The sequence below is a fragment of the Dermacentor andersoni genome, chromosome 9, assembly GCF_023375885.2.
Source record: "Dermacentor andersoni chromosome 9, qqDerAnde1_hic_scaffold, whole genome shotgun sequence".
In the NCBI taxonomy this organism is placed as follows: domain Eukaryota; kingdom Metazoa; phylum Arthropoda; class Arachnida; order Ixodida; family Ixodidae; genus Dermacentor; species Dermacentor andersoni.
This window is the reverse complement of record NC_092822.1, coordinates 87,032,692-87,094,528: the sequence shown is the minus strand read 5'-3', so window position 1 is coordinate 87,094,528 and position 61,837 is coordinate 87,032,692. Positions and strand designations below refer to the sequence as shown.

General features: G+C 46.5%; 1 protein-coding gene across 1 annotated transcript; it reads right to left on the bottom strand.

The window, feature by feature from the left end:
- Positions 1-8,978: 8,978 nt before the first annotated feature.
- Positions 8,979-39,524, bottom strand: LOC126528368 (uncharacterized). Its single transcript, XM_055068951.1, has 7 exons — positions 39,178-39,524; positions 37,608-37,720; positions 32,066-32,286; positions 31,270-31,723; positions 24,425-24,683; positions 18,210-18,400; positions 8,979-9,609 (listed from the first exon to the last, which is right to left on the bottom strand). Exons 1-7 carry the CDS (start codon positions 39,462-39,464, stop codon positions 9,431-9,433), a joined length of 1,704 nt encoding a protein of 567 aa, XP_054924926.1. The 5' UTR covers positions 39,465-39,524; the 3' UTR covers positions 8,979-9,430.
- Positions 39,525-61,837: the final 22,313 nt, after the last annotated feature.

Sequence of the window (61,837 nt, the reverse complement as noted above, 5' to 3'; positions counted from 1 at the left end):
CTGACACCAAGGACAACATAGGGGAAATTACTTGTTCTCAATAAATGATTTCTTTATTGAATATTGAATTTATTACCTTTGAAACAAGCATAATGCCTACCTCGCTCGATGCGGGGCACGTAAAAGTATGTCAGAGCATTATCCAAAACCCCAGACGGCGTTTCAAATGCCAAAGGTTTGGACATGCTTCACATGCATGTCGAGGCCAAACAATGTGCGCTAAATGAAGCTCCAATGATCATCAATCTGACAACCGCACTTCTTCCCCACATTTTATTACCTGCAAAGGAGACGATCCAGCTTACTCGCGGTATTGCCCTTGCTAGAAAAAGGTAAACAAAGTAATTGCACTAATTGTTAATGAAAAAATCTTGTTCTTTGTAGCCAGAAAGCGTATATTGTACCTTTCGCGAAGAAGTTATGCCGATGTGGGGCAGTGTCACAGAGGCTCAAAGCGTCCTCCGACCCCACGCACAGTGGTCCCGCAGCGATCCCTCTCGCTCTCTTGGTGGAAGCAGCCAGTGCTGCTCCATCCTCCTCGAAGGGCCTTGAGAGACCTGTTTCGCAGGGCCCTAAAATCAACGGAACCCCAAGGCCCGTGACACGCGTCTCGGCGCCCAACTCTCGGTCATCCAGTGCCTCAGAAAGAGCGATGGAGGTAGACGCAAAAACCAAGGTGTCGTCGACGCCGAAGGAAAAGCGCTCTCTCTAGTGCGGAAAGAGCGACAAAGTCCTAATAACCGCGGTAAATAAGAAATCCATATCCTAAAGGTTATTGCTCCTTTGCTATCGCCTTCTTTAAGGCCCGTTTATAGTCCGACGTTATCGGCGCGCGGGCGAGCGTCGTTCGCGGTCAGTCACACAACATCGTTTGCGCTGCGCCAGCCGAGATGCCAACCCCTCTATACTTCAACGCGCGCGCCGTAGGCTGCTATCTTCGGGGCATGCGCAGAAGGTTCGCCAAGTCGCGCGCCGTCCGCTAAAGCCGTCTGCGGAGTTGTGTTGGCGCCTTTTTCTTCGCGCGCAATGCATTGTGGTGCGAGACGCCGACTTCGACGCGCGAATGGCTCAGGAGCCATATCGGCGCCGGGCCCGTCGGGGCGCGTTGGAAGCCGCCGGTTACGTTAGCTGCGCCGGTGCGCCCGACTATAGAGGGGTCGTTTTCGCCGACGTGACGCAGCGGGCGCGCGCGCGCGCGGGCGTTACGTCGGACTATAAACGGCCCTTTAAGCCCAGACCACACGTACGCTAGCGGACGCGTTCACGCGCCCACGCTTGCGCAGACGGTGCGGCATGGCTCGTACGCGTCGAAACGCGGCGTGATCTCGGGGAACAGATCCTCTCTGTTATCGAGCGCTTCGGTTGACTCGCGTCGGCGCGCCTGGCTACGCAGCTACGGCGCGAAACGTTCAACTCTCAGTGAAGCAGATTTATATCATGCAAGAAAATGCTTCTTTCCTTCTTTGCATTGATCTAACCGCTATAAAATATTACAATTATGTTTATAGAAATTGAAGCATTTTGGGCCCACTGTTGATAACAAATTACGAAGCGGCGCCTGCCAAGGCGTTTGTGATGAGCCCAGGGAGCGCGCGCTGTCGCGCGTCTTTGTGGATGCAAACCGCCATTACTCGCGAGGCGCGGCAGGCGCTAGGCGCGCGGACGCGAGCTTGCGCGCGTCCGCAAGCGTACGTGTGGTCTCGGATTTAGATCTATGTCTCCTAGCATCTTACTTATCTCTTACTCACTCGTATTTCCAATTTTTACCTTTAATTTTTAAAATGGCTTTTATAATCCACTGGAATTGCAGAGGACTCTTATGCAACTTATGTGACATCAATTGCATGGTGAGTAACTTCTCTCCTGTGGCATTTTGCTTACGAGAAACAAACCTAGATGAAAACCGTAAAATGTTTTTGAAGGCTTTCCTGTCATACGGCGCCACTGTACTCAGGCGAACCGGCTTTAGGGTGGTGTAGCCAATGTTCTGCAGCGCGGTAGCGCAGCCAGAGAAGTTGCAATTAACAGTCACATCAAAGCCGTTGCACTTACTGTCACAAAACTATCACCATTTGTTCAATATACATTCCACCGCATTCACATTTTACTGTAAGGAATCTAGAGTTAATTTTAAACCAGCTACCTGATTCTTTTTAATAGCGGGTGAGTTTAACGCACATAACACGTTATGGGGTAGTAAAACAACCGACACCAGGGGTAAAACACTTGAAGATTTTATCCTAACAAGTGACATATGCCTTTTAAACACTGGTGCTGCAACGTATTGCTCTCCAAGCACAGGAGCTATGAGCCGTCTAGATCTGGCCCTGTGCTGTCCATATCTCTTTGGCGATTTCCAATGGAGTGTTATCGGCAATTCCTATGGTAGTGCCCATATCCCTAGTATCATTAAAACACATCTCCTTTCCCTACAATACCCTTAAAATCACCCCGTTGGAACCTCCATATAGCAGACTGGCCTCTCTTCAGCGAAAAGGCCAGTCTGGATGACATATCAGATGATCAAACGATAGACCAAATGAATGAAAAGATTACTGCCTCTACACTTGCTGCAGCAGAACAGACGGTTCCGCAATCTTCCGGCTTCTTTAGAAAAAAAATTAAAATCCTAGTGGATGAATGAATGTAAACAAAAATAAAAATGCACCAAACAAAGCGTGGGGTATCTCTCGGCGATACCCAACACAATATAACCTACTCTCTTTCAAAAAAGAAAAAGCGAAAGCCAAGTACTCATGCAGGCAAGGCGAAAGACAGTCTTGAAAAAATTATGTATCATCCATAAATAGCTCGATAACGTCTAAAAGAATGTGGGATCAGGTTCGTAAGTTTAAAGGCGACTACACTTTCCGCTACACTTTCCTTACACAATCTTCATACTCTATATCCTCCAGGTACGCAAACGAACTTAAAAGGACAAGCAGACATATTAGGACGGCATTTCAATAACATATCAAGCTCAATAAAGTATTCTGCTTTATTTCAAAAGTATAAGCTATCAGCAGAAAAACTAAAACTTCCAAAAACAGGAAGTTCAAGAAGATCCTACAATGCCCCGCAATGTTTTTTTAAAAGACATTATAAGCATGTATTTATATTTGTTCCCTTTTCATATATCTCCTCCTGTTAGACTTCATTTCATTCAGTTTCTTTTCCCCTATCTTTTCTCTTAGCCTATATCTTTCTCAATGTTGCGGACGGTTCATTTGTCCCCTGAGACGCACGACAGTTACGTTGCCTGCAGTACATTATTTCCTACCTACTTTTGTCTATATAGCGTGAACAGGCTCCAGGAGGTCGCTTCATCAATTAGTAGTAGGAGGCGGTCAGGAGAAAATATTAGGGGGAGTCAGCCACCTCGCTTATCACCCAACTTTAGAGCCATCTCTGAATATCTCTTCTGTTAGCATGAGGTCAATGAATTCCCTCAGTTATGTGACACAGGTGGTGTTATCCTGACAGCCCACGATGCGAACTGCTTCACCGGTACGTCACTTTCTGGCATACAAAATTTTATAGTTGTGCATGTGTTCGCAGTCCATCCAAGTGTTACCTTTTAAAACATAAAATAGGCTGCCCCTTGTCCATAAGTCTACATCCGCGCAATAAATGCGAGGACAAGGAGGCTCGAGCTTTTTTGGCACTGTTCGTCGTCTTCCCTGCAACACAAGTGGATGCACGCACGAATGAGTGAATCCTGCGCAATCCTTCAAATCATCCTCTTTCCCTGTTCATTGAAGCACCAGCAGAACCAGACTAGTGTTGCGTATGGCCGACCACAATGGACTCGGTGCAACGCATAGAAAGCTCTGCGCCGACTGCAGTGAAGCCACCAATACGCTTTCTTGACTTTTTAACCTGCAGTGTGACAACCTTGACCGAAATTTCTACAACAGCATGGCTTCTGTACAGGCTAGTCCTTGTGTACACAGGGCGCGGGCAGCAGTGCCCAGATGCATAGGAAGTGGAAGTAAATGGTCTTACTTGAGGCAACCATTAGCTTTTCTTAGGTAAATTGATTCTGGGGGCCCTCGGCAGCATTTGGTTTGCTAGTGTATTCGCTCTTTCCTTGCAAGAAATGTCTATGTGAGAGGGTATCCACTGAAGTAGAACATATTGTGGGGCTAGATGGTTCATGGCTTTCAAAAGATGAAGCGCGAACGGAGACAGCACACCAGTGAAGAAACAACAATGACAGGACAAGATAGGTGTGCTGTCTCAGTTGGCGCTACATTTTTTGAAAGTATCCACTGAAATCTGATGGTGCAACAACTTTCCCCGAGTTCCTTAACCAGTGCTAGTGACGGCAAACAAAACTTGTTAGAAGGCATCCTATGAGATGGCTGCTGACTGGCCGATTTAGAATCTGTGGAAAATCGCGACATCCTGAGCAGGGCACATCGTTATTGTGGAACCCTCTGGAATTATTGATGCCAAATAGTTATGACAGTAGCATGCAATACCAACGGACAAAGCCCAACACGTAGCTCCGCCTGTGCCTGCATCTACACTACATAGCCTGCATACTTGTAGATGGTCTTGGTAAATGCTTCAGCAATTATGATCTGGTGTCTGTAGATGGCTTGGGGCGCTTTAATGTGCAGTTGAGGAGCCATGATGTTGCATATGACATCAGTGAAGAATGAGGGCGGATGGATTTGCTTTCTTTTTGGGCTGTTGAGACTAGAAATGTAGCAAATTTAAGGCAGCATGGCACTAAGATTGAGGCTTGGCACGCATTCTTTGAAGATTTGTTTTTTAAGAGGCAGAATCGGTAAGACATACGAACCTAATCAGCAATGCCTGACAAAGCAGAAGTCGCAACAGGAAAGATTTAACTTAGTGTAGCACTTTCATGTTGGAAGCTGGGTGAGGGACACCCAATGACAAGCGGATATATTTTTGTGGCCCATTTTCATGGATTCATACTCGCTTACCTCTAGAGATTAGAGATGTCAGCAACACTTTTTAAAGAATTCAGCTATTCACAATTGCGGTATTACTGTAATTAGCATCCTTTTACTACTTAAGGCACTTTCAGCTTATCTTTCCATCTCGCCTATTAAACCAACCCAGTGATCCAAGTTGTTTAATAGCTTACGCCACTAGGTATTCTTTATAGTGATGCTATTATGGTTGTTCCATCGATGCCATTACGATTGTCCCGCCATCATCGTCATGATCATCCAATTATCTTTATGCTGTCGCCGTACCAGTGTCATCATTTCCGAAATGTCAACCCAGTGTCGTCACTGCAGTGTAACACCGCCTCGATCTATGAATAAACGTTATTCCTTCTTTGCCTTTCCATCACAATAGACTGTCATCATCCGATCTTGATGTTATCGTTGTTGCCATTCCATTATTGCCATACAGTTACGAATTTGCTATGCCGTCGTCGTGATGCCGTCAGGGTCGTTCGCGTTGGCATGATTCTGGCTTCGCCATCCGATTCTTTTCATATCATTGTCGTCGTAGCGTCGTCGTCATGCCAGTGTCGCCAGACACTTTTTATCCCTTTGCCCTTATGCTGTTGTCGTAATGCTGTCGTCGTTATACGATTGTTTCATTTCAGAATCTTGATCCCACTGTTCTCATGGTGTCGTCGTACCACTATCGTCGTGTCATCGACGTCATTCCTTCTTCATCACTCAATCGTCACTACTGTGTTGTCGTTATGCCGTCAGGGTCATGGTTGACCTAGGATAACAAGTGTCATATCAAAGTGGGCCGACCCCGGATAGTGTTTGTCGCATATAGCAGAGGCAATAGAAATTTCAGAATGACCACCACAGATTCTAAGCAATATACCTTAAGCGTAATGGTGGTGCACTCCAATGTTTGAACACTCATTGCTTTAACGTCGACAGTAACGGTGAGATGGGTTCTGCCAGAATTTTCTTACTTCAGCAGGAACTGAAAGTGATTATGCCAATGCAAGACTTGCTAAACACTTAAGTAGATTAAGTATTGGTAATGTTGACACTGTAGCATAGTCAACAGCTTATCACCGTTTGAGTGCGCTGACTTAAAAGCGAGCACTCTTGCACATCGAATTGGATGTCTTCCGAATTTCACCTGTAACCATGTAGCTTCCAGCTTTTGCCCCAGGGTAGAGTAGAAAACACTTTTTTTCTGCTGGAGCTAAGAGGCAGGAACTGCCCCTTTATCTATGTGTGGTAACCATCAATGCTGATACCTAGAGACAGGTAACATCAGCATAAACTAACATCCTAATCCATGTTCGGCAAAAATGCATTTGCTTTCGAAAGGGCAGTGATGAAATTCCTGCATTACAGGGACAACAGAACACTTCAATGTGGCACCCGAGAAATACGCCTCTCATACTCCGTATGACACGATCTTGAAATGTAGAAATTTAGGAAATGAAAAACCCTGAAAGAAATGAGCAGGCAGAAAGCCTATCGTGTAGCGCCCGTCTTTATGTCTCTTTCCTTCCACAGTTTTTTTTTCCTTTTCAAAATTTTCGCGCTACAAAAACATGTCAAACAGTAAACGCCGGCTCGCCCAAGAACTTATCTTGTAGTAGATACTCCGTACTTCCAAATTGAGCTCGGGTAATGCTGTGGGTAAGGAACCTGTGGACAAAAGGCAAGGCATGGCCCTTGATGTGCATTCCTCCTTTTTGACTGATGATAGCAGTCTATATCATGCAGACCTCTGATTTCAATGCTGGATAAGCACACCAGAATCACCGAAAACTGGCGCACAAATGCAACTTTTGCAGACCAAGGCCATTGGGAATGTATTGCACCTTTATAGGAGATGTGATGCTTCGTTAGTGTGTACGTATCCCGGTCTGTCATAAATATAGTCGACCGCAAGAAAGTGGTAGATGGCATGCAACCAAGCTTTTACAAGGCATAGACTGCACGTGGTGCTTGACTTTGCAAGCACCTCTTTCGGGAGCACTGGTTCAGACGCGTGATTTACCGCTGAGCAAAGGATTTCAAGTTTGGCAACGAAAACATTACTTCTACGTTATAATAGCTGGCAGCCTTCTTCAGTCGATGAGACAGTGCGTGATCATATGAAATTACCGCCCCTTGCTTTTCCTTGTCCAGGCTCTTTCATTTTCGGTACTATCCTAGGCCCCATTTGTGAACAATTTCGTTGCGACAGCACTTATATGGACAGTCCAGACACATTTCTGCCATCGTCATCGCCGTCGTATTAAAGTTCAAGGGTGACACATCGTCGCTGCGCTCCGTATGTACGAGTGAAAGCGTGTGAGGGTGAGCTTACATTGACGGCTCAACATTGGGCGCGCAAGGCCGGAAGCGCGTAGTATTCCGTCGTGCGCAAGGCACCAGGGGGAGAACAGAAAAGGGGCGTTCTGCTCTGGTGACTGCTACGTACGGGTCCTATCTGAAAGAAATCTGCGTTGGTTACAGACTCGATGAGTGCTGATAGCTTCGTGTGCGAAGTGTTTTAGCCACTTAGTGTCAGTTTGAAGCAAGAGGAAGCACGAAAGTCAGTTCGCTCGCTGATGCTGCCGCGCTTCCTCCCTCCAGCGTTTTTACAGTGAGTTTCCGAGGTCATCGAGTGACACGTGTTCGCGTTTGCTTGTGCGGTCGTTACACGTTAGTAAGCAATTGTTTACAAGTTCACGCAGCCGATAAAACTACTCTCCTTACTTGGTATAGCTGCCTACTAATTTGCTATCGCAATCGATGCTTCGCGTTTCGGGCGAGACTGCCTGTTTTTTAGAATGATCAATTTTGAATATTCTGTACCACATTCCATAATACATCCATTAGAGCCTAGAGAATTCTGCTTTACAATAGAAACTAACAATCCGTATTAAACCCATCCCTAAAACATTTTGTCTGAGTTTGGTGCCATACCTTGGAAAATACTTCTTTTTTTTTTTTCGAGCGCAGTATAACCCCCTCCTCTTCCCTGGTACACCTATGCCAATATCTACAGCTCTTCTTTGGGCGACTTTGCGTTTAGGGTGCTAGGGGGTGGCGTGTTTAGGCTCCAGCTCATTCTAGTTTATATTAATATTTGACTTAAAGTTTCTTTAAAATGTTTTCATTTCATTACAACTGCGTATATTTAACCGTAAATTTTATTGTGCTCTTAGACCTCATTGTGTGTCTTCAGTTATGTATGACATCTAATAACTCAATAAAACGTGATTCTGATTCTGACAATAGCGGGCTATCCTTCAATTTGATATTGACCTAATTAGTACGTGATGCTGAACATGGTAAATGCTACCAAATCTCTTTGAAACAAACGCTACCGTCATTGCGTTTTCCCCGTGCTGAATGCTATCGCCCTTGACGTGCCAACAGAATTGGCCCACAAGTATAATGTTCATTCGAGCCCGAATTTAGCGCCTAAGAGGCACATTCGATTTCCACTTACTGAATCGAAATGTGTGCTCTCATCTACGCAAGACTTGCATACACGTTACTCTGATCTGCCCACAGGTGAAATATGCGTACGATGTTTGCAATCTTGACCACAAATAACTGTTTGGCGTGATCTAATGCCTTCCCAACCGTGCCCTCGAGTCTTTTTGTCCACCAATCGTTCATGATGGACACGTGTGACGGCACTAGAAAGAAACACCAAGCTGGAGGATCAAGCATGCCACCGTCCAAACGCTTTCACTTTTTAAATAACTTCATAACCGCACTCAGCTTCCTGAGTAGTCCAATCAAGCCTTTTGGGTGCTTCTTCGATGACCTTATCACACCTGAAAGGTAAAACCCTTCAGGTTTCGTATAAGTCACTTTGTCCCATATTTCACACCAAGAACCATGTGTGTGCGTTAAAGCAAAGCGGAAGTTGCCCTACAAAGTAGCAACTTTGTAGGGCAACCACAAACTACAAAGAGGCCTTTTGGAATTCAGCAGGGTAGTTGCTTGGGCGAGCTCCTACAGCATATATAGTGAATATCAGAAACAGACACACACATTCGCTGCATTTCGAAGTGATTTTAATACACGTGTGCGCGACATTTATGTCAAGATGTGGGAAAAAAACCCGTAAACAAAATAACCACAAGAAAAAGTTCTCTTGCACTTAAATTTCACACGAAATCAAGTAGAATCACACGAAACAAAGGACAGCGGAAGCTAGCGGGTAACGCGAGATCGCCGAGTGCCATAACCGGAAGTGATCAGGTCGACCAAGCTACTAATAATGGTGAAAAAAAAAAAAAAGAAACACACACGCAGGCTCACGCAGTGGCCAGAGGACATCACCACCTCACTGTAGCAAGATAGGAAAGTTCCTTCTCGTATAAAGCAATCATGGTTCATGTTAAAACAGCCATCGCGTAAACGAATAGAAGGATCCATCGCACTGAAGGAGCCAGACGAAGTGTACAGAGACAATATTGCTGCTTCCTCAGCTCCTTTCTATGTAGAGTTTAATCAGAGCGGGGCAGGAAACGTATTCCTGTAGCAGCGTGCTCGTATAGCGGCTGGTACGATCCGATTTGTACGGTGGTACCTTCTTCTGGAAGGATTCTGAACTTCTGAAGCAGCATGGTCAAGTACAGGAAAACCTCAGCCGTCGCCAAGCTTTCTCCAGGGCAGATTCTCTTACCTGCAACAGATGGGGTCAATGATACTCTTATTGACTCGTACCAGAGGAGATTCTCGAACTAGCATAACCTGGTTACAGTAGCTTCGCTTGGCACCCCAATAATAGAAAAGCCCGCATTTTCTTATTTTTTTTTCTTATTTAATTTTCAGCGATCTGGCTCTTACCTTCCATGCAACATTTCTCGTGGCAGTTTTTCTCAGTGAAATGCATGCACAGAGAGAATATTACAGCGTACGATTGAGAGATTTCTAGAGTAGCTGAACTAGTGGAATATATTATCATGCGAAAACATTCAGGGCCTAAAGACAGCATGGTAATTGCAAGACCATGTCTGTGCCTCTATGTCTCAATTGCAAGTCCATGTCTGTGCCGCTAGTTTTTTTTTTATCAATTGCTTTGCGGCATGAGGCCCCATGTTGAGGAGTGCATTTTACAAATTCTTATATTTATCTAGTGCTGAAAAGATTTGCGCAAATGATAGCGAATTCTTTGAAAATGAACTAGTGACACTTGCACGAAACTTGCAACTTTTTTTGGGGGGGGGTGGGGAAGCGACTTTGCAGCCAGTATTTTCTTTTTTTTTTTTTCGCGCGAAGCTTTCAAGCTTCGGTAAAATTTTGAGCTGAGAAAATTCATGTTGTGAGCTAGAGGCTGTTGAACTGTGCTCCCGATGGTATGGAGCGTGCCGCTGGTTCTATTCTGCAGCGGCTCACGATTCCCCAGGAGGCCAGGCAGAAGACACGACGTTTGGCGTAACGAGTAACGAGAACGTTTAATTACATCGTTATGGAGCGGTCAACACTACTAGCATCGCGACGCAGAGCGACACACCTGCTCTAAGCTTGTGGTCAAGGCTGAAATCCGTTCAGTGGTGCCAACCCTCAAAGCCAGCTTCCCCCCAGCGTACATAAAAATTCCCAAGATGTCCCTAGATTTTTGCACCATGTGGTTGTCCCGTTTGTCAATATAAATTCTGTAATGAAAACGTATCGTTTGTGCAAATCGAATACACTGCACATGCTATAGTGCAAATTGAATTTAATATTTAATTCTAAATCAAAGTTAGGTTTTAAGCTCGAAGTGATGATAAAATGATTTCACAGCGCAAGTTGTTGAGCCAGAAACACAGCCTCTTGCTTGAAGGCATATTCACAGAAGACATAAGCATCTATATACTTTGTTATTGCCCAAAGTTGTTTTGCACATAGACCAAGGTGCCCAGATTACAGGGAATCTTATGTGAGTATTAAAGAAAAATGACCCCCCCCCCCCTTATAGAATGTAACAATGCCACAACAGTGCGCCACTTCACGACACAAACGTGAAAGGCGTGAATATTTTTTTGAATGGCGTGTACTGTAGTACCAGCACACGTACACGTTTATTCATCATTTATTGCGAAGCACGACGTTACGCGCCCAATTTTTATCTTTCCTCCAAAGCAAAACTTGCCGAAGCACACGACCACTGGCCAGTGGTGCAAGGTTTCTGTGCCCATCGGAAGTTAACGGTTAATTTTAGTATGCGCATGTGCAGTCTATTGTTTAGCGGCACCACCAGTGTCGTGCTCGGCGATCGGTATATCTGTTGATTGGCGCCCTGATTTGCTCTTGTTGATTTGCCCTTGTTGCTTAGTTTGGTGTCCCTGAATGCGCTTTATGGTGTGCTGTCAGCGCTTGGACGACGATGACAAAGTTGCGCCTCCGCAGTTCCGCGCACTCGAAATAGATTAAATTACAGAGTTTTACGTGCCACAACCACGATCTGATCATGAGGCACGCTGTAGTGGGGTGCGGGACTCGTAATAATGTTGAACACTTGGGGTTCTTTAACGTGCACCTAAATGTAAGTGCACGGGTGTTGTTGCATTTCGCCTCAATCAAAATCTGGCTGTCGTGTCCGGGATTTGATCCCACGACGTCGTGCTCAGCAGCGCAAAAGCTAAGCAACCATTGGGGCTCGCGCGCTTGAATCAGAGCAGGAGAGAACAACATCCGGGCAAGATCGAAGGGTCCCGTGGTTATGTGCGTTCATCATCAGCCTGCCTACGCCCACTACAGGGCAAAGGCCTCTTCCATACTTCTCCAACTACTACGGTCATGTGCTAATTGTGGCCATGTTGTTCCTGCAAACCTCGTCATCTCATCCGCCCACATAACATTCTGCCACCCCCTGCTACGATTCCCTTTTCTTGGAATCCAGTACGTAACCATTAATGACCATCGGTTATCTTTCCACCTCATTACATGTCCTGCCCATGCCTATTTCTTTTTCTTGGTTTCAACTAACATGTCATTAACTCGCGTTTGTTGCCTCACCCAATCTGCCCTTTTCTTTTCCCTTAACGTTACACCCATCATTCTTCTTTCCATAGCTCGCCGCGTCGTCCCCATTTAAGTAGAACCCTTTTTGTAAGCCTTCAGGTGTCTGCCCCGTGGGTGAGTACTGGTAAGACACAGCTGTTATACACATTTCTTTTGAGGGATAATGGCAACCTGCTCTTCATGATCTGAGAATGCCTGCCAAACGCACCCCAGCCCATTTTTATTCTTCTGATTATTTCAGTATCATGATCCGGATCCGCGGTCACTACCTGCCCTAAGTAGATGTATTACCTTACCACTTTCAGTGCCTAGCTACCTATTGTAAACTGCTGTTCTCTTCCCAGAGTGTTAAATATTGCTTTAGTTTTCTGCAGATTAATCTTTAGACCCAACCTTCTGCTTTGCCTCTTTAGGTCATTGAGGATGCATTGCAATTGGTCCCCTGAGTTACTAAGCAAAGCAACATCATTAGCGAATCGCAAGTTACTAAGGTGTTCTCCATTAATTCTTATCCCCAATTCTTCCCGATCTTGGTCTCTGAACACCTCTTGTAAACACGCTGTGAATCGCAGTGGAGAGATCGTATCTCCCTGCCTGACGCCTTTCCATATTGGGATTTTGTTGCTTTCTCTATGGAGGATTACGGTGGCTCTGGAGCCACTATAGACATCTTTCAGTATTTTTACATACGGATCGTCTACACCCTGATTCCATAATACCTGCATGACTGCTGAGCTTTCGACTGAATCAGACGCTTTCTCGTAATCAATGAAAGCTATTTATCAGGGTCCGTTATATTCCGCACATTTCTCTATCACCTGATTGATAGTGCGACTATTGACACGTGTACTTCTTTATCCTTATCGGGCGACCACGTTTAATAATTAATTGAATTATGGGGTTTTACGTGCCAAAACCACTTTCTGATTATGAGGCACGCCGTAGTGAAGGACTCCGGGAATTTTGACCACCTGGGGTTCTTTAACGTGCACCTAAATCTAAGCACACGGGTGTTTTCGCATTTCGCCCCCATCGAAATGCGGCCGCCGTGGCCGGGATTCGATCCCGCGACCTCGTGCTCAGCAGCCCAACACCATAGCCACTGAGCAACCACGGCGGGTGGCGACCACGTTTCAACGGCTAACAAATGTTATGGCACAGCGCAGGACGTGCTTGCATGTACAGGAAGTTTGTTGAATATTATCGATGGCTGCATCCACTGTCTGTGATCTAGCCTTGTGTAATCGGATTGCATGTATGCGCGACGCGAATAATGTAGAACTTTGTGGAAGACACGTGGGTCTCAGTGATTACTCTGGAACATTCCAGGACTGATGTATAAAAGCCGGCGCGCTTGACCCACCGATCAGATTTTCGACGATCGCCGAAAGTGTTTGGCGCTATCGTTGTTCTTTGAGTGTAGCCTGCTTTTGAGGGCACAAGCTCGCCCAATAAAACGGTAGTTTCGTTAATCATGGTTTTGCTCCCTTCTTCACCGTCTCTGCTACGTGACAATATGGTTTATTGTTCAGTAGCCTTTACGAAATCCTGCCTGGTCCTTTGGTTGACGGAAGTCTAAGGTGTTCCTGATTCTATTTGCGAATACCTTAGTGAATACTTTGTTGGCAACGGACAGTAAGCTGATCGGTCTATAATATTTCAAGTTTTTGGCGTCCCTTTTTATGGATTAAGATTACGTTGGCGTTATTCCAAGATTCCGCTATGCTCGAGGTCACGCGGCATTGCGTATACAGGGTGGCCAGTATTTCCTAGAACAATCTACCCACTATCGTTCAACATATCTGCTGTTACGTGATGCTGCCCAGCGGCCTTCCCCCTTTGCCTAGCTCCCAAGGCTTTCTTTACTTCCTCCGGCGTTACTTGTGAGATGTCAAATTCCTCTAGACTATTCCCTCTTCCATTATCGTCGTGGGTACCACTGGTACTGTATAAATCTCTATAGTCAGCAAGGGCCTAAACTTTCGCCCCACGAAGAACACAATAACTGAATTCGAGCTTCACAAGGACCTCTGAGAATTCTCCCGACGAATGCGTATCAGGCACTTTTTCGCAGACACACCAGACATCGGGACGACACCACTTAGAGCCCAATGCACTTGGACTCCCGAACCAACACAAGCCATAGAACTTGACATATACCTTAAAACTGTCACTAGAGAAATTATAAGCCAATCCAAGACATCTAAGTGACCTAAATACCTAACTGCGTCGGAGAGTCAGATCATTTCAAATCTTAGTGGTGGCCCTCTTAAGCTTTTTCTCGGCTGCTTGAAGTCTTTTTTCCACTACCTTCTGGGCACCATGCTCCATATTTAGCTTATTTTGGAGGTCTTCTGCAAGAGCTTTCTGCTGACTCAGGATGACGTCGACTTCTTTTGTCACAGAAGGCATCTCTTTTCGCGGACCTGTTTGAGAAGCTCATCCTGGAAAGCCTCCATTTTCTTCAGCCTAGCATCGACATCACCGTGTGTGCTGATTAACTTGACTCCCTGTCCATTCTCATCCGCTCTGTCGACAGCCTTGAGGGACCCCACGCACACTGCATGCTTTCCAAGACTTCTTGCCATGTATTGCACGGTTTTTCAAATGCAAATACTATAATGCTATAATAACCCAGAGCATGTGCCTTCTAGCAAAAACCGATACGCACAGTATTTAAATCCTTTAAATTCCGCAAAGTTATTTTCACCAATGTTTTAAAAGCAATCAATGCTGCACAGATTTAAGGTATGACACGTGTTCGCACGTGTTCCACCGCTCGGCCACGCTCTCACTTTCCTACCAAAGCAATATTCCCGATACAAAAGCACACACAGTGAAACCACTAAAAGCTTTTAGTCTATCCACTATCCACTAGTCAGCTTAAGAGGGACGTTGAGGCGTCCACTAAAGAGGTTAAGACCGATATTGACACGGAACACATGGATAGTCGCCCGGCGCATTTGTTGGAAGCAAAACAGTCGATGTTAGCGAGATGGAAGGGTCAGAGATTGAATAGAAGGCTTAGAAAGCGTCTAGCAGTGGTTAATCAGGAAATTGAAGACCATTGGCGGGTACTGTGCAAGCAGCAATGAGATGAAGTATGCAATTATATTGATGGTCGCATTAAGATGGGAGGCGCCTGGAGTTTGCTCAGACATTTACTAGATGAGACAAACACTAAATCTATTCAGAGGACTGTGATAGGTAATCAGGCATTTCCATCAGGCATGTCGGGACTCCACGGAGCAGGAGTTGCTGAAGGATTTGGCTGAGAGATACCTTCCGTTAGAGACCTGGCACGATACACCTGACGTGATTTTGGAATATAGTGGGGACGAAAATGCAGCTATGGATGAGGAATTTACTGAAAGTGATATAAGGATGGCGCTGCAGAATCTTAATGGTCGGTCGGCATCAGGGCCGGATGGCATTACGAATAAAATGTTACGGAATTTAGACTACGGGTCAATGGAGTTCCTTCCGCGGGCGATCAATTGCCGATGGAAGGAAGGCTCTTTCCCGGAAGAGTGGAAAGGTGCAACTACTGTTCTGATACCCAAACCGGGGAAGGCCATAGGGCTTGAAAATCTCAGACCCATTTCCCTGACATCGTGTTTGGGGACAGTCGCTGAGCATTTCATTTTAAATAGGCTAACGCGTTATGTTGAGGGCAATGGGGTCTTTTTGCACTCGATGATAGGATTTCGGCCGGCCCTCTCGACTCGGGATGCTATGATCAGGATTAAGCATCAGCTCCTTGACCGGCGGACAAGGGACACTAAGGCACTAATTGGACTTGATGTGGAAAAAGCTTTGGATAAAATCCGACATTCTTTCATTCTACGGGTGCTATCCGACTTGAATATGGGGCAGCGGCTTTTCCATTTTGTCAAGGCTTTCCTTATGGATAGAACGACATGTCTCAGGTTTGGGGAGATAAAGTCGGAGGTCTTCAAATTGGGCTGCTGTGGTACTCCGCAGGGATCCGTACTCTCGCCTATGTTATTCAATCTGGCGATGTCAATGTTGGCTAATACACTGGACACTGTCCAGGCTATTGACATTCTATCTACTCGGATGACATTACTATATGGAGTGTCGGTGTTAGTGATGGAGAGCTTGAGGCTAGGCTGCAGAATGTGGTAACGCTTACGGAGGAGCATCTGGGTCTCATGGGGCTCAAGTGCTCCACTAAAAAGTCGGAGTTGTTGATCTTCAAATCTAAGAAGCTAGGTCGTAGGCCGAAGGGTTAGGTACCGGTAGTTGAGCCTTGCATTAGAATTCATACTACAGAAGGGTCAGTGATACCCAAAGTTGAAGCAATCAGGGTCCTGGGTTCTGTACTTGAAGCGAACGGATCGAACATTAGAACCATTCAGCGTATTACCAAGAAGACGGAGGAGGCCATAAGACTTATAAGAAGGATCTCTAATAGGCATAGTGATCTAGGAGAAAAATGTGCGATGCGCTTAGTTCACGGATTTATTATGTGTCATTTCTCGTATGTGGCAGCTATGCTAAATTGGAATAGGGGTGCAAAAAATAAATTGGAAGCATTAATCAGAAAAGCCGTCAAGTCTGTGTTTGGTCAGTCTATGACTACGACAAACGATATCTTGTTACGACTGGGTTTGCATAATACTTTAGGTCAAATTGCCCGGGCTCAGCGTACTGCACAGAGGGAGCGGTTGCTAGGTACACCAGCGGGTAGGTATATTTTAGAGTCAATTGAAGAATCGGTGGCTGTGTCTCACGATAGGGCGCCCCTACACGAGTTCAACGTGAACCTTAGGGCAAAGATCATGGTTCGTCCGTTTCCGCGGAATGTGCACCCCGTTCACAATGTAGGGAGGCGGGTGGCGAGAGCTAGGGCTTTGTTGCGAGAGGCAAAGGATCAGGAGGAGCAGTCTGCATTTGTTGACGCCATATGGATTAATGGTAAAAATGCTTATTCGATGGTGGTGGTAGATGGCAGAGGGAGCGTTAGAAATGCTGCTTCCGTTTATACCAAAGATCCGGGGGTTGCCGAACAAGTGGCTATTGCTCTAGCACTAATTGATTCAAGAAGAGTTTTGGTGTTTAGTGACTCGCGATCTGCGATTAAAGCCTTCTCGAGAGGACTTGTTGCGAAGCCGACTAACAGACTGCTGCAGGGTAGGAATATCACTTCGCATGCAGTTACTTGGTTCCTGGCGCACATGGGGACAGTGGAGGGAGCCCCCCATAACCTCAACGAGGTGGCGCACAGGGAGGCAGGAGGATTAGTGTGCCGTGTACTCCCTGAAGGGGCTGGATCTCCCGCTCCGGAGTACAGGGACCAACTGGTAACCTACAATGAAATCACAAAGCTCTATTACTTAGGGCGCAGGGTATTCCCCCTGACACATTCTAAATTAAATAGGCCACAGGCGGTTATATTAAGGCTTCTGCAGACATGAACGTACCCCAACCCGGTCATCACGAATAAAATTAATCTGGACTGCGGGGTTTCAGTCTACTCTAGTAAGTGTGGGGGTTTGCTCGATTTAGAACACATGCTTTGGCGCTGCTTGGCGTTGGCCGGTGGTGGTTCTCGAGGTGAACAGTGGTGGCAGCGGATGCTGCACAGTGAAGTGCTGGCGGACCAACTCAGGGCTGTCCAGAGGGCCCGTGTGACGGCAGAGGGGCTCGGCCTCTCTGTACCGACGTGGGAGCGGCCAGCATCAGTCCTAGACTGATCCCTCTAGACTTTAATAAAGTTCTTCGTACCATATCCACTTCCAAGCTACCATTTAAAGCCTACAAAGACTTAACGTCCCTCCTGGTTGCACGTGTTGAAGCGCGTCGCTGTTAAGGATGCTCTGACTCTCCTGCAAAACAAAATATACACGAAACACACCCGCGTACACAAAAAAAAGAAAAAGATACTTGCAAATTTTAACTTCAAGGCTAAAAAATCAGCAAGTCAAAAACAGAAGGAAGCTCAAAGCATGCACAAAAAAATATGATTTTGTCGCCGCCACTCAGCCCTGGAAAAACACGTCCATCCGCCGCAAGATCTCCCGCTAAACCCCCTCTACTGTCGGCCGTGAGCGCAGTCTCTCTGCTACTACCCTGAACTGCGGGAACCTCCAAGTTAATGGGAAAACAAGCAATGCGGTAGGCATCTAGTAAAAGGAGACATTGGTAATACCCTCGTAACGGGGATTTCTAGAATAACGATACGAAATAAAAGCGATTTCAAACGTTCCACAAGGCAAACAAGTCCTGCGTTTACCTTCCTCCAGAACTTACCTAGCGAGAAGGTCATGATGTGTGCAGGCCTAGTGGACGGGGCGCTGCCGTCTGGTCCGATGAACCGCGACGGGTCGAACTTTTCAGGCTCCTTCCAGAGTTTGGTGCTCTGGTGGACGGCCCAAAAGTTTGGCAGCAACACGGTACCCTTGGGAACATGGTAGCCGCCAATCACTGTGTCTTCCGCTACTCTGCAGGTGCGGTGTAGACAATGGAAACACAAAGGTTGGCATACAACGCGAAAATGACAGCTGTACGCCTACGTACACCATAGCGCCGGGCTATATGTCTCGTTTCTGCTCAGTTCAGCGATCAGATCCCAAATATCAGCGATATTCCAATGCAACTGTATTGGCCTACACGCTCGGGTGACAAAGCTCCGAACCACACTAGGGACTACGATGGGAGGAAGAGGAGGAGGATATGTAAAGATTTGTTAGTTTCAACGGAACTATAGATGCAGGCCCAGTATGTTTGAGCCGCTCTAACGTAGACTCAGGCCTTCTGTACCAACACATTCTTGATGTGCGCATCAGAAGCGACCACGCATACTTTGAGTGCTCGTGTCGAAGTAGTCCACTCCTCCCACCTGTCAATGCACTCAGTGAGAGAAAAATATGTGACGGAACTGCAATATGCTGTAGTACATTTGGCCGACAATCCAAGTGGAGAGAAGAAAAATGCCAATAGAATTATTTAAACTTTACTATAAATAGAATCCAAGAATCTCGTGACATTATTTCTTGCCCATGAACATTAAATCGAAATAAGTGCTTAGGAAGCAAAATGACGCCATTAGTACATGGATAAAAGGACAAGTTCTCTGCCGAATGGTAAATGACTGAGATGTCGGTAATTACTGAAGCAGCAGCAGGTAATGTGATTCTAGCTTAAATCAGGAGAATGTTTTACTTTTACAAGGTAACCGACCGTACTGGCGATCGCTTGGCGTATCGCTTGGCGTCAAGTAGAGCAATATAGAGTTGACCACTAATTTTAACACCTAATTGGCGTGATATACAGTGAGGTGCAGCAGTCGGATAACAGCTGCAGTTTGCACGGGAGAGGGCTGAGGCAATGTCGTTGGACGTGACCTTCGTCCGGCAATAGTAGCATTGGTGCGATTTCAGTTCATTTATTTATTTGTCTATTTGGCCATACTGTGGCGCTTTTGACAGCAAGCTTCAGGGTGGGAAATACAAACTGACAAAAACACGTGACTTGCATCTAAATAATTACTCTTAAATACAAACAACTTGTTTCGCAAATACAAGATGTATTTACATCCAAAAATCAGTGAAACAACCTGTGATATTTTTTTTTCAAGAGTATGAACCGAATATGGAGTTCCAGGCACCTGTTAATTAGATTTCTTTGAATCGACAATTGTTCTTTGCCAAGAAGTTGTGTTTAGAGACATAAGCTGCGGATGAATAAGGCGTTTAAGCATAAATATTAGTTATGCGGGGTGACACTTTGCCGTGGCGTCGCAAGCACACCTTGGCATCTACATTCAGGTTTCTCGTATGTAAAAAAAATCCTTCTTCATTTTCGGCGGTGCTTTCTCTACTTCCTTTTTAAGTAAAAAGATTTTGACCCATAAATATTTTCAACACCAGCACAAAAATGTTTGCTTTTTCTTCCTGTTTGGTTGTTGCCTCGGCTCTACCCTTACTGTATCCCTTAATTTTTTAACTCCTTGCGACTTTTGTTTCCGCTCGCCAATTTTGCACGAAAAGTGGTGTGGAATTAGGGAAAAACCAGATGAGGAAATGAGTGACAGTCATATTGCTTATAGGTTTTGTGATTATTGCAGGGGTTGATGATAGACGCTCTCTCGCATTATTTTATTTTCCAGCGTATCTATCTCGTATTGCGGGTATATGATTTCAAGGATCTGCCAGCGTCAGGGCGAGCCGTCATTCGAGGAGGTAATGAAGCAAAAGGAAAATTGAAATGCAACTGGCATTGTCCCCGGCCGCAACTCTTTCCACGAGCATACGGACCAGCCGACTATGAACTGAATCCCTTTTCTGGTCATTGGATCAGTCTAAACAATGAAGGCTGAACTTACGAAGCAACAGCGATGCGCGTTACCATTGCAATAGATGGTGACAACTGAACGCATCTCGTGTTAACCGCGCGGGCACCGAATCAATGACAAAACTGGCCTTCACACCCTAGGAGATGCCGATAACTACCCCATCCACAAGGAGTGAAAAAGGCAGCAAAATGTTGAACGCCGAATAGCTGTCAAGTCTCGAGATCGATTTGGCGGCGCTTTAGGAATGTGTGTGAGGAATGTGGTGGCGTGGGTTGGTGGTGGGTGCATCCCGCTTCGTTTCTGGGGGGGGGGGATGTTGGGTACGTGCTTGAAAACAATTCCCTTTCTCACTCCGGTTGATGCCACCTATCTCCAGCCTCAGCGTAGAGGGGAGTTTGTCAGCCTGCTCGCATTATAGTGATCACGATGATTTGATGATATGCGTTCGGATCTCCTTTGAAAATGGCCGGTGACAAATAGTTGCCTAGCCACCTTGACCCAGTCAGGTATTAATGCGAAAGCATTATATGCCCCATTACTTGAAAATCCAGCGTTGTCGTTGGCGGCGTGCCCGAAAGACGGTACCAAAAATGGCCAATGGCGTGAAGAGTAAAAATTCATAAAAAATGCTCGGATTGACGTCGAATTTGTCAGGCAGGTTTCCGTAAACAGAATCAATTGACCAAATTGAAAATAAAATTTGGCACATTTCGGTACGGGTGGGAACCGAACCTGGGCCTCCGAAATTCGTGACGAGCACGCTTTCCCACCGCTATGGTGGCTACACGGTTATGGTTGACTAAAGTTGTGCCCAGTGCGTGCGTCATTGCACATGTCATTGCACGGTCTCTGTCACTGCCTCTCACGTGTCACTTGCTCTTGTGATTTTATCAGTGCTGCGGCTGCTGGAATGCACTCCGAAGCGTCTACCTCACCGCCATCTGTGAAGCGTGGTCGCCCCGGGAAGCACTCCGCAGAAGACGAAGCAAGGTAACACGAAAATGAATGTCGTGTAAGGTAACAACGTGCAGAACGACATACGGATGAATACCCAAGCGAAAACATTTCCCCAAGGCGACTACAATGCCCTCGCATACCCATACGTAAGCAGTCTGAAGTGTCCTTGCCGAACGTTTTACATAGATCCATTGCAGTCTAGCATTTTGCCTATTTTGTCTTGATCTTTGCTCTCTTCAGTAAAACTATCTCCAAATTGTACAGCTACCTACACCTGTAACGGATGCAAATCCATCAATCTCTTCCCTGCGTGTCTTTGTCCCAAAGCCTCGATTGCTTACCAGCGAATGATTCTGCCTACCCTGAACCTCAGCGTTTCTGGAAGGTGAACGTTTCCTACGGGCCTTGCTGGATAAATACATTAGTATTACATTACGATGTGTTGAGCTGTGTTCGGACTATTGCCGCAGTAGACACACGCCTCATCAAGTTGCCAATGAATTTGCTCCGGTATACTTTTGTGCTATGGGAACTAGCCAGCTCAAGCCTGAAATAGCTAGGCAATGCCCTTTCTGTCATCGTACAGATTGTCTTGAGTTCGTTATTGCAGTATTTGTAAATTTCTTTGATCTTGTCTTTTTACAACCTTTGCTCACAATTTGTCGTCTGTTTCTCGCACTTTCTTTGTGATGACTACTTCACTTATCGTGTGCTTACATGCCATCTTCGTTGACCTCTTCCTCTATTTCGTGTCCACGCTTTGAGCCACAGGTATTTGTGCGCTTTAGCTGCCATTTTTTTTTCATTCATCTCACTGAGTGGTTTTTCAAAAGCAATTGTGCTCTGCGATTCTTTTCTTTAGTTATGGGGTTTTACGTGCCGAAACCACTTTCTGATTATGAGGCACGCCGTAGTGGAGGACTCCGCAAATTTCGACCACCTGGGCTTCTTTAACGTGCACCTAAATTTAAGTACAAGGGTGTTCTTTTTTTTCTCATTTCGCCCCCATTGAAATGCGGCCGCAGGGGCCGGGATTCGATCCCGCGACCTCGTGCTCAGCAGCGCAACACTATAGCCACTGAGAAACCACGGCGGGTCTCTGCGATTATCAGGCGTTAAAAGAGACCCAACCCATGATATTGTGCGCCTAATAATTAGTTGTTTTACTGTGGGTCCCCACTGCTAATCGGCCTGCCAGTCTTTTGTTGACTGCTAACACCGACAAGATCGCTGATTTTAACCACAGAATGATATTAGCGAGCTTTGGCGTCGGCACAATTACTCTATTTCGAATTCCTCGCACCGTCTCATATGTATTGCAGTCTCATAGTGCTTGACGTTTCATTAGCACTGCATTCCGTTTGCCCGTTATACGCTGCGGTGGCCTGCTTCTCGTTGATTCCAAACGACGCTGCTGGCGTCACCGGCTGTGCTGGGAGCAGGTTGGTAAATACGCTACTCGGGGCTGAGCTCATTCATTTCAAGCGTTGCGCAGGCACAGCTGCGTCCAGCAAGGAATGCGGGGGCCACAAGATTGCATCCGTACGCTACAGCCTCGGCGGCACGAGGAGGTATAATTCATTAGGAACGTAATTTTTAACCCCATTAGTATTCCTAGCGTATTTCCTTCACTTTGCCGTGCTGCTTCTGCTTGATTTCTAGCTCCGGAGTCGTCGCTATCATTCGATATACAGAAATAGGTTTACATGTCCATCGATTTGGTTCGAACCCGGTTCCCTCAGCACATCAGCGCGATGTTCTACCCATTAGGCCATGGACACAGGCCTCGTAACTTCATGTAGCAGGCTTACCTTCTTCGATCTTGCAAGTCAGTAGTTTGAGATACCTAAGAACCTGAGTCACAGCGTGGCAACAATTTGTCGATAAAAGTGAGGGCGCTCGCTCTTCCAGATGAAGAAAAGATTTGGTTTGCTCCTGCAAAGGAAGCCTATTCAATCCCATCGCAGTTTATTCGAAGCCAGATATACTAAACTCCAATTTTGCAGTGCTAGCGGGAGGAAACTGGCTACGGTTTGGATGTCGTGCTTAGTGAAGATTTCTTAGTGGCATCCAAAGGTGCTCAAAGTCACCCAATACGGAATACAACAGCTACACGCATTGCCCTGTCCATAATATGATTAAAGGAAATACACAGAACCGCTTACAGAGTCTGCAGAGCCCTCCTTGCAGGTAGGACATGCCGCCTAAGAAGGCCTCGTCAGCTGCTGAGCTGGAATGTACGCTGATATGTTCACTCGGTAACGAACACGAAGCAATGGAAATCTCAGAATAACCACTAGAGATTGCAAACAAAGGTGTCTTCGGCAATGCGATGTGTGGGTACATTGCTTGAATGATGTCTGCATTTACGTCGAGAGTGATTATCTGCTGGAATCTTGAAGCGATGCTTTCGTAGACCCTTTCTGAAATTTGGAGGTATAATCTAACCGCTATCATTGGCGACATTGACTGCACTGATATGAAAACGGTGAGCATAGAAGTTACTGCAAAAATTTTTCGCCGAAACTCGCTGCGTGTATCATCGTAGTGTGGCGCTGTGGTGCATTCTAAAATGTCGAGCATGTCGTGTCTTGCAATTCAGCACGTTTTAACGATGAAATTACCTTGGGTTTCCTCCGCAGAGCCGGTCATGCTGTCTAAGGGACGCATTCGTCACTGAAATCTGCAGCGACGTATCTTGTCGCAATGCGTCATTTTGCCTCAGGACAGCTTCGCACACACCGATTCCTACAGTAGATGTAGATCCTTGTGATCTACTGGCACGTAACCACGCTAGGGGCTTGACCAATGATCGGGTAGCTTATAATAAAATCTATGCGGAATCTACACAGTGTTATTTTTCTACGATAGACCGACTATAATACGCTCACTTCGAGTGTCCAGCAGTACTTTTCTTTTGTTTCGTATAGAAAGTAACGACAACATTTATAAATAATGGGAGGGAACTTATGGGTATAGTTATTATTATTATTGTTGTTACTAATAATAACCTATTATGTGCAAACGGCTATATGAAACCAAAATAAATATTCGTAAAACATATACTCGCAATAGTACTGCTGGTGCTAGCAGCGGCAGCAATAGATGCCAAATTTGAGACCATAGCGTTTTTCCAACGTTGCCGGTTAATCATGTGCAATATAGTTCGATATATATTTTTGCGACATAACCAGGACAGGCGTGATCGTCATACCCGCGAGGGATGCCAAAAGGTGTGCACGCTTTCCACCGGTACATCTCCCAGATGGTGGCCATGGTGAGCGGCATGCGGACGTGGTCCGGCCACGCCGGCAGCCGCTCTCTGCCCACAACGCGGTCAATCTCCTGCCGCACCTGCTCCTGCAGAGTGTCTGGGTAGGCGGCAAAGTTGAGCACGTGGCTTTGAAGGAACAGTGCCACCACGGCTGTGGCGCCCAGCAGGTAGTCGGTCACGTTGCCCACCAGCCGGCCCTCTGCAGGCGACAAAGGAAATCATCGCTGTAGGCAATGCAGACAATCTCACGCCTCGGCGGGTCGTACCGTGAAAGCATCTAACTTCAAAACCTAGATGGAAGGTCCTAATGCAATGAAATTTCACTTGGCAAAGCTTGGCAAGAAAATTGCAGTAAATAACACTGATGGAGTAACGGGATGGTATACAGGGGACGTATTCTGAAACGTTCGCCTCCGCGAAAGTTTCGCCCTGGCCACGCCTCCGCCAACGGCGCGCGCTGATTGGAGATTTTAGCAAAACGGGAGGAAATTAAACAGCGCAATCTAGTAGTTCCGGCCTACGTCATTTTAACGTCATGGTGCCGATGGGTGCTCTCGACATGTATTGAATAAGTGAACATGTCTTTTGGCGTGTCTTGGCGTTCGGTTGGTGGTGGAGTGTAGTAGAGATAAGATAGGTGGTAGTTTATAGTAGTCTTTTTGGTGGCGTTTTACACGCGTTGTTTCGCGGCGATGTTTGTTGATTCATATAAAATAAAACATTTCACACCTCCTTATTGAATTGATTTTACTTAAAGAGGCCGTAAGCAAACGTAGTCAGTGCGCAGAATCCGTACTGCGGCCAGTACACTCGAAAACAACACACCCCAGCCGCTCTGCACTCGCCGGGCGCGATCTCTCATGCGATGTGAAGCGTTCGAGAGTGCGCGTTGGTAGTGCACGCTGACGTCACGGGTAAGCAGTCGCTTGGCTTATTGAATGTGACTTTCGCGGTGGCGAAACTTTCGCGGAAGGCTAAGATTTCAGAATACGGCCCCAGATCCAGATTTTAAGATCAGCGTACAAGCCACTACACTTTTCAGGCTTGGAGTAGTGCCTGAAACCTGCAAAACGTTTTGTCGAAAGTCAATAGGGCTGTGCTAGTTCAGGCGCAACCAAATTAGCAAGGTCTATACGGCTTCAATCAATCAATCAATCAATCAATCAATCAATCAATCAATCAATCAATCAATCAATCAATCAATCAATCAATCAATCAATCAATCAATCAATCAATTATTTGTTTATTTATTTACTGATTCAGAGAGGGGAGGCCATGGGAAGCAAAGGCTCTAGTGAGCTTGACTAGGCTTCCCAGCCTATTACAGTTTAGCAGCATGCAGTAGCGGTATACATAACCTGTGTACAAAAACACAAACATAAGACAAAACCGTACATTATGCTTGTATGTAATGATCGAGGAAAAAAGTGAAAACCGAAGAAAAACACATCGAAGACAATTTTCATATTCGGAATTCCAGATATAAGATCCACACGAAGAAAGCAGGAAGCTGAGACCTGTAACATGAGATATGAAAACCATTTCGTGTTAAAACATTGAATACGTAGGGTAGAGTTAATTTCAACATTTGGCCTCTGCAATTTAAGCGTGGTGTTCAAGTTTCAAATTTTTTCATCAGCCGTAAAGGACACACAGAACCGTATCCGGTTAACTGTCCTATTTCTTTAAGCATTGAGATATTGTTCTTTACTTCGTATTTGTATCGAAGAACTAGGCGTAGGTTACAAGTAATAAAAACCGTTGGAATTTCAGTAATATTGAAGACCTGTGCGGAAGGATGATCTCTGGTTAAGTTTTAAATGATGCGTAAAGCTTTCATTTGAAGCACATAGACATGTAAGATTCTGTGCGTGCGAGTGCCCCATACGAGTTGGCAATAATTCACTTGTGACATGACCAAAGATTTGAAAAGCAGGAATTTGGTATTAGTAGGAAGGACGTTAGTATTACGGTATAAGAGACCAATAAAACGTGAGGCATCTAAACAGACATGACTGAGATGCACATCCTACAGCAACTTTTCTGTAAACCAAACACCAAAGGCTTTTAATGCTAACACAATTGCTATGTTATTCGAGCTATAAGTAAACAATTCAGAGCATAATACACTTTTACCCTTAGGTCGAAAAATGATCGGTTTTGTTTTGGCCGCTATAATTTCTAATGTATTTATTGAGACCAACGCTCGAATATGACTAACATTTCGTTATCTTTTCTGACCGATTCGTCAGGTTCTTTACCACTGAAAAATACACTGGTGTCATCAGCGCATATAACATAAAATTAGTTAGCATAAATAAAAGAATTATGGCATTTTACGTGCCAAATCGAAGATATGATGATGAGACATGCCGTAGTGGGAGACTCCGGAAATTCGGGCCCCCTGGGGTTCTTTAAAGTGCAGCTAAATCTAAGTACAAAGGTATTTTCGCATTTGGTCCCCATCGAAATGCGGCCACCGTGGCCGGGACTCGACCCCGCGACCGTAGGTTAAATATGGACGATGTTGTTAATATATGAATTAAACAAGAAAGGTCCCAGCATACTTCCCTGCGGCACACCTGGCGTTGACGCGACAAATAAGGAGTCGCGAGTTCAAGAGCATGTCCTTGAATACCAGAGCTCCCAGGCTTAGGAAGAAGGAGAAGAAAGGGGGTTAACTGAGGGGCCCGATTTTTATTAATCCTATGACGAGAAGTTAACAAACAAAGACGACAAGGGAAACACGGGGGGAATTACTTGTACCTACTAATTGAAAAAAAAAAGAAAAGATAAATTAATGGCAATTAAAGTGAATGATAAACCAACTTGCCGCAGGGGGGGAGTGTTAACCTTGGGAGTGTTAACCAGCGCCGGCGCCAAGGTTTGTGAGTGGTGCCGCTGGCTAACACTCCGAAGCTTAGTTCTAGTAGTAACGCATAAATACCCAAGAAAGTGGATGGGGGTTTCCCCATCCACTTTCGCTAACTAACGCTCACGCCGCGGTAGCTCAATTGGTTAGAGCGTCGCATGCGTAATGCGAGGACGTGGGATCGTTCCCCACCTGCAGCAAGTTGTCTTTTTTATCCACTTTCATTGCCATTAATTTATCATTTCTGTAATTAAATTATTAGGTACAAGTAACTTCCCCTATGTTTTCCTTAGCGTCATTGTTTGTTGGCTTCTCATGATAAGCTTAGCAAAAAGTTATTTATAATTTAAAATATCGTAGACTTTCTTAAAATCAATATAGAGGGCTCATACTAGTCGTTTTTCCTAAATGTTTCTGATAATAAATTCTTTTTGGTCAAGCAGCGCCGTTTCAGTCGATCTATTTTTTGTGTGAAACCATCTTGGAATGGTGTTAAAACGCTATGTTGCTCAATAAAATGGGAGAGAGGAGTTTAAATTATTTTTTCTAGACCCTTCGAAAAACCGGAAGATATTGGCCTATAGTTAGCAACGCTATTTTTATCACACTTTTTGAAAACCGGAATGACCCTAGCGACTTTCACTTGAACAGGGAAAGTGGAGGTCGTAAGACAAAGGTTGAAAACATGGGTCAGTGAAGGTGCGATCAGCAGGATGACATGTTTAACAGGTAATATCTGTAAGTCGCCATCATCCAGCAAACTCCTACCTTTAAGGCTACGAAATGTGGTGGTAACTTCCTGGTTATCAACCGGAGAAAGAAAAAACGCTATCGCGGCTACCGATGAAAGAAATTTTAGCGCTTCTGAATTGCTCCTGAACTGGGAATGCACGAGGAAAGAGTTTTTGAAGGAATTCGCCAGTGAGGGATCACACGTCTCAGTTCCGTTCATGATCATTTTATCAAGTCTTTCACTTTTACCTGCAGGATTAAAAAGAGTGGATAGTTGCCGCCAGACAGCGTCACTGCGACCACTGCTATGCTGGCAAATGTCTGCATAATATTGAGTCTTAGCAACTCTGATGTCCTCGTTTAATTTATTTTCGATACGCCTTGTATCGCGATAGAGTTAAAAGGTCGGTAGTATGGACAAAGGTTCTGTAAAGCTGGTTTTTAACGCTTATGCCTTGAAGCAAAGAAGGGATAACCAAGGGCTTCCGAATTTTCCCCCGTTCTGATGTTTTCTTGAATGGGAAGTGCTCAGCATATAATGTTTTAAATTGTTTCATAACGTTTTCATATGCAATATCTCAGTGCTGTAACTCTACAGTATGCATCATTCCATGACGCATTTTGCATTGTAGCACGAAATGATTCTAGGGTGTAATCGGTTATGGTCTGACAGTATCGATAACACAATAATGGGCGTTTAGTCGTTTGTTTCAGCGCACACAAAAATATTCCCATGTGATGACTCAGGTAACAGCAAACAGCGCCTGATTTTTTTCAGTGACAGCTCAGCGTTAGTTACAAATGTGTCAAGAAGTGTCGCTGACTGCTGCGTAACACGAGTTGGCAAATTAATCACATCTGAACTTGCATTAGAAGACACCGTGACATCAAAGTCAAATCGCAGTGTACTATTGTCCGACATATCGATGTCAAAGTCTCCAGCACAGAAAATTGGGTCATTATTTTCAGTAGCGTACCAAAGAAGATCACCTAAACAATTTATGAACGAAGATAGAAATCCATTTGGAGCACAACAGAAAACAAAATACAGTGTGGTTGGCAAGGAGAGAGAGAGAGCACTTCGGCAGTTGTCAGACACAAAAGAGAACTCACGAATTAAGTATAATTCAAGATCATAACGAACAAACACCGAGACACCACCACTTCGACGTTCACTTGGTCAGTTAACAAAGCACGTCTGATACACTGGCAGCGCGAACGCAGTCTCGTCGGCGTACCATGTCTCAGATATCATTTTCGCGTCAAAGGAAAAGCCGAAACAATTTACCAGCACAGTAAATTCATTAAAATTGTTCCACGTTGAACAAGAACTGATACGAAAGCATCTAACGGAACAGCAAGAACAGAGAACCAATGTGCCCTTTTATCTGCTCAGGCTTCATGTAGTCACCCGACCCCTGGGCAGACATTTCTCAGCAAAAAAATGCGCAATAAACTTTGGCCAAAAGAAGCCGCTCACGTATCTGCCTGCTCAGTCTCAGGAACTGCAATGTGGTTTGATGCAATGATGCGATGTCTCATTGATGCAATGCGCAGAGCAGGTGTTGAATCCCCTCGCCGCGCAAGCAGTCGAGCCGACAACTTTTCTACAAGAAATGGCAGCACCCAGGAACCGCTTGTTTTTGCGCTAAAGTGCTCATTTAAAAACACGGGCCTTGAGGGGCCTTCGTACTGGAGAGACTGAGTCGTAATCCGAGCCTTCCTGGCTATAGCTAGTAGCTAGTAGTAGTAGCCAGCTAGTATAGTATAGTAGTATAGTACAGTATAGTATAGTATAGTATAGTATAGTATAGTATAGTATAGTATAGTATAGTATAGTAGTATAGTATAGTATAGCTAGCTAGTAGCTAGCTAGTATAACAGCGTTGCTGTTATAACTCAACTGTTATGACTGCTACCGGTCGGGAACGGCATCTAGCCGGACGGCCACGAACATAATAACGCTCACGTAAGAACGGGAACACTGCGCCCGTTTATTCAGTGACAGCCCTTTCCTCAGACGTTCCGAAGCCGCTGCGGCGCTTGTGATGACGTCAGTCTCGCGCCACGGCGAACGCGGTTTTTTAATTTTTGGTTGTAGTTTTCACTTTGCAGCACTCTTCCCTCCTTAAGGTGAGTACCGCTATACGGAATTTCTTGTACGGGTCGATCTACGAAGCACAGCTGGTTCAGCCTCTTCTGGTAGCGTCGCCACACCAGATGGTTGATCTCGCGAGTGTTGTGCCGGCACAGGACTGTATGGAGGACGGACTTGATCCACGTGACGCTGAAGCTCACCTTCTGCCATTTCAACGGTGATAATTCGGGATCCTCTTGTTTCTTTTACTATGGCTGGCAGCCACCTTCCTCCCTCTCCGAAGTTGCGAGACCAAACAAGAGTGTCCAGGTTGAGCTTGCTTTCTAGATCTGACTGTGGACAGATAGGAAAGGTTACGGGCGGTGGAAGGCACGTGTCTGACCGAGAACGAACTTGATCAGCCAAAAGACGTTGCGACGGTGATCGTCCATCATCCAGGGGCGTTCTACGGTTGCTAAAGAGCAGTTTAGCCAATCGCTCAGCTAAGTCACCTGATCGAACCTTCTTGAGACCATCTTTCAGCGTCCGCACGGCGCGTTCAGCAAGCCCTTTCGATTGGGGCTGATATGGTGCCGTACGAAAGTGCTTTATGTTTTTTCCTTTCAGAACCTTCATTAAAGTCTCTGACGTGAACTTAGTTCCGTTGTCTGTCACAATGGTTCTTGGTAGGCCCAGCCAGCTGAAGATTTCACGCAAGGATGTAACTGTTGATTGTGCTGTGGCATGACGCACTGTATTTGCTTCCATCCCTTTCGAATGTGAATCTATGGCCACTAGGATCATGATGTTATTCACTGGACCAGCATAGTCTAAATGTACACGTGACCAATTCTCGTGCGTTAGTGGCCAGCTTACTGGTATTATTGCCGGTGGCATTGCGCGTGATAGTATGCATGTAGTACGATTCCTACTGATTTGTTCGGTCAATGCCGGGCCACCACATGACCGTATGGGCCAATGCCTTAATTGCAGACATTCCCTGGTGCATCTCGTGCAGGAATTGCAGCATGTCACCACGAGCAGCCTCGGGAATCACGACTCTGTGGCCCCAGTAACTGAAAGCTTAGTAAACGGTTAGCTCACTCTTTCGTGCGAAGTATGGGTCCAACCACGGATCGGGTGCTTTGCGCTCCTTTGGCCAACCATGAAGCACGTAGGACTTGACATTTCTAAGTTGTTGATCTTTCTCGGTCAAGTGTCTCATCGCCTGCGAAGAAACTGGCGTGTCATCCGGCTGCTGCAGCGAGTGCATGTACTCGTGCAGCTCCTCTGATGTGTCGTCGGTGGTTTCTAGAGGAAGCCAACTGAGTGCGTCTGCATTCAGGTTGTCCGAACCAAGTTTGTACTCCATATTGTACTGGTATGCTCCCAGCAGCAAGGACCAAAGCTGAATTCTCCCGGCAGCCATGATGGGCGTGGGCCGATCTTCGCGAAATTGACCCACCATCGGCTTGTGTTCTGTGATCAAGGTGAATGTTCTTCCCAGTAGGTAGCCTCGGACCTTTGATACCCCGAACACTAGGGCCAACGTCTCACGCTGCAGTTGGGAATAATTCTTTTCCGCTTTGGCAAGTCTTCGAGAGCGAAAACCTATAGGCTTGTCCACATTGCCAATGTGATGGCACGGTACCGCTCCGATTCCGTTCGGTGACGCATCGCATTCCAAGCGCAGCAGCAGTGACCGGTTGAAACGAGTGAGCATTTTGGCATTGCATAAAGCATTTTTTGACTTCTGAAACGCTTCCCGTTGTTGACAGCCCCAATTCCAGCGACGTTCTTTCGTTAGCACATCGTAGAGCGGGAATAGCAGACTGGCCTTATTGCGAAGGAACTTAGTATAATACGTGAGAAGACCCAAGTAGCAACGCAGTTCACTCACGTTCTTGGGTGTTGGCGCCTTCATGAGAGTGTCCATGTTCTTCTTCAGAGGTTGCAGCCTTCCCATACTGATCTCGTGGCCAAGGTATGAAACCTCAGGCAACCTGAAGGTACACTTATCCTTCCTTAGCTTGACGCCGTACTCTCGAAAGAGCTGGAGAACTGCCTTGAGGTTCTTTCCGCCGTCATTTCCCATGTGCATGATGCATTCCCACCCCTTATCTGACACCATTATCGAGGGGTCCTTAAGCTAATAAAGCTGAAGTAAGATATGTTCTATATGACAATTATTATGAAATGCCACACATGCCAAGCGACACATACCTAGTGTCTGAAGTTGGCGTAAAAGAGGTTTATTCATGAGCGGCAAATACCCAGAGAGAGAAAAAAATGATAAATGAAAGGCAAGGAGGTTAACCACGACTGGGACCGGTTGGCTACTCAACACTGGTGGAAGGAAAAAAAGGAAGGGAAAGATTAAGAGAAGAAGATAAAGTCCGCGGTGGATATCGGCGACGTAGCAACAGTTTTATGCTCTATATCACTGATGGTCACTAAGTCCGCAACACAATCGGTCACTCAATTCGGTACCTTTGAAAAATTGCAGCAGCACTTTTGTGGCCTTTTGCCGCTGAGGTATGCGAGGGCATGGTCCCAACATCTTGTTAAAGTTCAATGGTTTTCTATCCAAATGATTTAGAGCTGTGAAGATGTCCTGCCTGTCATTTTCAAAAGATGGGCAGTAGCGCAGTAGGCGCTCTAAAGTCTTCTATCTGTCATTAGAATCACACATATATATGCACAGTTAACGCAACGCCCACGTGTAAGCGGCACTGCGTTTTTTCTTCACTTCGCGGAAGGCCAGGTAACAATGATGAGTGAATGGTGAGTGAATGCAATCCATGGTGAGTGAATTCAGGTGTGTGCCGCTTCTTCAATTCTATAGGGTGCGCTAGCTTGCTAAACGTTGGACTGCGTCAGTCCTCAACAAAGGTACAGAAAAAAGATGGTTAGTTCCTTCGTGGTTCTTCCTAGCATCTGCGCCTGTTAGGTCGTTGCCGGAAATACCGCAATGACCCGGCAGCCGCTGGATCGATGGAAACAACTTTATTTTAAATCCGACAAAGTTTAACGACGTGGGCTCAGGTCTCCCATGAGGGGACTTCGATGCCTTGCCTCGTCGCCGCCTCTCGGGCCCGGTGGACCGTCCACTCTTGCGTCGATCTTGAGGTGGGAGCCGCCCAGACGCAAGAGCCGCCGAAGCTACTGTCATTTTAGCTGATATAACAGACCACTCCCAGAACATGTGCCGCAACCGCACCGGATTGGGGAAGGTGTTTGTCTGCAGTTGTCGCCAGACGACTGCCTCGCGACATTTCAGCTTGGATGTTTCGAACCACGAGGTCTGAACTCGACGCTCTGCGCAGCGGGTCAGTTCTCGAGCAGAGCGGTGTGCTACCTCGTTCAAGTTAGGGGGCGGGCCTCGTCGGTGGGGGTGGCGGCTTGCGCTGGCAACCGCATGATCGCGGTGCTATTGAAGTGCTGTCGACCAGCTTTCCTCAGGATCTGGAGAGCTTCGGAGGAAATGCGCCCCCGCGCGAGTCACGAACTGCGGATTATGAGTCGCTAAGAACTACCTCACAGAAGGGGTCGGTAAGCGCAAGCGCAAGCGCAATCGCCGTCTGTTCCGCTGTTTCGGGGTATTCCGTGCAGACACTACACACATCATCAGCCGCTGAAACAGGACGTTCGTGTCCTTTTGCGATCACATGACGGTGCGTTTCCCGTATCTCTGACACCAGTTGTTCACACGACCCGCGACGTAGAGCCGACAAAATACATTCTAGGGCCATCTATAAGTCGCAGAAAATAGCCTACCGATTAGCCGGTTGGTTGTTAATACTGCAACTGCGCGGTTTGTGCACATCCATACTAAGCAAAGGAGAGGTGGAAAAGAACGAAGGACGAGGACTTTGCTTTTGGGAGGGTGGTCTCGCCCCATCCAGTGCGTTATCACCGAGCCTTCTAAATAAACGCCTCACGCCTTGCAACACTTGTGGTGGACGTGCTGTTTAGCCCGTGCGACCACGGAACTTTTCCTTCCAAGTCTTCGATGCTGTTGTCGTCTTGCCTGCCGTCCGCCATCGCCACTCGACATATGTCCACTGACGCCGGCACTTCCGCGTGCTCGCCTCCTGATCCTTACCAGCCGCATCGGAAGCCACGCTCCTGCGGAGGAAAAACTAGGCAAGACGTCGATGAATGGCTTACACATTACAAAAGGGTGAGGAAGACCAACAAATGTGACTCCAAGGCGCAGCTTAGAAATGTAGTGTTCTCGTTAACTGATACCGCGCTCGTCTGGTAAGAGCATCACTAGGACACCCCGACAGCCTGCAGCACTGTCGTTGAAGAAATCAAAAGGTATGCTGGTGACACCACTGCCAAAAAAGCGTTCCGAACTAACACTCGCCCAAAGGGCTCAACTTGGTGAGGCTTGCGCCGAGGAGCTCTTGACGCTTTGTAAGCAGGTTAACCCACGTATGTCAGAAGAGGACAAAGTTGGCCATCTACTCAAGGAGATTGCTGAGGACGTCTGTGATTTCCTCATCAACAAAAATAATTTGGACTCGGTTTTTGACGTCATGCGACGTTGCCGCGGCTTCGAAACCCTGACGATTCGCCGAATAGCGACAAAATTTGGTTAGTTGGCCAACGTAACGATGGCGGCAGGCATTGACATACATACATACATACATACATACATACATACATACATACATACATACATGCATGCATGCATGCATACATACATACATACACACACACACACACACACACACACACACACACACACACACACACACACACATATACATACATACATACACATCCCTCGGATAGTGCGTAAAGTATGCTAAGAATGTTAATGCATTTAAATAACAAGAAGCAAAACACAAAGGCGACACACACGAGGTTAGCGAAGCACACGTGGGCACGAGCGACGCCTACAGAATGACCATAGTGAAGGCCACATTATAGCCACGGCTGCCAGTTGTGGTAGTTGTCGAGGAAAAACAATGAATCAACAAAATTAACCAACATTACTCCGCTTCGTTATGCTGTGGTTCCTTTCTAAAAGTCGCAAGCTTTACTTGCGATAATACGTCCATTTTGCGATCAGAAGATTGGAACCTGATCCTTTATGCTTCAATTTATGACAGATTAATTAATCCTTTGCACCCTAGTTTCTTTGACGCTTGATTACCCAGAAAAGTGATACATATACAAGTGGGCCCCAAGTGGAGTTTTTGAAACTTAACTCGAGCTTTCCTTAAACTTGGGCTTTCTTTTACTGGTAGTAAAAGTTGTTTTTTCCTTAAATTTAAATTCCGATCTTGAATACGGTGATGCCAGTCGCTCAGCCCATCCTAAGGAAAATGAAGGCCCGGGAGAGTGACCACAGTGATGCGAATGGAATGTACACAGGAAAGCTCGACAAGGTCGCAGCGATCCCAACGCACGGGTATGGAGGTAGGCTTCACAGCTTCACGCAGGCGCTGCTACCTTTGAAAGAAAACATGCGCTCACAGAAAGCGTAAACGCTTCTTCAAGGTCAGACAGGATACCTAGTATGATGGCTCTTCGCAGAAGCTTGTGTTCAGAATTCCTCTATCGTCTGGCGCCTGTTGCGTGGAGCAGACTGGCAGATACCTTAACGAGCGCTGGCGTGAATACGCGTGCAATGTGCGCAACAGGAAAGAAGGTTTTTTTTCTTTTTTTTTTTGGCACAGAACATAAGCGCATGCTTGTACTGCTTGGTTCGAAAGGACCTCAACTATCAAGGCGAAATCCTTAGATGGCTCACGGGTCGACGACCATCCGGCGTTATGGCACCAAAATTTAAGCACATGCGCCTGTAAGCCATCAATCTTTATCAATAAAAGAGCTCGATTGCCTCTGCTAGCGTTAAACGGACACGCTTATAAATAATCAATCTGGTTACAAACGTGTCCCCTGAGTGACTTTTCCGGTCTTTTTCATATTTGCCGACAATGTACACGTGTCTTATGGTGTTTTGAGGAACATAAGTACGCCTGCACGAACTGGAAATAAATCTGTTGTGTTTTGCGCTTGACTATAATTTGCCTTTCCGCGTCCCTCTCATTCTGCCTGCGCTACAAGAAGGTAGAAGGCAACATATATACAAGCCCATGTAGCTATCCCATTCAATTAAAGTGTTAAACTAACAAAAATTCATTCAGTGAACATGCGTATGTGTCTCAAAGCGGCACAAGTGACGCGAGAGCGGCGCACATGCGTCAGCAAGCCATCCATTGCCCTATCCGACAAAGAGCTCCAGCTTTTAGGAAAGCGCACTTATGACAGGCGGTTGTTGTGCTGCTGTACATTTCTTTTTGCATCTCTTGTTTTTCTGGTAGCACTTGCACTGGGCTAGTTGGTGCATGTCAATCATTAATTTACCGTCATAAACACGATCGCATCCATGAAGGCAGGACGAGCGCTTTCGTCTCTTTATGCACTCGGTACGTGATCCCCTCTATGTTAGTGTGTTTTCGGCACTAAATTGATTTTTACTTTTCTTGTTTTTTATGATGGCTTCACTTTTTGCTACTTGCTAGTTTTCCTTGCTTCCGCCTTTTCCAATTCTTGTTTCTTTTTCAGATAGCTCTTTCACTTCCTTGTATAATACGGCGCATTGATAATAAGACTTGAGTTGTCTGAACGGGTTTATCATTGTCACTTGTCTCGTCCATGTTCAACCTTCGCGCAATACACTTACGATTATGCTCCTCCACCAAGCTTCTGCATAGCGTAACTGAGCCGATGATACGTGCCTCTGGAGGTACGCCCACATGGCGCCCTCTATAAGAATCTTCACGCACTTCGCATTTTCTTTCGAAGAAAATTCATCGCCTATTGTTCAACTTGCCCCATTCTCGTTGCCTGTCGCCAACTCCAACTGCCTCGCCGTTCTAATCTTTCGCACTGGCTCAGACGCATTTGTGTTCCGTGGACTTTCGTAGCCAACTGGGCTCAGTCCTGGTTAACCTCCCTGCCTTTCACTTATTGTTTTCTCTCTCTGTTGTCCTCCCGATGTCTGTAGCCATCACACTCAGTGTGATGGTTACAATCACACTCCGCGCTGACCAAGCGTTGATGCTCTCCTGGTTCGCACTGTCGTCATTCGTCAAATAATCCTCGACATCGCCGGTAAATGTGCCTTTCTTCAGGTTTTAATGGAAATATGTTTTGTGCAGTTTAAGAACCCGAGGTGTGGTTAAAATTAATCCCGAGTTGTTTATTACGATTTCCCTTATAACCCACTGTGCATTCTTAGAGAGCCTGATGGTGATGTCGTTGACTTTGCTAGCTTAGCGTTTTCGAAAATATTTCCGCTGTCACTCATAGTATCAACACCCTCGATGCTAACTGCGTCCGCCAAAGTCCTTATCGTGTGGCTAACGCAGGACGCTAGTCCTGTGTGATGATGATGAATTGATGAAAGGCACAGTGCTTGCCTGTAAAGATGTCATGTCCGCTGCCGAGTTCCTTCAGCTTTTCGTTGTAGATGTCGACGACAGCTTTGTTACGCTGGGAGACGTCCATGTGCAGCGCTCGCTGGACTTCTCTCCTGCAAGGGAGGCAAACGTGCTCTTGCTGATTATCTTAAGAATCTGGAATTTGACTTGCAAGCTTGTGCATTGCGAGCCAAGTTGTTTATATTTACGCACTTTTTCTACGCGTCGTCAAAGATGAGCGGCAGCTTATGCGAATTTGTCAGCAAGTATTTGCAGAAATGTCATAGCTACCCCGATTCTTCACAAGAAAAGAGGGAAAATACTGGCGAAAAAAGGTGTCAGTGATAAAGAAGCATTCGCTGCAACGTCTTACACTGTATACTCGCAAGCACAGTTCAACATTCTGGATTAGGAAGGATTAGGGCAGATCTTTTCAGCTAGTTGCAGTTTGTAGTTATTGAGCAATGTTGGAGATGTCGAGAGTTACTGTGTAAAGGTATACAGCCACGTTCGGGCACTCGAGCAAGAGAAGAAGGTTAGTGATTATAGTAGAGAGCCTCGTGGAACCTGTATGTATAAGCACATTCATATAGCTGCAAATATGCCAAGTAGTTACGGGGGCCCGTAACTAATTGGCCTATATACGAAATTTGCCTATATTCACCTATATACAAAGTTTAAGACATTATTGTAGCGGAACAGATTTTCGTATGTCGCGATGAGAGGCTCGCCATTCTCGCCAAAAAACGAGAATGCCATGACCTCGACAAGCTAGCGGAAGCGGCTGACCATTATTTGCAGGGGCACAGCCTGACAAACCTTGCCAGAGGTAGAGGACAGAGAGACTAGTAAACCAGTCTTGCAGAACGAGAACTGCGAAACAGAGGTCGGGAAATAAAAAGTTCAGTGCTTTCTGTGTGGGAAGCAAGGAAACCATGCTGCAGGTTTTGGGACGCGGTAAAAAAGACCGAAATACTCGTCTTGCTGAAAACGCAGGAAACATGACTACAAAGCTGACGAGTGCCCTAACGTAAAGAGCAGCAACAAGGAGGCCTCAAGTGCTATTGCTGAGTGCGACCGGATGCCTGCCGCCCGGAGTGATCTCATGCTCACGTGAAAGCTCATGCTCACTTGAAAAAGTTAGACTGCCCAGACGTTGCCGAAGAACGAAAAGCTGTCCTTGAATAACGTCCCAAAAAGTCAAATATTGTATAAATCTTCTCTTTTGTAGAAGTTGACCTAAAGAGCTAGCCTTATTCTACTAGCCTAATTTAATTAAGATAGTAGAATAAGGCTAGCTCTTTAGGTCAGTATATGAGGGGAGTTGACAGAAGTGAGATGTAAAAGTAACATGAGAGGGAACAACAGCCACTAAGTCAGCGACTCCTGCCTTCATGCCACGTTCACGTAGGTCTAGCTGCTGCACATGCATATTTGTATCATTTTTATTACAGCAAAAATCATACCGCGAGTCCTGTGCTTTTCTCAGTGGCAATCGCGCCACGCGTCCGCGGGGCTGTCACATAAATGTTCACGTTCCCCTCTCATCACTCTAGGCGTGTGCACTCACTTGGACATGGCTTCAAGTTCATTGGCCAGGTCCTCAACGGTCACGCGGGGCGAACGGGGAAACAGCCGGCGCTCAAGCCTCTTGAGCCATTGTGGGCGGAAGTCGATCGACGAGGCAGCGCTGCCTAGCAGAAATCCCTCGAGGTGCTCGTCCATGTCCCTCCGGCGCGGATCGTCGAGGTCCAGACGTCGACCCAACAGGAACGTTACCACAGTGTTGCACGCAGACCGAAAAAAGAAGTCGCGCGGCAAGATGGGGGCACCGCCGAATTTGTCAATTGTGCCCATGAGATGCTGAGCTTCGACCTGCGCCCAATCAGAGAATAAAGACGCTTTCTCAAGGAGCTTGGAAGATGACCACCAGTGACCCAAAAGCGGGGATGCCGTTTTAGTAGTAATGGCTAGGCATAGAGGCAAAAATGTGGTTTTATTTACAAAGCAATTTTAGCCGTTAAAACACTGCGATCCTTCATCCCTGGGTTCATGCACCAAACCTTGAAGGAACACCAGGAGACGAACGCTCCGGTCCCCGTGGACCTTCACCATCGAAGCTAGCGGCAGTACATAATCAACGCTGTTTTGTTTTAAATTTAACTCATGGGGTTTTACGTGTGATCACCAGGATCTTATTATGAGGCAGGCCATACTGGGGGACTCCGGAATATTTTTGACCGCCTGGGGTTCTTTGACATGCACCTAAATCCAAGTACACTGGTGTTCTTGCATTTCGCCCTCATCAAAAGGCGGCCGCTGTGGCCGCCATTTGATCCCGCGATCTCTTGCTTAGCAGCGCCACATCAAAGCCACTAAGCAACCACGGCGGGCCTCTTTCGCTTTCCCTGGTCGCCACAGCACATTCCATCCAACCAAATAGCCATACCACTGTAAATAAAATTTATTGTTCTTTAGTCAATATTTTATGCACTTTTTCTGAACTAATCTTCAGTGGATTTAAGAAAACGATTACCGTATTCTAGAGGCAACACGAGTAGCATGATATTTTTTTGTTTACTTATTTAGTTAAGGGCCTCCTGTTGAGACATTACATGAGGAAGTGGGTGGTTAAACGGCAAACAAAGATAACACAAGTTACAGTAGGATGTTCTCGATGATCTGCGTGAAGCCTTTTCAGGGCTCTTTGTCCGTGGCCCTAAGCATCTAAGGATGTCTGAATTAACTGATTTGAAATGCGAGTGGGTCGATAATATTGGCAACTTCGGTGGGCAGGTCATTCCCGTCCTGTGCTGTGCACAGAAGAAATTACTGTTAGAAAGTCACGGTACGTGCTTGTGAAGGATGTACTGTCTTAGAGTGGCTGGTGCGGGCAATGCGATGGGCTCTATTTATGTACGGGTAACCAAAAGGAAAGAATGGGAAAAATTATTAAAAAGTTATGCGTGGCTCTGCTATCACAAACACTATAGACCAGCGGAGCTGGAGGAAGGCCAGTAAAGTAGTACCAAACCGCACTCTTATTCAAACTATTGCTGGCCTTCCCGCAGCTCCACTGCTCTCGGGTGTTTGCGATAGCAGAGCAACGCATAATTCCTTTTTCCCAGGGCGAGAAAGAGGACCGCCGAAGCGAGCACGCGGGTTTTTATCGGAGAGCAATGACGTCAGAGCACATGTGTCGCCGCCACGCCGCTCCTTCTCCCCCGCAACGCTCAACCCACCTTCGCCGCTTTTATGCTGCGCGATGCAAACTTTATACTCGCTAGGCTCCACTTACCCACGCCGGGTCGCTATGCTACGCCAGCACCTGCTCTATTTTTTTCAATGCCTGCCAGAGGCTGCCGTTTCGACCGGTCAACGCCCTCTCCCATGGCCCTTTCGTACTCTTCTCCGTCGGCTTGTCGCGCCTGCTTTACGGTCGGGGGGCGAGCACCTTCTGGGTGGCGCCTCACAGCGGAAGTCGGAGGAAGGAACAACTAAAGCCCCTTAAATTTCGTAATGTAGTGCCACGTTTTGAAGAATGCCGCCTCCTCCTCGCGCGCTCTGGCCGAGGTCAACGCCGCGTCGCTATTGGCTAATAGCATCACGTGGGCCCTCGCGCCATGCGTCAGCGCGATTTTCGCTCGAGAAGCGTCCACGGAGTGGCGAGGAGCGCATGTTGGCGCCGTTGCTACGCTCGAGCAGTGTAGGCGGCACCACGGTCTAGGAGGGAGCGTGAAAGAGGAGAAACGAGGAGAAGTGAAGGCGGAGGAGGAGAGTGTCGCTATTTTACGTAGTTTAAGGGGCTTTAGTAACAACCTGACACCAGAAAGACGCAGGGACGGAGCGTTTACTACTTCTTATCGGGAACGGCAGCGGACGCCTGCGTAAGGCGAGCAGGCGTAGCTAATGGTGAATTCCAGGGAAAGAAAAGGAGCACTCAAAAGCACGCTGAAAGTGCTCTTTCCAGGTGCGGCGTCTTTCACTGGTCGAACAGGAGTGGTAGCGCCGTCATCCGGTGCTAGAACAAGACCAGATTCGCTGCGCTGAGATCAGCCGGGAGCAGTCCGCACTGTTCTCGCCTGAAAAGCGGAGTATGGGGAAAGTCACGTGATTCAAGCCGTAATATCCTCCTCATTTGTATTTATTTTGCTTTAGCCGGCAAGCGTGGCGGCATTGGCGGCAGCCAAGCGTAGTCGCTGCTTTGGCCCCAGTGACTTTGACGTCATTGATATGAACGAGCTTCGCAACGATTCAATGACAGATACTGGCATTTGTAGTCCATCTTGCTTCTCGTCGGTTGCACGGAGGACAGCGGTAGCAAAGCGTCTTGCATTGCTGAAGCGCTTGAGACGCTCGACGGTGACAGCTGCGAAATCTACTGTCACCGGATGCGTCGGATGAAGCGTCGGCGTTGAACAAATGTATGTTATACGCGGCCGCGAACCGGCGAACACCTTACGACCACAACACGATTACACGTGTTTTGCCGCTCTACCACAGAGAATGCTGGGACGTAGATTGCTTGTGTCACATGGTACATTCCTCCACACACGTCCCCCTCCTACCTGCTCTCCGGATGTACCCCGCATTCCAGTGGCGGGTCGAGCGTTAAGCAGGAGACACACGGTACGATTCCGCGTCCGATCCGACGTGCGGCGCCGCATGCTCCGGCGTGCGGCATACGACGATTCGGGGCACACGGTGCGTGCATCCGAAAGATTGAGCGGCGCGTAAGCTCCGCCCAGATCCAGCCCCCCAGCTTGACTTCATAGGCACGTCGAGAAACGCAATATAAACAACTCTGCACAGCACTGCTTCGCTTTAAGCGAACACTGTCAATAAAATTATGACCCTGCGAGTGACAAAACACTTCACGACGGCGCGTTGTCCACTGACGACTCCGCTAACAGCCAGCGATAGGGCCGGTAGGCCTAGCTAGGCCGACGCCGCGGCCGACGGCGCTTACGATCCAACCCGAGCTCGTCGAAGAGCGCTTATGTTTGCCAAAACAATTAACACAGTACACTTAGGTCGCCCGTGATTAAATACAATTGGTTTACTCGACGCAGTCGTTGCGAAGGGCAAACGTGCAAGCGAAGCGAGCAGCCTCGCTCAGACGGTCGGTGTGTGATGTCTGCCCGCGAAATGCCCTCGCGTCGCGGCTCCCGATCGCGCCAGTAGCTTATGTTGAATTCCAATGGTAGATCGCGAGCGCTCGGCCGGATCACGAACGGAGCGCGTCGCTCCGACTGAGATCGCTCTCATCTGCTCGCACCATATCTGCGAATGGAACGCGTGCGCTCCCGCGGGAGCACTTAGTACAGGAAAATCATGTGAGAGGGCGCTAGAATAGAGAGAGGAACAAGCGCTTGGAAGCGCAACCCACCACCCCATTTCACTGTGCGTGTCAGAAGAATCATCACTCGACTTGGAAATTGTACTGTGCGAGTCGGAGCTGTCTTGGAGCGCGAACAAAATCGCACGGCGCGAAGCGTCGTCCACGTTTCCAGTGTCCGCGACCGGAAACAGGCGACCGTGACAGGAAGCAGAGGCGGGTGAAGGAAATACGTCACGAGGATTTCCGGTCAAATCTGCCGATTTCGGCGGAGCAAATATTTTTGCTCCACGGAGCAATCCGGGATCAGCGGCTGGTCCCAATCTGCCATTGGAACACACAGCTCACGCTCCCATTCTGCCATTGGAACAGGATTGCTCCATACGGAGCAGAAAAACTTGATCTGGATCTGCCATTGGAATTCAACATTAGTGCTAGCGTACTAGGCGCTGCTTTGCATAACAGGCACACATTCGAGATAAGTTTATTGAATTGGTGTCTATTTCGTGTCGGAAACAAACTGCAGCAGGCAAGGAAAAAAAAAACACTGCGAGAAACCGGCCAGCCAGCGCCGCCTCCGTGCAGGGAACGTCAGAGAACGTCACATGCCAGCCGCGCTGTCATTGGCTGCGGCCAGACGACGTTGCGGCTGTCGGACGCGTCGGACGATGAAAATCTGCCCGGTTTGTCGTACGCCGGACGTTCGATCCGGCGCTTCGGCACGGCAAAACACCTCGATTCCGGCTGCCGTTCCGGCGCATCGGACGCCGGATCGGACACCGAATCGGACCGTGTGTCTCCCGCTTTACGGCTCTTACTGCGCTGCCACCCGACTCCGCACTGCGCCGCGCTCTACTCCTGTCCTCTCAATGGAATTCGCCAATAATTAGTCGTACCATTTGGGTAGCGGCCTATGGCGGCAACTCACTGAACTAAGGCGCACCAACAGCTCCCATTGGGGAGTGAGCGGTTGCACTATCATTAAAATTTGAGGAGGTGGTGGCTACGCGATGCTATTTTTATCATAGAGCTTCCTGCAATATACTAAGGGAACTCTGGCGCTGCAGTCGTTGGCCCACCATGGGAATGACGGGAAGTGCATGGATTTCTCTGATCTTCGTGCTTGTAGGTTCAGACGTTCTTGTGGCTTTGTTTATTGCGCTTTTTATGTATTCATTGCCATAAATTGCCGAAGTGCAGAAGACGCTGCGAACACGCACAATCGCTACTAATTGCAATGATTGAGGTTGTAGAGATGGCCAAATGGAAATGTGCCAAGCGTCTCAAGGCGCTGACATGTCCGCGACAAATTTATAAGGGCGTTTCACATTGCTCGTCGATAGAGGCGTCCGTGGCATAATCGCTTCAATAGTAGACCTCTGTGCTAGAGGTCGAGCTGCGTCGGACTACCGTCGGACAATTTTAATAATGTTTACGTAATTATTTCTTACGCAATACACTGTTGAAAATTATGTGTTTACAAAGGCAAAAGGCTGTTTGAAGCCAGAACGGCGATGTATAGGGAAATCCATGTAATTACCATAATTCCCATTCTGGTACAAGCTCCCATTGTAGCTCCCGTGGAAACTAGTGCCAGAGTTCCCTCTAGTAATTATTGTATGAAACTCCATGATTTTTATACTCTGCATTCATGATGTCTCAGCAATTTCTCCCCCCGCTCGGCGAAGCTGCGGACGTCAAGAGAAACACAGCGATGTTCTAACAGCTCCACTGTAAAAAATAAAGATGTGCCATTCTAGGGCGTGGGGCTAGAGCCAGTAAGCTTATTTGGGCCTTTATTGCCGAGATGAGTGAATTGTACGAATGATTAGAGAGAATAAATCATGGCGCGCGGTTCTGAACTGACTCGAGGGAGCTAATAAGGTTATTGTGGGGGGGGGGGGGGGGGGGTAAAAAATAGCATTGGTATACTTCATCTTCGCCAGCAAGAATTTTTGGAAAGCAAGTTGTTTAATAGAGGGAGGAGCGAGGGCAACGCTAGGGCGTAGATAACCTAGAGTATGATGAGCAGAATTTATTATCTAGTTAACATGACAGGTCTAAGTCACTCGAGATATACAAACCAAGATACTTGAATTAGTCAGTTATTGCAATCGGCATATTATTGATTGTGTAATTAGGCATATCGTAATTACGACGACAGCGAATGGACATTAACAAGGTTTTAGATACATTTAATGACATGAGCCAAGTGTTACACCAGTTTCCTACGTGCGACAGGTCATTATGTAACGCGAAATGGCCGGTAGGGTGAGTAATTACTCAGTAAAGCTCAGAATCATCTGCGAAGAGTCGGATATGAGAAGAAATATTACAAGGGATGTCATTATTGTATCCTAAAAAAGGAGGGGACAAAGCACAGTGCCTGGAGGTATGCCTGAAAGCATGGGCGTTAAGGATGAAGAATGTGAGTTAGAGTGCACGAACTGCTTAAGGTTAGTTAAAAACCCTCGAATCCAGCTTAGAACACACGGATGAATTTTAAGACTAGACAACTTCTATCGCACGCGAGCCACTGCGATGGAGGGGAGGGGCATTCTGCTATGACAGCGGTTGCGTGTGACGCCGCTGAGAGCGGCCGCGCGTGCCCTATCTTGAAAGCGATCTGCGACATGTAGAGAGTCTAGATTCCCCGATGGATGATAGCTTCGTGTGCACTGTGTTCTAGCCGATTAGTTCGCGTTGAAGCGAGAGACAGCACGATTATCACTTCGCTTACATTTTAACGCCCAGTGTCCGCGGTCATTGAGTTTGATGTGTTCATGTTTTCCTGTGCGCGCTTGGTAGCATGCTCGTTAATGTAGTTAGTAAGCGAATGTTTACATGTACGACCCATAATACTAATAAAGTAATAATTCGCTGTCGTAATCGACGCCTCGCCTTTCGGGTGAAAGTGCGACATTTTATTTTTACAAGACAGTTAAAGGTAAAATTTATTTTCTCGGCGCCTTCTGCACCTTCATCGTCTGCTTTCTTCATCATTATCAGCAGCAGCATTCTCGCTTCGCCCACTGCAGGGCAAAGGCCTCTCCCATACTTTTCCAACTACCCTGCTCATGTCCTAATTGTGGCCATGTTGTCCCTACAAACTTCTTCATCTCATCCGCCCACCTAAATTTCTGCCGTCCCATGCTACGCTTGCCTTCTCTTGGAATTCAGTCCGTGGCCCTAATGACCATCGGTTACCTTCCCTCCTCATTACATGCCCTGCCCATCTCCATTTTTTTTTCTTGATTTCAACTAAGATGTCATTACCTCGCGTTTGTTCCCTCACCCAATCTGCTCTTTTCTGATCCCATTAACGTTACACCCATCATTCTTCTTTCCATAGCTCGTTGCGGCGTCCTCAATTTAAGTAGAACCCTTTTTGTAATCCTCCAGGTTGCTGCCCCGTAGGAGAGTATTTGTAAGACACAGCTGTTGTACACTTTTCTCTTGAGGGATAATGGCAACCTGCTGTTCATTACCTGAGAATGTCTGCCGAACGCACCCCAGCCCATTCTTATTCTTCTGATTATTTCAGTCTCATGATCCGGTTCCGCGGTTGCTAACTGCCCTAAGTAGATGTATTCCCTTACCACTTCCAGTTTCTCGCTACCTATCGTAAACTGCTGCTCTCTTCCAAGACTGTTAAACATTACTTTAGTTTTCTGCAGATTAATTTTGAGACCCACCCTTCTGCTTTACCTCTCCAGGTCAGTGAGCATGCATTGCAATCGGTCCCCTGAGTTACTAAGCAAGGCAATATCATCAGCGAGTCGCACGTTACTAAGGTATTCTCCATTAACTCTTATCCCCAATTCTTCACAATCCAGGTCTCTGAATACCTCCCGTAAACAATAGAATATACAATAATACAATATATTTTATTAACTCTCTCAAGGTTACATCAGCAACAAAGAAGAGCTGCGTTGTTGCAGCTTGAGAGCCACCCTGCGCCCTCTGCCGGAGTGCATAGCCCAGCAGCTGATCACAACAGCAGTGGAAGAGCGCACTCACAAACACAAAATAAATACAGCCACAAATACATCTACATCCGACATTTGCGTGAAGTTACGCCTCTACTATCACTGGACTTTATTTGGCAAAAACTACTCCGCATATTCTATGCACAGGAAACTCATTTATAATGAACCGAGATACTATGCAAGTAAAATGAAGGTACACAAAGCTATATATATGTTCTAATCACGAACTATATACATTCAAACGTGCGAATAAGTTTGGCTAATTTATGCCGTGAAGTCTCTTCAAGTATGATGTTGTTCTTTTGCAGAATATTGAGATAATGTGACAAATTATATGTCAGTGACTGCTTACCGTATGTTGTGCGGCAGAAAGGTACACTTCATGACATTTTGTTCCGTGTATTGTAGGATAGAATCGAACGAGTCATGTTGAGACTTGATAAAAGGAACCCATTCTTAGTGGAAACAGCGTTTTTATTCATAGAGGTCAACTTGAATGGAAATAACTCTGATATTGTCATGATATTAAACCTTGCAAAGTAGGGACCCGTATGAGTACACCACGGTACATTAGGTATTAATCTAATTGCTCGTTTTTGAGCAATTAGAAGTTTCATTTGATTCTGCTTGGTTGTTGTCCCCCAGACCATGAGACAATAAGTTACATGTGGCAATATAAATGCATTGTAAATTATTATTTTCATTTTAGGGGGAAGTGTGTGCCTCTGGCGACATAGGATGTCATTAATGCTGTTTATTTCAGCGAAGATATTCTCAATATGTTTATACCAATTAAGAGACTCGGTCAAAGCAACACGAAGACATTTCACAACTGGCACGACCTCAATTTTCTTGTTTGCTAACCAAAGGGCGAGATTTGCACGCACCGTTCTCTTTTTAACTCGGAATAATATTGCTTTCGTGTTGGTAATGTTTACTTTCAGGAAATTCTTAAAGGACCATTGACGCAGGAATTCTAAGAACTGATTGCCGAGTGCTAGTAGGTCAGTCTCTGTATTACTTGAGGCAAGCATTGTGAGGTCGTCTGCATATGCTATTATGTGTACAGGAAGAGGAGCAGAAAATATATCATTAATGTAGATATTAAATAATAGCGGCCCCAGAATGCTGCCTTGGGGTGCACCAGAGAGGATAGGCTGTGAGTTTGATATAGCGTGATGAAGGGAGACCATTTGTTTAGGATATTTCAACTATGATTGAATTAAAGCGAAGCTCGTTCCTCTAATGCCATAGTAATTGAGTTTATGTACCAGTAAATCATGATTAAGCAGGTCAAATGCTTTTGAAAAATCAACAAGTATTCCAAATGCGAGGAGCTTTTCCTCAAACGCAGTTATTATTATCTCTTTTTGCTTAATTAGTGCCATTTCAGTGGACTTTTCTTTTCTGAAACCGACCTCACTCTCTGATAAAACTGAATGTTTAACTATAAAACTATGATTTCTCACGTAAATAATCTTTTCCAAACCTTTGGATAATATCGGAAGAATTGAAATGGGCCTGTAATTAGCCATATCCGAGGTAGCACCACCTTTGTGAATGACAGCCACTTTTGCTACCTGCATTTCGCTTGGAAAGACGCCAGGGGCTAAAGTTAGGCTATAGCTATGCATTAGCATTGGGGGCTAGTATGTCAACTACAAACTTGAAGCGTTCGACCTGAAAGCCAATTTTATCTTCAGCTCTGATATTTCTTAGATTTCGAAACACTGTCATGATTTTGTCTTCATGTGTAGGATACATGAACAGGGATTTCGGAATGCATGGCGTGTTATACGCGTAACCCATAGTTGTGTCAGAGGGACAGCATAATGCTTTGGTTACTTTAACAAAGAAATTATTAAATTCATTATACAGTTCCTCCGCACTTATTGGTATACCATCTTTCATTATTGTCGTAATAGTTGTTTTTGAGGTGCGATTTAGTAATTTGCTTAATTGGTCCCACTGGTTGTGAACATTCCTTTTGGATCCCTCGGAAAATCCATTACTAGAAGGCCTTAACTTGGCAGTTCTTAGTTCTCGATTTAGCTGGTTTCGGTATTTTTTATATTTCTCAAGCTTAGTAGGCTGGCGCGATCTTATGAATTGCGCAAACATTTTCTCTTTGGTCTGTATTTTGCGCAGCAGTTCTTGCGTAACCTACGGCTTCTTAGGATTGCGTTCGCACAGACGGACTTGCGGAAAACATTTGTGATAGACAGTCTCTATTTTGAACAAAAATGCATTATACGCCTCATTCACGTCTTTTAAAGATAGCACATCGTCCCAACTTGTTTCATATAGCATCGAACGAAAACAGTCAAGTGTGGTGATACCAATGCGTCGAAAATGTGGAGAGGGTGCTGCGGGAACTCGATAAGGGCGTTCAGCTGGGACAAAGGCAAAAACAGGGAGAGCATCACTTAAGTCGGACAGTAGAGTGCCAGCTTTCTTTGTGTCGCATTTTTCTGCGTTCGTGATTACAATATCAATGGAGGAAGATGTGGAGCACGTGATGCGTGTAGGTACTTCGAAAAGATTGAAAAAGCCATAGGCATCTAGTAAGCTTACGAATTCTCGTTGTGGTGCTGAATCACATCGCGTATCAATATTCAAATCACCCGATAAATATAATACTTGCTCGTTTGCCGTTGCATAATCTAACATGCTTTCGAGAACGACTAGGAAGCCTCTCAAATTTCCATCAGGAGGGCGGTATAGAACGGTGAAACGGTTATTTCCACCTCCTACTGCCTGTATTTCAATATCTGGGGTAGAAACTGTGAATAGTTTGTTTTCTACTGCAGCTAGTGTGTTCAATATCTGTAACGACGCTCCGCCACATCGGCGCCCTGGTCTATTAAGAACAAAACGTGTATAGTTACTTAGAACTAAATAGTTTGTGTCATCTTGATACCAGGTCTCGGTAAACATAATTACATCAAAAGAAAATTTGAAAACAGAAAAAAGGGCTTCTATTTCATCAACTTTGTTGTTTATTGAACGGCAGTTCAATAACAACTGCTGACTAGCTTGTTTAACTGTGCTGGAGGAAGCCGGGGATAGCAATTCATGATGAAGGATAACTTCTTAGATCATCTTGGCCATGTCACTGCTATTCGTGATCTTTAGCAGCGTGCTGTTTTCAGATTTCCGTGCATAGATCTGGCCTCCACGCAGCCAGACAGACTTCCAGTTTGATTCGCGCTTCTTATTGACAGCCAGCCCCAGCAAGCGCTTGCGATCTGGGCACAGGTGCTCGTTCAGATACACTGAACTCGTTTGCTCAAACCCAAGGTCTGCGGAAACGAGTTCAGTGTACGTGAACGAGCACCTGTGCCCAGCTGTGAATCACGTTGTGAATAAAACAGGCTTTGAATAGCATTGGAGAGGTCGTATCTCCCTGCCGGACGCCCTTCTTTGTTGGGATTTTGTTGCTTTTTTTATGGAGGACTACGGTGGCTGTGGAGCCGCTATCGATATTTTCAGTATTTTTACATACAGCTCGTCTACACCCTGATCCCAAAATGACTGCATTACTTCTTAGGCTCCGATTGAATTGTAGAGCCGTGGTAAACGAGACGGACACACGTCTTTTCGGTAACAAGGTCTAGTTTATTCTGTCTAAAGAGAGAATTGAGCGGGCGCGCGCAGCGCGCCGGAAGTGGCGAGGGCTTTAGAGAGAGAGAGGAGAAAAGAAGGAAAAGGAGCATAGAGAAGTGCGGTGCGCGGACCTAGTGCGAAAGGAAAGCAGTAAACAAAGTAATAAGAAAAGGGAGCTCGCGCACGACCTTCGGCACAGTGAGTCAGATCATGTGTCCTTGTGCCTGGTGTCCAACACTCGCGAAGCTCCGCTTACGGGAGGCCCGCGGGACGCCCCGCGGAGTTGTTTATGGCTGCGGGGGTGGTGCGCAGCTCCATCGCCGCGCCGCTACAGATTGCTCCCCCCTTAGAGAGGAAGCGGAAGCGACGAACGATGCTCACAATGCACAAGTGGCAGCCCAGTGCACGCGACGAAAAGGTGACGAACCGCGCACTTGCAAGGCGGAGTCCGCATGTCCCGGGAAGGCGAGATAATTAAGCGCGGGTGCCTCGCTGAATGCTGGCTTGAGTCGCTCAAGCGCGATCGTATCCCGTTTCCCATTTACGTCGACGACGAAGTTGGAAGGAAAACGTTCTAAAACGGGGAATGGCCCGAGGTAGTGGGGCTGAAGCGAGCCGCGCACGGGGCCGTAACGCACAAAAACATGTGTGGCTGTCTGCAAGTCTGAAGTGATGTACACTGCACGGGGTTTGTTAAAACGTGTAGGCTGCGGACGGAGGTTTCGGAACACATCGCGAAGCTGGTCGACGTACTCGCTTGCTGTTACAGAATCAAACGCTTTCTCGTAATCAACGAAAGCTATATATAAGGGTTCATTATATTCCGCACATTTCTATATCACCTGATAGATAGTGTGAATATGGTCTATTGTTGAGTAGCCTTTACGGAATCCTGCCTGGTCCTTTGGTTGACAGAAGTCTAAGGTGTTCCTGATTCTATTTGCGATTACCTTAGTAAATACTTTGTAGGCAACGGACAGTAAGCTGATCGGTCTATAATTTTTCAAGTCTTTGGCGTCCCCTTTCTTATGGATTAGGATAATGTTACCGTTCTGCCAAGATTCCGGTACGCTCGAGGTCATGAGGCATTGCGTATACAGGGTGGCCAGTTTTTTTTTAGAACAATCTGCCCACCATCCTTCAACAAATGGGCTGTCACCTGATACTCCCCAGCTGCCTTCCCCCTTTGAATAACACCCAAGGCCTTCTTTACTTCTTCCGGCCTTACTAGTGGGATGTCAATTTCCTCTAGCCTATTCCCTTTTCCATTATCGTAGTGGGTGCCACTCGTACTGTATAAATCTCTATAGAACCCCTCAGCCACTTGAACTATCTCATCCATATTAGTAATGATATTGCAGGCTTTGTTTCTTCACGCATACATCTGATTCTTGCCTATTCCTAGTTCCTTCTTCTCTGCTTTTAGGCTTCCTCCGTTCCTGGGAGCATGATCAATTCTATCCATATTATACTTACTTATGTGAGCTGTCTTGCGCTTGTTGATTAACTTCGAAAGTTCTGCCAGTCCTATTCTAGCTGTAGGGTTCGAGGCTTTCATACGTTCGCCTTTCTAAAACTGATTTTTTGTCTCCTGCGATAGCTTACTGGTATCCTTTCTAACGAAGTTACCACCGAATTCTATTGCGCACTCCTTAATGATGTTCATAAGATTGTCGTTCATTGCGTCAAGACTAAGGTCCTCTTCTTGAGTTAAAGCCGGATACCTGTTCTGTAGCTTGATCCGGAATTCCTCTATTTTCCCTCTTACTGCTAACTCATTGATTAGCTTCTTATGCACCAGTTTCTTCCGTTCCCTCCTCGAGTCTAGGCTAATTCGAGTTCTTACCATCCCGTGGTGACCGCGGGCGCACCTAGCCGATCACGTCCACGTTTTGTATGATGCCAGGATTAACGCAGAGTATGAAGTCTATTTCATTTCTAGTCTCGTCCTGACCCTTCCAAGTTTGCACAAGTAACGTATGAAATGCTAAAGATTTGAAAAGCCATTTTCAGCCATGTTTGCCTGCATAATAAATACTAATATCGCCGTGTGCGCTCAGCAGAAGCCACATGGTTCTGCCCATGCCGTTTTTCTGCCCATAGTTGCAAACTTGCCTGAACTCGGTCCCACATGGTTTGCTTTCCGTAGCCGAGGTCCACGAGCGCTTGCGTCACGAACCGCCTGTTCTCCCGCCATTCCCGACCGCCAAGAACAGCGAGACCTGCAGACACCAGCTGTTCCGTGACACGGTCTGAGCGTGCGCAACAATGCGTCACTCTTGAAACACTAAGTCGAACTGCAAAAGCCCAGCTAAAGGCAGACTATGCTACGCTTGCGTAAACTAAAACAGTGAAAAGAGATATCGTTAACTACAGCACGACAGAAAGGCTAATGGCAAGAAAACAATGAACGCACAGAGCGCAGTGCGTTCTTGTCGGTTGTCGTCCTGCCGCGCTGTAGGTTATAATGTGTGAACACTAATACCCATGCCACACGGGTAGTCTAACCGCAGGTAAGTTTGACGGCAGTCAAGGCTAACCGCAGTTGCACACAGTCACACGATAAACCCGACTGGTATAGTTCTTCCGTTAACCATGGTTGCCGGAAACTGCGGTGGGCCGCTCCAGTGAAAGCCGCAACTGACAAAAATGGTGGCCCCCACTTCCGACGCGTGCAGCTCGGCTCGCAGCGAAACATCCTCCCAAAAGCGTGCCTGTCGTGATGACAGAGGCCCTGATACGCATTTGGGAGGCGAACCCGACCGCTCTGCACGCGCAAACACGCGCAACTCGCATATATATACAACGGAACTCTGGCCAGCTAGAGAACTCTGGTCTGGCGGCGGGAGCAGGTCCGTATAACGACAAGCAAGTACGACAGAAGCTTGCAAATCTGAATAAAGCAATACCGGGGAGTGGTATTATTTTTTTGCTGACAACGAAACGATGAATCATGTTGGCAGTGTGTGTGACGTGTAAGCACAGCGCGCCGAAATGTTATGCCTCCACCTTCACGATCCTGGGGTGACACGTTGCAAACTACGAATGATACGCAGCGTTCCTGGGCTAGGTTTTCGCAAAAGGGCACTGTTTTTGATCTTGCGTGATCATTTTTACTAATCGCTCTATGCAGGTTCAACGCCGCTGGGCTGTTCAAAGGCTCTATCGTCGGATCATGCTAAGCTTCCTAAGGTAAAACTGCGCTCGCGACACGTCTGTAAGTATACTGTTGCCGCAGAAAGGTCGTGTGCATTTCGTGTTCGTAGATTTTCATTTACGAACTATGGCATTTTCTTCCTGCTTTAATTTACCTGAGTGCCTGACAGCTTTACCACCTCATTAATTAGGTACAGGCCCGTTCTCCCTTTCCAGCTGCGTAAAAAAATACGAAGTGGATACGGACGAGAAGGCACATAGCAGACATTCACAGATGCTGGGTTATATGCCTTTTCGTCCGTGTATGGTTTCCGCTTTCTTAAGCTTACTGATGCATTGCCAAGTGCCCAGACAGCCACCCTGATGAATTTTATTTCATGCTGTGCATTTTTATTCTATGTGCCACTCCCCTCAGTGATTGCCTGTGGGGCATCGAATATATCGAAAATAAACGAGAGCTAGATGCATTGTAGATACCTAATGTGTTAAAAAGTTCATTTCGAATGTGCTGTTCCTGTACCGCTGCGCTATTGTCTTCATTTTGCGAATTTACTGTCTCTGGCCTGAGGGGCAGGTTGGCGCTTCACCACTCCTTTCAAGTGCAGCTCGTACCCTGTTTGTTTTTCATGTTTTTACCTTTGATAATTTTCCAGATACGTACATTTATATGGTACAGAACTTCATGCTTTAAAGAAACCTTTCTTTTCAGAAAGCTGCGAAGTTGCGGCAGAACAGCAGGTGCGAAGAAAATTGAATGGCCATTTTATTGGCCGCTTAATTCTTTTCTTGGATCTCTCCAAATCAATGACCGCGACCCTGTTGAGGAAAGTTTGGAGGTAATCAGCTATTTTCACCGTTACACTAAAACTGCTAATGACTTATTACCATAAGCCGGCTTTTTGTATATTATAAGCATGGAAGCTTTGCAGTGTGATATGTCAGATCAGTTGTGATGTTGCTACAGTACTACATTGAAAATTGATGAAGCTGTGTGGTGCCTGTAAACACGACATCCTTTTCTTGCGATTTGTTGTGTGTAACCTATCACAGCCTGCGATATAGCAATACAGGCTAAAGTTGGTTATATTGAAGGTAATGCTTAAGCATGGGGGGGGGGGGGGCACCCTCCATTTCCTTTAATATAAATCATATATTGTACTAGGTGCTGTAAGAGATGAATGTGCTATCAAAGATGCTTCTTGCTAGCCAGCTGTCATGTGACGCCCGCTTATTTGAGGTGTTTTTTGTTTGTTCGACATGCACAGTGCCAGTGGTTGCTATCCCGGTTTCAAAGCTGTTAAGCTGCTAACCGATGCACTAACAGGTGCACTTTCCTGCCATGCCCAAGTGGCAGTATACCACGCACCAGACGACGGTGAGGTTGTGGCCACATACGACATGGAGCTAAGTGGCAATGTACACACGGAGGACACTGCATCCAGTGTGGATTAAAACTTTGCAGTGGAAAGTCAGTCTCCAGAACCTCGAAGTGGAAGCAGCCGCCCAAGTACAATGAATAAAAGGAACCTCAAGAAGCGTCCTGCAAGCTTTGTGCGGCACTGCATCACATAGGAAAAGAGCGTGGGGCCTAGGCTGCCTGTGAGAGCCTGCAGCGGAAACAAGAGCTTGTTGCTTTACAAAAGGATCCAGCAATATGCAGGAAAGTGTACTACAGATAATGCACGCTTACAATGCCTCAAAGTAAAACGGCAAATACATTTTCTGTCATTGCTATTGTCTGCTAAATCAAAGCATATAACATAGAGCACTCAAGAGAGCAATTTCAGAACCTATTCGTATTTCCTGATGAATAGTACGTATGCACGCTGCATAGTGTCTTCCCCCGCCCCGGCCTAGCCGAATTGCAAGTTACGGAATGATCAATTGCAAATTACGGCACACAATATCTCGAAATCCCGTCCTTCCTGCTTTCTCCGAAATCGCACAAAAATGCAACATCTTGCTAATGCATTGAGGTGTAAGGCAACTCCTCTCTTTGGAACCTCCATTAACAGCCACTTGGCAAGCTGTATTAACGATGCGTAGGCAACTTTGACTAGCCTCAGTACTTCCTACACCCTGCAGTGTCTACCATCGCTTCTTGTCATTCAATGCAAAGTAAATGCTAGAGCTCAAATGGGCACGTTTGCATCTTAATACCACGAGAAAATATACATAAATCTCGCCCTCCCATAAGGCGCACAAACATGTCTGCTCTTCTAGGAGCGTTTTTCGTTATTCCGACTCTTGGAAATTTCATTTGGGTGAAGCAGAACATATCACCAAAGTTTGTGAAGACAATATACAGAACCCATACAAACTTCAGGCAAGCAGAAAAATATTTCACAAGAGGAAACGGAGACACTGTTCCGTTTTCTTTGGCAACAATGAAAAGCAATGCCAGAGCATTTTCACACACATTAAAAAGTGGAAGAAAGGTATGTTGCTGGTTGTAATAGGGAAGTGCCACGAGAAAACTGGAGCGGACACCCAAGCTCCCTAGGAAAGGAAAAAGTGAACGGGTGCACAATAGCGGCAGCACAAAGCGATATCAAAGTGTTCCAACCAGGCGGACAGCAACTCCGAGCTCCTGGGGTAGACTAGGCCCTGCCGGGCAACACGTATGTTGCAAGGTGCGGATGACGGCACACCCATGCGCGGACTAGGGTGTCCGAAGTACCAGGGCTCGAGATGCTCGAGCCCTCGTACTCGAGATGTTCGAGATGCTGGTGGACCCGAGGGTCACCGGCCTGTGGGCTGCCGCTCCGGAGCTGTGCCGAGCAGCGTTCCAGTGTGACACAGTAGTTGCTGTGCTAGACGCGGTCCCCACGTGCGACCACAGCACGTGGTTTGCTAGCGGCGTACGAACCATGCACCGCGGCCGTGCTGTAAATGGCGTCTTCAGGCTACCGCTGCTTCTCCTGAGCGTGCCATGCTTCCCGAGAACCATGCTGGGGGGGGGGGGGGGGCGGAACGTGTCATCGTCCATTCCGACTCAAGCATGGGGATTCTACAGTGCCGTGACGACGGAACCGTGAGCTTCTCCGGACAGGACTGCTTCAACTCGTTGATTCTCGTGTGCGGGCGTACTGAATGCCCATTACACAGCTTATTAACTTTCTTTATATTCCTTTAAGGTTCTTTTAATTTCTTTGAATGTTCACAATAGAACAAGGTCCGCAAACGAGTCTCTCTTTCTTTCGCATCACTGCGCACTAGCAAAGGTGCCGAATAGTCCTAACACTACAATTTCTGGCCTCCAACCAACCTTCCAACCTTCCAACCAACTACTTCCAACCTTCAGAGCCACACTTCGCTTGTGTTCAATGAATGGAAATGGACTGGGAGATGTTTATTACGATTAGCAAAGAGCTTGGCTTCTCAGGTAAAGAACTGAAGGAGTGGGTTGATGAGCAACATAACAGAGCGTGATAAACGAGCTGAGGACAGGGAAGCCGCACGAGTGGCCCATGAACAGGAGATCGCTCGCCGGACGGCGGAACGAACTCTGCCAGGGACTAGATGTTCCCTTGCAGCGCACACAGCCTGGACGGTCGAAAGCGGTAGAGAACGTGGGGAACTGAGCGGTGAAGCGTAAAAAGTTCCCACAAGCTTATTCCTCCCTACAACGAGGGCCACGACGAACTCGACACGTACATACATGGGGCTTCGAGCGGGTAGCCACCAGCCAGGAATGGCGAAGGGACAGGTGGGCGCTGCTATTAAGCTTGTGTCTGTCAGGCGAAGCCTTAAGCGTGGTGGGACGCATAGCTGGGGAAGATGCCACAGATCATGAAAAGCTGAAGCAAACTTTGCTTTCGAGGTTCCGGTACACGGTAGAATACCAAAAAAACTTTCGCGAAGCTAAGCCAGATAATTCCGAGACAGCAGGGCAGTTTGGTGGTAGACTTCTCGGGTACATTTATCATTGGCAGCAGATGGCGAAAACGGAAAACATTTGATGCATTAAATAATAAGATTGTAGTGGAACAATTTTTGGTTCGCTGCCATGAGAGGCTCGCCGTCTTCCTAAAAGAGCGAGGATGCCGCGACCTTGGCCACCTAGCCCAAGCGGCTGACAATTATTTGGAGGCGCAAGGCGGGACAAGCATCTCCAGAGGAAAAGAGGACAGAGAGACTACTAAATCAGTCTTGCAGAGTAAGAACTGTGAAACAGAGGGCGGGAAAGAAAAAGCTCAGTGCATTCTACGTGGCAAACAAGAACGCCGTGCTGCAGATTGTTGGACGCGGTCAAAAAGACCAAAGTCCTCGTCTTGCTGGAAACGCAAGAAACATGGCTACAAAGCTGACGAATACCCGAACGTAAACAGCAGCAACGAGGAGGCGTTAAGTGCTATTGCTGACTGCGAGCGGATGCCTGCCACCCGGAATGAGGACAGTCCGGCTTCTACCATTAAACCAGAAAATAAAGTAAGGCCATCTACAAAAACAGATAGATAAGATATTTATCTTGGTCTTCTGACCCAGCAGGTACCAACGGCAACCGGATATCACGATGGGTATCCTGTGACGGCGCTCAGAGATTACGGATGCAATACCGTGGTTGCGATTGGTATCATGCGTCTATTGACCGTCTGGACGATTTAAGTAAGCAGCTTCCAAAGGCAACAATCTACGTAGACTCTCCATTCCTCCGAGGAACAACACTGGCACTTTGCATGGAAAAGCCACTCTATGACGTTGTGCTTGGGAACAACGGCGGGGTACTCTACCCCACTGGTTTTAATACGCTCGGCTGACGTCGCAAGTCTGCATAAAGAATCTGCACCAGCAGAGGAGCCTGTTCGACGCCTCTGCATATCCCAAGATCGAGCGGCTGTGAGTGCAGCGTCAACAAGGAGAACCACGGAAATAAAGTTACGTGTCGTTGCATGGAACGCACTAGATGTGAGTCCACAAGTTCTGCAATATTTACAGCGAGCATACCGTATCTTGGAGGGCTGTTTTTCGTCGATCGTGAATGCAACAACGGAAAGATGAGCAAACGTAGAGTTTGTTTTGATAAAGGGCATACTTTACCGACATTAGAGATGGCTGATAGGAAGCAAGTTGACCAACTTGTTCAACTAAGCCTCCGCCAGTTCCTCCTTAAAATGGCTCATGAAGGAGTTTTAGCAGGCCACCAAGGTATCACCTAAACACCGCTAGAATGTTAGAATTTTATTGGCCAGGCATGCAGGCAGGGATGACCCGATTTGTGCGCTCTTGTGACGTCTGTCAGCGTACTGTTCTGAGAGACCTGGTCTGACATGTCCCCCTAGGGAACATGCCAGTGACTGACACGCCTTTCCAGCGTGTGGCTATTGGTATAATCGGGCTATTCTCACCGACATCGGCAAAAGGAAATCGCTTTAGCGTAACAACGGTGGACTGCGCATAGCGCTATCCTGACGACGTTGCATTACCGAGTGTTGAAACAGAGATGGTAGCAGAAGCTCAAGTGGGAATACCGTGGAAATTGTGAGCGTCCGAGGTCCGTCATTTACTTCACGCTTAATCCAAGAACTGCTGTCCTTCCGACGTTTGCCAGCGCCACCAAAGCCCCGTAAGCCGAATGATCTTGTTGAGCGCTTCAATGGCACCCTAAAGCAAATGGTACGGCGCATGTGCCAGGAAAGCCCAAAGAATTGGGACAGATACTTGGCGCCATTATTATTTGCTTATAGAGAAGGGCCCCAGTCGAGTCTCGGCATTTTTCTTTTGACTTATTTTATGGTCGATACATTAGACGACCAATGGCCATACTAAAGAAATTATGGACACGGGAACCTCTTGATGGAGAAAGAAAGACCGCATATGATATCTTATCCCTTCACGTTACACCCATCATTCTTTCCATGGCTCGTTACGTCAACCTCAATTTAAGGAGAACCCTTTTCGTAAGCCTTCAGGTTTCTGCCCCGCACGTGCGTACTGCTAAGACACAGCTGTTATACACTTTTCTCTTGAGGGGCAATGGCAACCTGTTGTTCATGATCTGAGAATGCCTGCCAAACGCACCCCAGCCCGTTCTTATTCTTCTGATTATTTCAGTCTCATGATCCGGATCCGCGGTCACTACCTGCTCTAAGTAGATGTATTTATGTATATATACCCAAAGCAGGTAAATATAAGCCTCGGCGAGGCAATATTTGCCTCCTTCGGTATTTGTTCTCTTCCCATTGTTTAGCAGTGACCGAACAAGGAATGTCGCTGAAGCCAGCGTTTCCTCATTGTCAGGGCCACGTTATCTAAACGTTGGCTTCAGCGACAGTCCCTGTCCGACCACTGGCAAACGCATGAAGTTCTCTTACTGCCTTCGAACCTCTGTATTGCTTGGATATTGGCCTAGTGTATTAGAGGTAGGATTGCGCAACATTTTGGCGAGACACACAGAAGAGAAACACACAACACAGAGTGCTATGTGGTGTGTGTTTCTCTTTTGTGTGTCTCATCGAAATGTTGCGCAATCCAACCTCTAATATGCTATACCAACACGCCCAGTCGTCAACGTTGGCCTAGTGTGTTCTTTTCCAGTAATCTATGAGTTACGGCACGCAGGCCGTCTAGTCGAAGTGTTATAAACATAATAATTGTTTGTGCAGTGTAAAACGTAATCATCCAATACTTCTTCGAGCTAGAACCAGACAATGGTTGTCGAGTGGGCGCGCAGCAAATCTGTCACGAGGAGTAACGCGGTCTATTCTCACTGGCATCCTGGTATCCCTAAATATTCCAAAATTTGGCCAACAAATTATTTGAACGCAAAGGTAATTTCACTGACTACGGCAGTTTCTTTTCGAGGTGATGGTTACTGACTCGAGCTGCAATTGCGCGCATGTGGGACCAGTGCATCCCTACAAGGATACACAATTATGGAAGAAAATATATCAAGTGCCCAAACCTTCTGTGGTCTCCTTCAGTAACCAAGCTGCCGGGCGGTGCAGTATCTCTGACTTCGAAAGCGTGTCTCTGATGAGATCGTAATCATTGACAATGACCATATTCACTGCAAGCATCTTGAGTCTGAAACGAAGCCACCATGGTTTGAAATCCTCGATTCCATCATTATATCAAGTTTCCTCTGAGTTTCAGCAGAAGTCTATATCTAAAGCAGCTCTTTCAAGAAAGAAAGTGGGCAGACAGATGTTGTAAAAGGCAGTACCCTATATCTGACAGTAAACAGCACCACCATAATACAACGTTCGAAGAGCTAAGAAAGGTCGCCACAACACTTGCGAAACTCGTAGCCCAACAATTCATTCGTTTCACGTGACGCAGCCACACACACGCACATAAACAAAGCACAGGTAACTGATATAAATATTTTCAGGCTGAGGTGAGCGCATACGGAGGCTGTCTTTTTTTCCCTTCCATTTAACTAATAAACAGTTTACGCTATGCCTGCTAACTGATCAAAATTCTTCGTATCTTGGTGCTATTTACTGGCCAGTATGTCAACGGTGAACCAACTTGCTTAAGCTTCCCTCCACAATCTGAACAGCTGATTGCACGATATTCCATAAAGCATCTGATTTAAATAAATCAGTCTCTGCCTGCTTTCTTGCGCATGTGCGACAATCTGAAGATTGCCCACGAATAGCACATGGCTATACCCACTGATTTACCATGTGGAGCGCCTGCTTAGTAGGCTTGTATCGCATGTCTTGGTTAGCGCTGTCAACAGCGTGCGTCTGCTGATGCGCCTGCTGGAACCATTCAGATTGCAGGTCAGGCAATTCCATGTACTACTTATCATTGTCATAGTAGTTGAAATGATTCGTAGCACTCTTAGGTAGTTCTTGTAATAAACGTACAGTTTGTTACAAGAATTACGCTCCACCTTAAAACCTTCGGCTCCGTCCGAGGCCACGTAATGCGGTCCCTGGGCTAAAACAAAGCGAGCAAACCAACTACCATGACTGATGCACTCCTTAGCCGATAATTTCTGTTTACAGAAGACAGCGAATTTTGTCACGAACTTCCATTCAAGGAGAATATTCTCTCGGAAACTGCAATACTTTTTCGTGAAGCTGTCGCCAATGCCGCGGGACCGAAGAACGTGTGTGAGAGATGCTGACTTGCAGTCAATAGCAATAAATAAAAATTTTGTTCTCTTCCTTTTCTATACCGCTTTCTAA

What these genes read in the sequence shown, in the direction of transcription:
- LOC126528368 (XM_055068951.1), bottom strand. Translation starts at nt 39,464, where the DNA reads ATGGGCACAATTGACAAATTCGGCGGTGCCCCCATCTTGCCGCGCGAC. An exon ending in CGGACATGACATCTTTACAG is followed by an intron (nt 32,287 to 37,607) that starts GCAAGCACTGTG and finishes TAATGGTGTCAG; the next exon opens with ATAAGGGGTGGGAATGCATC. An exon ending in CCTTTTGGCATCCCTCGCGG is followed by an intron (nt 18,401 to 24,424) that starts GTATGACGATCA and finishes CCGCACCTGCAG; the next exon opens with AGTAGCGGAAGACACAGTGA.